Genomic DNA, 72,089 nt, shown 5'->3' with positions numbered 1-72,089 from the left:
TGGTCCCTGTCATCAGGGTTTCCATAGCACGCAACTCATTCTCCAAGCGTTGACTCCAGGATTCTTCAGGATAAATCATCAGTCATCTTCCCTCTGCCTTCACATGGTGCTTGGCACTGTGACGCTTGGCACAATGTTAAGTGCCTTGTAGGAAATAAGAAAAAAGGTTCCTCTTCAAAGCTTTCCTCCTAGTTCATTATGAATAACAGTTTCTTCAAAGGTTGATTTACTTTTAAAGCTTTTGTTAATAATCTTAAAGTAGCTGTTAGTCATAATAAAGAAATAAGTACATCCTGTGTTCTTAGTTCTTCCACTTTAACCCAGATATTCGCCCTGACATGCCTGGACAAGCCCAGGCAAGTCTTAGGTCATAGCTTATTCCCCTTCCTTATTTGGAAATGTTATCCCTTCTCTAAGCATTCCTTAAATTACTTCCTCTTTTCCTTTGTTCTCCTCTGCCTTTACCTCTTAGAAAATTTCCAAGTTTTTCATGCCTGTAATCCCAGCACTTTGGGAGGCTGAGGTGGGCAGATCATGAGGTCAAGAGATCGAGACCATCCTGGCCAACATGGTGAAACCCCGCTCTACTAAAAAACACAAAAATTAGCTGGGTTTGGTGGCACACACCTATAGTCCCAGCTACTCAGGAGGCTGAGGCAGGAGAATTGCTTGAACCCAGGAGGCGGAGGTTGCAGTGAGCCAAGATCGCACTACTGCACTCCAGCCTGGCGCCTGGTGACAGAGTAAGAGTCTGTCATCAAAAAGAAAGAAAGAAAGAAGGAAGGAAAGAAAGAAAGAGAGAGAGAGAGAGAGAGAGAGAGAAAGAAAGAAAGAAAGAAAGAAAGAAAGAAAGAAAGAAAGAAAGAAAGAAAGAAAAGAAAGAAAGAAGAAGGAAGGAAGGAAGGAAGAAAGAAAGAAAGAAAGAAAGAAAGAAAGAAAGAAAGAAAGAAAGAAAGAAATTAAAAAAAAAAAGAAAGAAGGAAAGAAAGAGAAAGAAAAAAGAAAATTTCCAAGTTTTTAGCCAATCGGGTCAAACATAGAATGTGAGGTCCCATTCTGGCCAATGGAAACTGAACACAGCCGTAGGATAATTTTGTCAGGTTATGAGAGTTAGAAATATCCCTGTCTCCCTTGTTGAGGTGTGCTCTCACGGCAAGACTGCTGATGAGTTGCACCCTTCCTGCGTGCAGTAAACTAGCCTTACTGAGTGATCCATTGTGTCGGTGTGGATTTTTCCAGATGTCATAAACCTGTTTCCAACATGCCTTGACACACATTGCTACCTCCTAAATAAGACTTACTTCAAGTGAATATACATTAGATATCTACTGGAAAATGAAGACGAGTGAGATAGCAACCATTCCTTCCCTTTAAGAATACCCTTCAAGAACAAGGATTTTCTCCATATAACAGGAACATGATTGCAAATTAGCTTCACAAAAGAGTAATTTGGCAGAGCTCTAATCTCCACTGGCCTCTCCAAAAAGCCACAAATGAAATAGCCTTTGATATAGATAATCAATTGTAAATATCAGTAGAAGCTTCCTTAGAAACTATCTTGATGATGGACACTGACTTTTTTGTTTATATTTATTTATGTTATTTTCATTGCATTATGTGATGAAATATTTTACATTAACCATTAGTCTGCTTTCTATCACTATATACAATAATTGCCTTTTCTAAAATTTTATAAATGTGGAATTACATAGTATAATCTTTTGTGTCTGGCTCCTTGTATTTAGCATAATTATCTTATCTTTTCTTTTTTGAGACAGAGTTTCGCTCTTGTTGCCCAGGCTGGAGAACAGTGACCCGATCAAGGTACACTGCAACCTCTGCAGATGAACCCCCTGTACTCTCAACCTCCTGCATCTGTTTCTTGCCTGTCCAAACCCTCCAACCCTTTGGCCCCACCTGCCCCCAGCCTTTAGCCCCATACCCAGCCCCTCCTCCTTCTCCACTTGTTACCCATTCAAAAACTACAACCAATCAAAAACTGTGACATGGTAAAAGCCCCATAAAACTGCATACCTCAACCATACCTCAGTTTTCTGTTGAAACTGCTCTCTATAACCCAAATGTGAATAAGTAATTAAGGACTGTCATTTCCACCCTACCCAGACAATGTGTAAACAAATGCTAATCTTGACTTTTGTGAACCACTTAAGTAACAATCAGAATGTCAAAAAGTCCCCTGGCCCTCCGAGAGTCCAGAGCCCCCCACCCTCATCATCGCCCAGGAATCCACTGGAATGTCCGGAGCCCCTCACCCTCATCTCCACCCAGGAGGTGATTTACAGAATCCACTATCCCTCAGAACGTCTGAAGCCCCTCACCCCCACCCCTGCCCCTCACCCTCACCCCCGAGGTGGTTTTATGGATATAAAAGGTCTTGACACTCTCCTTTTGGGGCCACGGGTTGGAGAGATGTGAGTCCTCCGTGGCCACCAGCAATAAAGACCCTGCAATTTGGCATACTTTCGTCTTGGTGTTGACTCTCTATGCTCTGGCCAGTACAACAAAACCACCTCTGCCATTCTCCCTCTCTAGGAAGTGGCTGGGGCTGGCTGAAAGGCATCGCTCTTGTTCATGTCCGTTTCTCCATGACCTGGGATCTTTCTCTGAGAATCCATCCAAAATTATTACAGGGAATTCCCAAACAGAATCCAATCCTTTAATTAACTTGATATGACATTTATATAAGTCTAACCTCCACCTGTTGTATCTGACCAAGCACAGAAAGTCAACACCAAGACAAAAGTATGCCAAATTGCAGGGTTTATTGCCAGTGACCACGGAGGACTCATGTCTCTCCAACCCGTGGCCCCGAAAGAAGAGTGACAAGACCTTTTTATACCCACAAAACCACTTTGGGAGTTGGGGTGAGGAGCGGAGATGGGATGAAAGTCTTCAGACATTTCGGGGGGCTGTAAATCACCTCCTGGGTAGAGAGGAGGGTGATGGGCTCCGGACATTCCGAGGGCTAGGGGATTGCTTGACACTTAAGAGATTTACAGAAGTTAAGATAACCATTTGCTTATACATCGTCTGGGTAGGGGTTACTTGGCGCCAGAATGGAATTATCCGGGGTGCTTACTCTGGCCATTACCAGTGATCAAAGGCCAGCAATTCTGGCAGTTACAGATAAGAGAAAGTATGCAGCTTTACCTTTTGGCATTTTAGCAGTTTTACAGAGGCCTTGGTTAGCATTCATCGTGAGGAGAATGGAAACAGTTTTGTCTCTTTATAAAATGGCATTATACAGGTTCTAACTCTAGGCTAGCTATATCACACACCCTTACCCCTGATGAAAAAGAGCACATCTGGCATTCAGCTGAAACACATGCAGATGAACTCCATAACCAAGCCCCATATAAAATCCAGTGGCCAGTGATGCAGTCACTCATAGAGACCCAGATTGGACTTACCAACAAGGAGACAATGGCATCAGGTGATGAGACCACATGATTACCTGTCTTCTTGTGGGCATGGACAAAAATGTCCATAAGGTAGTTAATTATGAAAAAGAGAAGGCCAGGTGTGGTTGCTCATGCCTATAATCCCAGCACTTTGGGAGGCCAAGGCAGGCAGATCTTGAGGTCAGGAGATCAAGACTATGCTGGCTAGCACAGTGAAACCCCGTCTCTACTAAATATACAAAAACTTAGCCAGGCATGGTGTCATGCACCTGTAGTCCTAGCTATTTGGGAGGCTGAAGCAGGAGAATCACTTGAACCTGGGAGGTAGAGGTTGCAGTGAGCCAATATCAAGCCACTGCATTCCAGCCTGGATGACACAGTGAGACTCTATCTCAAAATAAATAAATAAATAAATAAACAACAACCAAAAAAAACCCAGGCCCTTAGACTGTTAGCCCAACCCATGGAAGATTCCCTCCAACCAGTGGCATATTTTTCAAAACAACTAGACCCCATTTACAAAAACTGGCCTCCTTTGCTTAAAAATTTTGGCCACAGCCTCTTTATCCCTGAGGCACAAAAACTCACAGTCTACAAAGCCCTTCAGGTTTTTTCTTCTCACAGTTTGCAAGATATACTCAGCCATGAAACACTCACTTGCATCTCATCCTCACACATGCAAGCCCTACATTCAACCCTCCATCTCTCTTCATAGATGCTGCTGCCCCCCAATTCTGCTACTCTTTTACCCTCAACACCAGTTCTGGACCCTGACCGGCACTCATGCTTCTTTCACCATGATCTTTCACCTTCCACTCGCATAAAGGGAGACCCAGATTGGTTTATAGCATCAAAAACTCCTCCCCTCCAAACAGGATTTGCCATCATTGAGGGATATTTATGATTATGGATTGCAAATTTTGCCATTTATCATGGTGATACCCACTCCTCCCACTTAGAAGAGTTGTAGAGGCTGCCCCTTTGCTTTTGGGCACATCTCCCAACAAGCAAAATTAGTTGCCCTAATAAGAGCAGTAACCCTAGCAAAAAACACACGAGTTAAATATACACTGACTCTAAATATGTCTATAACATCATCCATTCCAATGCCCAAATTTAGAGTAAGCAGGGCTATCTCATGGCTAAAGGAACTCCTATCATTAATGGAAAACTAATCCATCATCTCGTAAAGGCAGCTTTACTTCCAGAAAAGGATGTATGTAGTTATCCATTGCTAAGGACATCAGTCAGATAAAAGCCAGAGTTTCTTTAAGGAACCGTGAGGCTATTGGGCAAAACACGCCTCAACCAAATATCCAGTTCCTCAATACCTATTTCCCCGCACACAACAGATCCTCTCCTTTTATTCAGAAGACCAAATACAACATCTAGCCATGGCGAGGGCACAATTCAAACCCCCATACTGGTTCATGCAAAACAAATTAGTCCTACTTGACTCTGTAAAAACAACTATTTTACAGGACATCCACAACCTCTTCTATAGCAAGCCATTCCCCTCTACAACATTTCTTAAGTTTCCACAAACTTATAACCCAAGATATAAAGGAGCAGTTGAAAGCCGTTTCCCGTTAATGCTCTACTTGCCAGAAAGCCTCACCCCACTCCAACCCTAGACCCCCTTCTTTTTCCCAACCCATCAAGCCAGGGCACACCTTCCAAGACAGGACTGGCAAATTGATTTTACACATATGCCTCCAGTAAAAAAGGTTCGGTTTCTTTTGGTTCTGGTTGATACCTTTTCGAGAGGGTCAAGGCTTTTCCCACAACCAACAAACAAGCTTCTACTGTCACCTCCAAATTAATGACAGAAGTCATTCCTGGGCTCAGGATGCCTCTTTCTCTTCAATCTGTTAATGGTCCTCAGTTCATTTCCCAAATTACTCAAACACTTGCATAAGACGTACAAATCACTGTTGTGAACTGGACGCGAGCCTGGGAATCTCGTCCAGCGAGAGGGTCCCAAACCTGGAAGAGGGCGTGCGCGGAAAGAAAGGAGACAAGAGAGGAGGGGTCTGGAGGACTGGATGGGCTATGCCCATACAGCAATTTTATTTGTGTAGTAGGTTTCCTTATATACTTTTTTCTTTAACATCATTACCTCAATGCAGATCATTACTCAAATAGTAAAAGGAACAGAAAATTCCTTGGGGGATGATTCTGAGGAACTGTCAAAGGGAAAAAATACTAATTTAAAAGATCAATGGGAAATAGGTGATGCTGATTATCGATATTGTCAGAACAATCAGTAACTTGGATAACAATCTTTAATTAACTAGAAGTCACAAGCTCAGCAGTAAACCCTGCACCTGCGAGAGACAAGGACCGCAGGGGAGGTCGCTAGGCTGAAACAATGCCTGGTAAACAAAGTCTTAGATCAGGAGCCAGAAAGGGGAACACAATACCCAATTAACCCACTTCAGCTTTCACCTAGCCATTATCTCATCGGCCAAGGCTGAGGATAGTGTCCTGCTTAATCATTCTCAATTTCCTCTTTCATTCTCTTCTTAATTTCCTCTCACTCATAGCTTGACAGCCTCCAGCCAGGGAAAATGTGTAAGGAGTCAAGCTCACCTAATGGAGGAGGCCAAGTTGCTAGCCTCTCGCAGGGGCGACCCCCACAAATCACCTGGAAGCTATGCATCCCCTATCAACCTCAATCTTCCGGAAAGGTAGAAAAAATGAATGTCATTCTAAAAATACCCTCACCAGGTACTCACTCCAGACACATAAAGACTGGGTTACACTTTTACCTTTGGCCCTTCTAAAAATTCGGGTGCTTCCACATAAATCTTTAATGCTCAGTCCCTTTGAACTCACATATGGGAGACCACTCGACTCTTTTTGCTCCACCTAAGGGTCAAGCCCCTCCTCTACCAACCCCTCTTGTTTCTCCTCTTCTGCATACCATCCGCCATTTCATTTGGGAATATGCTGACAAATAGCAATGCACTATTATTATTAAACACCTCTCTTACCATCAAACTAACTGAATCAACTGCTACATATCACCTGATGCAAATGGAGCATTTTACAGCCTCTCTCCCTCAAACTGGCTCATTTTACAGCCTCTCTCCCTCAACCAATGCCTCTGGCCTAATTTGTGCTGTCCCTGGTGGCCACCTTTATCCATGGCTCAATATCAGTGGTGAAACATCTGATCTCATTAAATGTATAAAGAATAACTTCCTAGCCAGGCGCAGTGGCTCATACCTGTAATCTCAGAACTTTGGGAGGCCGAGACAGGCAGATGGCAAGGTCCAGAGATTGGGACCCACCTGGCCAACATAGTGAAACCCCATTTCTACTGAAAATACAAAAATTAGCCGGGCATGGTGATGCACACCTGTAGTTCCAACTACTCAGGAGGCTGAGGCAGGAGAATCGCTTGAACTCAGGAGGCAGAGGTTTTGGTGAGCCAAGATCATACCACTGCACTCCAGCCTGGGAGAGCTACACTCCGTCTCAAAAGATTTTAAAAAATGAAAAAAAAAAATGAAAATCTCTTCCAATAAATTTATGCATTCTGTGAAATACAAAGGAATTCTTAACCACATTTATACATACACACATATATGATCGATCGATGGATAGATAGATAGAGTGAAAAGAAATCCAAAATGGAGATGATTATGTCAGAGGTTGCTAAAAAGGAGCCTAAAGGCATAAGGAGTTGGGCCCCAGTCCTGTATACACCTAGAAGGAATTTGACCTCTTTGAACTGGGCCAAACTGAAAATGTCTTGAAGAAGCAGCTGCATTTTATTTGAACTATTTACACCAGATCTAATCACCAACCTCCTGAGAAGACAGCTGTGCTGAATTAAGCTGATCATTGCCTAGAGACATATAAGCTGTCAATCAATCATTGTCAATCATGGATTGTGCTAAACTTTTCCATCTGTGTAATCTTGCCGGAAGCCTTTATAAGCCCCTGCCCAGTCTTGTATGGATGGAACAGATTTGTGTCTTCAAAATTGCAAGTCATGAAAGACCCTGATTAAAATACCTTTTTTTTTTTTTTTTGAGACAGCGTCTCTTGCTCTGTCACCTAGGCTAGAGGGCAGTAACACAATCTCAGCTCATTGCAACCCCCACCTCCCAGGCTCAAGCATTCCTCCCACCTCAGCCTCCCAAGCTGGGACTACAGTCATGCACCACCATGCTCAGTTAATTTCATTTTCTATAGCGACAAGGTCTTACTATGTTGCCCAGGCTGGTCTCAAACTCCTGGGCTCAAGTAATCCTCCCACCTAAGCCTCCCAAAATATTGAAATACCAGGTGTGAGCCATCATGCTGGGCTAAAATATCTTCTGTTTTGTTTGCTGATCCACAGCATTGGTTTTATTTCTTATTAGTTTGTATCACATGGTGTCAGAAGTGGGATACAGAGCAGTTCCCTCTTGATCTCTGGTGCCACCTTGGAACCAAGCAAAGGTACCTGCAGGAACCTCTTGCAATCCATTGACTCTTGACAGCCCTGGAATTCATTAGGTGAGTCCTCTTGTGTTCCAAACCCCGTGAGATGGTTGAGGGTCAGGCCTGTTTTCAGGTGTTTTCTATTGCCAGCTTTCATTACAAGGATTGCTTCATTGTTTTGGAGAGTGTCTAAAATAAGAACCTATGAGGGAAAGAAGAAAATGATATTTTCTCCCTACAATTTGACAACTGAAATGGGACTGATAGAGATACACTCCACTCACTCCAAGACCTATGAATGGAATCCTGGGAGAACTTGCAGAAGCCAATAGAAACAGGTAGGATTCTTACCGAAGTCAGCTTCTCCCAGACTTCTTTTTTTTTCTTTTATTAATTTTTTAAACATCAGATCTTCTAAGATCTCCCACACTTCTATCTGGTTGAGAGAGGAAGGTAAAAAAAATTCTGTTTCTTCTTTTTCAGGTTCAGTTTGGCAGGAAAAAAACATTTACAAATAAAGAAAAATCAATTCGTTTTTGAACTGTGACTTTTGTGGCTCAGCTTCAGGTGCTACTGGTTATTGCTCTTTTTTTTCCCCCCTAGTAAGACAGAGTTTCACCAGGTTGGTCAGGCTGGTCTTGAACTCTCGACCTCAGGTGATCCACCCGCCTTGGCCTCCAAAGTGCTTGGATTACAGGCATGAGCCACATGCCCGGCCGGTTATTGCTCTTTAGTTTCCTAAGGATGGTCTTCGTTTCCCTTGTGCTGACTCTTTGTAAGACTTGCCATAAGGAGGAAAATCATAAGATTCTCCATCCTGCTTTATTTCTTAAGAAGCTTAGCTTTGTCACCAGTGAATTTATTCTCCAGTCTCTATATGTCAGATGGCCAACTGTGAGTCCAGCTTGGGGTCTGAAATGTCTTATTTGTTCAAATGTGCCATCTCTCAGGGAAATTTGTCTTAATTGTCTCAACCTTCATTGCCTTGCTAATAATGAGGGTCTTTACTGTCTTTCTTTGTACTTTTTTTTTTTTTTGAGACAGAGTCTTGCTCTGTCACCAGGCTGGAGTGCAGTGGCATGATTTCGGCTCACTGTAACCTCCAGCTCCCTGATTCAAGCTATTCTCCTGTCTCAGTCTCCCGAGTAGCTGGGATTACAGGCACCTGCCACTGCACCCAGCTAATTTTTTTTGTATTTTTAGTAGAAACAGGGTTTCACCATGTTGGCCAAGATGGTCTCGATCTCCTGACCTCGTGATCTGCTTACCTCGACCTCCCAAAGTGCTGGGATTACAGGCATGAGCCACCGTGCCCGGCTGAGGGTCTTTACTTTCTTAGGCTATCTTTGGAAGAAATGTCAGATCTGGAGGGGAACTGCATATTTGCACCCTCTTCAGGCATAATTTATGCATCTGGTTATATACCATAAAAACGTTTACAGGTTTTGAGTCCCAGTTAGAGTTATACCTTTGGAACTTTGTTTTGTTTTGTTTGAGACAGTGTCTCTGTTGCTCAGGCTGGAGTGCAGTGGCACAATTATAGCTCACTGTAGTCTCGACATCCCAGGCTCAAATGATTCTCCCACCTCAGCCTCCCAAGTAGCTGGGACTTATACTGGCACGTGCCACCATGCCTGGCTAATTTTTTTTTAATTTTTTTGTAGAGATGGGATTCTCACTATATTGCCTGTGCTGGTCTCAGACTCCTCGACACAAGTGATCCTCCAGCCTTGGCCTCCCAAAGTGCTAGGACTATAGGCATGAGCAAATGCACCTGGCCAACCTTTGGAAATTTGGACTGTTCTGACTAAAACTATTTTCTGGAGAGCTCTCCTTTAACACCCTTGGAAATTCTTTAAATGTTCAAATCGCCTGCTCAACTTTGCTGCAGGATTTACAAAAATCACTCCGTATTTTCCAGGACTTTCTCAGTCCTTTGAAGATGTAAACCTTACCATGTTTTTGAAATGTTAGCATTCAGGGAATGAACTAAGCAGCATTTCACCTGAGATTGGATTTGAAACAGAGCTGAAGTTATCTGGATCGACCAAACAATTCCTTTCCTCAGGGGATATGTTTAGCTCAGAAGAGAACATTTGTAAGAATTGGTTTGATTACTTGTTTTGAATTTTTGGTGTGACTCTTGAGGTTTTGGGGTGCCCATTTGTAATTCTTTCCACCTCCGTGGGCAGCTTTTGCTTTCCTCTTTTAGCGACGGTCTCTTCTCATCTTCTGTCTGCAGGGCACACACACCGGAAGCTCTGCCTTTGTGGAAGGTCTGGTAGACAGTCAGCTGAAAAGCTGAGACCATAGAGAATATGGTGAACAAATGTGGGTTGCACCACGGTTGTTGCTAGGGAAACTTTCTCTAAGCTGTCCTTGGGAGAGGTCTGGATATTGTAAGGGCTGTTAACTTTTGCTCCCTCTTTGAGAACTTAGTTAAAATCAACTTTTAGTGAAGGGCTTGGTTTAAAAGGGCTTCTTGGTTTTGGTCTCATATGTGTTTATTTGTGTTGATTTTGTTGTTTGTTCAGGTATCTTTGATTTTAAAATATGGTTTATATTTTAAATAGGATGAAAACTTTTTGTTGCTTTGGTCAGTCTTCTCTCCTAAGCTAAATGGAACCATATACTCACAAAGTTTATTAAAACATTTCAAAGACAACAGCCTTTTTTTTTTTTTTTTTTTTTTGAGGTGGAGTTTTGCTCTTGTTACCCAGGCTGGAGTGCAATGGTGCGATCTTGGCTCACCGCATCCTCCGCCTCCTGGGTTCAGGCAATTCTCCTGCCTCAGCCTCCTGAGTAGCTGGGATTACAGGCACGTGCCACCATGCCCAGCTAATTTGTTTGTATTTTTAGTAGAGACGGGGTTTCACCATGTTGACCAGGATGGTCTGATCTCTTGACCTCGTGATCCACCTGCCTCGGCCTCCCAAAGTGCTGGGATTACAGGCATGAGCTACTGCGCCCAGCTTTTTTTTTTTAAAGACTGGGTTTCACCATGTTGGTCAGGCTGGTCTTGAACTCCCAACCTCAGATGATCCGCCCACCTTGGCCTCCAAAGTGGCTTGAGCCACTATGCCTGGCTGACAACTGCTTTAAATAGTGATTTTCTAGAGCCGGGCATGGTGGCTCTTGTGTATAATCTTAGCACTTTGGGAGGCTGAGGTGGGCTGATCACTTGAGGCTAGGAGTTTGAGACCAGTCTGGTCAACATAGTGAAATCCCATCTCTACTAAAAACACAAAAATTAGCCAGGTATGGTGGCATGTGCCGGTAGTCCCAGCTACTTAGGAGGCTGAGATAGGAGAATCACTTGAGCCTGGGAGGCAGAGGTTGCAGTGAGCCGAGATCATGCCACTGCACTCCAGCAGGGGTGACAGAGTGAGACTCTATCTTAAACAAACAGAGTCAAAAGTATATAAGCCTAAAACTCAAATTTAGTAATTAATGTCTTAGCATTATATCTTAATTGGAAATGACCTAGATATTCAATGAGTATCCATAATTTAATTTAGCTCAGCAAAACTCTAAGGGTAACCATTTTTTATTACTATATGTTAGGTAAATATCATAAAAGTAAGAAACTTAAATACATGCATATTTTGCTGACAACTAAGCAGACATAGTTGTTTTTATTAAATCAACATTATTAAACTAGTCTTGTCTACCAAAAGATTCACTAAAGTCACATAACCTTAAAAAAATATTTCAACTTATTTATGAGCACTCATTTATTTTTTATTTTATTTTATTTTTAAAGATGGGGTTTCACCGTATTGGTTAGACTGGTCTCGAACTCCTGACCTCAGGTGATCCGCCCGCCTCAGCCTCCCAAAGTGCTGGGATTACAGGCGTGAGCCACCACACCCAGCTTGCACTCATTTATTTTTAAGTTAATTTGGTACCATGCAGACAATATACAAACATATGTGTAGACATATAAATACACATAGATATAACATATATCATATACATACCCCCACACCCATATACTCACATGAAATTTGACCTGTTTGAATTGGACCAAATCACAAAGATACTAAAGAAGCAGCTGGATTTGATGTGAATTGTTTACAGTGGGCCTGATTACAAATCTTCTGAGAAGACAGCTGTGCCAAATTAGGCCATTCATCACCTAGAGACATCTAAGCTATCTATCAGCCATTGTCAATCATAGACTGTGCTAAAATTTTCTACTTGTATAAACTTGCTGGGAATATTTATAAGCCTCTTCCCAGCCTTGTCTGGACAGAACATGATTTAGCTGCTTGCTAGATTTGTGTCTCTCAAATTGCAATTTATAAAAGATCTCAATTAAAATACCTTCTCTTGTATGCTGCTCTGTGGTGTGGGTTTTGCTTCTTACTAGTTGCCAATAGATACACATGGGCATGCACAAAAATTGATTCTATATTTATCTAGAATGAATTATTCAATAAATAATATTGTGACAACTGAGTAGCCATCTGGAAAATGAGAGTTAAACTCCTTTAGCTTACATTCCAATTCTAGGTGGATCAAAGATGTGAACATTTTGGAAAATTGTAAATCCATAATGAAAACAAGGAAAAGATGTACATCCTCTTCCCAAGCATGGTAATGTCTTAAGCAGGCATTGCATAAAACAGGAATTGCAAATAGCAAATAAACAGTTAAAGCTGTTTATTATCCCCCAAAGTGACAAGTAAAGCCACGAAGTTATCTGTGGGTTTTTTTGGTTTTGTTTTGTTTTGTTTTTTTTTGAGAGAGTCTCACACTGTTGCCCAGGCCGGAGTGTAGTGGCACCATCTCGGTTCACTGCAACCTCCACCTTTCAGGTTCAAGCAATTCTCCTGCCTTGGCCTCCCAAGTAGCTGGGATTATAGGCAGCTACCACCACACCCGGCTAATTTTTTGTATTTTTAGTAAAGATGGGTTTCACCATGTTGGTCAGGCTAGTCTCGAACTCCTGACCTCAGGTGATCCTCCTGAAGTGCTGGGATTACAGGTGTGAGCTACCACACACGGCCTAATTTTTGTATTTTTAGTCAAGACAGGGTTTCATCAAGATGACCAGGCTGGTCTTGAACCCCTGATCTCAGGTGATCTGCCACCTTGGCCTCCCAAAGTGCCAGGATTATAAGCATGAGGCACTGCACCTGGTCTATAATAAATTCAATAGGGCCACGAGTGGTGGTTCATACCTGTAATACCAGCACTTTGGGAGGCCAAGGCAAACAGATCACAAGGTCAAGAGATCGAGATCATCCTGGCCAACATGACAAAACCCCGTCTCTATTAAAAATACAAAAATTAGCTGGGTGTGGTAGCACACACCTGTAGTCTCAGCTACTGGGGAGGCTGAGGCGGGAGAATCGCTTGAACCCAGGAGGCGGAGGTTGCAGTGAGTCAAGATCGTGCCATTGCACTCCAGCCAGGCGACAGAGTGAGACTCTATCTGAAAAAAATAATAATTATTATTATATATATATAATCAAGAATGTCAATTTTAGTTTTGTAAAAACCAAAAGACAGAAACAACTCAAATATGATCCAACTCAAATAGAATATCCATATAGTGATACCCAATAAACTAGAATATTAGTTGCTTCTGGAGAAGCAAACTGCATAGCTCAGATGCAAAATTGGGAGTGTGATTAATTTTTCCTTTTATTCTTTTGACCATGCCTGGGTTTTACCTGTTAAAATGAATATAATTTATTAATAAGAACATGAAGAGTTGATCGGGTGCAGTAGCTCAAGCTTCTGATTCCAGCTTGGGAGGCCGAGGCGGGCGGATCATGAGGTTAGGAGTTTGAGACCAATATGGTGAAATCCCATTTCTACTAAAAAACACAAAAATTAGCCAGGTGTGGTGACGCATGCCTGTAGTCTCAGCTACTCGGGAGGCTGAGGCAGGAGAATCGCTTGAACTCAGGAGGCGGAGGTTGCAGTGAGCCTAGATCATGCCAGTGCACTCCAGTCTGGGCGGCAGGCAGCATGAGACTCTGAGTCAAAAAACAAAAGAAGAGTTGATTGATATAAACAACATATTTTGAGTACAGGAATAAACATGGGAGATATGCTGTCCCATCTATCAAAATATAAAGCTATCAAAACATTGTTGGCAGGGCGGGGTGGCACATGCCTACAGTCCCAGCACTTCAGGAGGTTTGGGGAGGTTGGCTTGAGCCCAGGAGTCTGAGATCAGCCTGGGCAACATAATGAGACTCTGTCTCAAAAAAAGAAGAAAACGAATAACATTGTCATATTAAAGCAGTGACAAATTGGCCACCGAAAGAGAATAAGTTCCGGAAATAGACTCAAGTGCATATATAGACTACGTAGCAACCTAAAGTTTCATTTCAAATTATGGGGAAAGATGAACTATTTAACAGGTGCTGTTTGATCACCAGTGGTCAATGAAAAAGGAAAAAAATAATAAAAATAAAAACAGGTGCTGTTTTGTTTGTTTTCAATAAAAATAAAAGTCCTTACAACACATCAACTAATAAATACTTTTGGTGGCAGGCAGGGGGATTTAAAAATTTAAAGCTAAACAAAGGTATAAAGCTAATAGAAAAAACATTTCAGAAAATACTTTCATAACTTCCAAATGAGACAGTATGTGTATATAAAGAAAATGTGTACCAGTTCCGTAAAGTGGTAAATGATCATTGCTTGACTTTTGATACCATGCCAGAGCATTTTCTAAGTCCACCTGCCTGAATGTCACACTCTTAAGAAATGATCAGTATCCGTATGGAATTGGTTCTAGAATCCACCCTTGGATGCCAAAATCCACGGATGCTTAAGACTCTTACATAAAATGACATAGTGTTTGTGTATAACCTACTCACATCCTCCCATACACTTTAAATCACCTAAATCACCTCTAGATTACTATACCTAATACAGTGAAAATGCTATGTAAATGGATGTAATACTCTATAGGGAATAGTGACAAGAAAAACAGTCTGTACACGTTCAGTACAGATGCAATCATTCCTTTTTTTTTTTTTTAAATAGATGGGGAATCATTCTGTCACCCAGGCTGGAGTACAGTGGTACAATCATAGCTCACTGCAGCCTCAAACTCCTGGGCTCACGCAGTGCTCCCACCTCAGCTTTCTGAGTAGCTGGGACTACAGGTCCACACCACAGTGTTCAGCCTCTTTTTTGGGTTCTTTTGTGTGTGTGTGTGGTGTTTTTTTTTTTTGAGACAGAGTTTTGTTCCTATTGCCCAGGCTAGGGAGCAATGATGCAATCTTGCCTTCTCAGCTCACTTCAACCTCCACCTCCTGGGTTCAAGCGATTCTCCTGCCTCAGCCTCCTGAGTAGCTGGGATTACAGGCACGCACCACCATGCCCAGCTAATTTTTTGTATTTTTAGTAGAGACGGGGTTTCACCATGTTGACCAGGATGGTCTCGATGTCTTGACCTCGTGATCCACCCGCCTCAGCCTTCCAAAGTGCTGGGATTACAGGCGTGAGCCAAGAGTCTTGCTCCATAGCCCAGGCTGGAGTGCAATGGCGTAACCTCGGCTCACTGCAACCTTCGCCTCCTGGGCTCAGGTGATTCTCTTGCCTTAGCCTCCTGAGTAGCTGGGACTACAGGCACACGCCACCATACTCGGCTAATTTCTGTATTTTTAGTAGAGATGGGGTTTCACCATTTTGGTCAGGCTGGTCTTGAACTCCTGATCTCATGATCCACCCACCTCAGCCTACCAAAGCGCTGGGATTACAGGCATGAACCACCATGGTCGGCCTCAACTGGTTTATCTATTTGGACAACATTCCTTTTCATGCTAAACATCATCAGAGAGGAAAAATTTTCCTCTACCCTCTCATGTTTGGTAATTGGAGGCCTCCAAATTAAACTAACAAAAGACACATTAACAGGAGAAAAGGCACACCATTTTTATTAACATTTGCATGCAGAAGAGTTCTCAGGAAAGAAGCAGTTAGACTTGGAGTTTTATGTACCTTTTTAAAAAGGAAAGAGGGTTTGGGCTTCAAGGAACAAATTATGGGTCACTGACTAGGAGATGTATGGGGGCATTAATGGAAGATAAGGGCTATTTTAGAAAGATCTGTTTAAGCAAACTCATCTTAGTGTTAATTCCCATGTTTGATAAGAATCACTCTTCTCTCCCTAGTACTGGGTGGGTGGAGAGGAACCTTCCTCAATGGTAAATTTATGCCCTGCTTTTAGGATCTGTCCCCCAGGCCAGAGTGCAGTGGCATGATCATAGCTCCCTGCAGCTTTGACCTCCAGGGCTCAAGTTATCCTCCTGCCTTAGCCTCCTGAGTAGCTGGGACCTCAGGTGAGCACCACCACACTCAGCTAATTAAAAAAAAATTTTTTTAGTAGAGGCCAGGCAAGGTGGCTCACGCCTGTAATCCCAGCACTTTGTGAGGCCGAGGCAGGTGAATCACTTGCAGTCAGGAGTTCGAGACCAGCCTGGCCAACATGGTGAAACCCCATCTCTACTAAAAATACAAAAATAAGTGGGGCGTGGTGGTGTGCACCTGTGGTCCCAGCTACTACAGGAGGCTTGCGCGGGAGGATCACTTGAAACTGGGAGACAGATGTTGCAATGAGTCAAGATCACGCCACTGCACTCCAGCCTGGGTGACCGAGTGAGACCGGTCTGTCTAGACAGCGAGGAAGGTGAACCCCTTGGGTGGTTACAAGATGCCACAGAGTTTATAAAGTAGAAATTCTCTTGACTGCACACCTTCCCATAGTCTGGCAATATGCCCTTGGGAAAATGTATTCATCTCTTTGAGCTCAGTATCTTCACTTCTACAATGGAGTTCTGGCGAAGATCAGGTGAAATAAGGCGCACTTAGCAAAATGCCTGACACATGGCAAAAATTTTATATTCTTTTTCAGATGTTTATTCCGTAAGTGTAGGAACACCTACTGAGGGAATGTGTTCTCTTTCTGGGTCCACAAGGGGGCGTAGTTTTAAGGGCAAGAATTTCCAACGCCATGCCCCCCTCCCATCTCTCTCCAACTGGGAGATTTAACGGTTTATGTTTAAATTTCACGGGCTCAGGAAGAATCTAAGAGTCAATCACCCCAGCGGAAGTTCTAAGGAACTCCTTTCATTGGCCTGGGGTCTTAGAGAAGGTGGGGGTTCCTCCCAGGTTAAAAGTCCTCTTCTTCCACACCCCTTCGGACTCCATGTTTGGGTCCCCTTCCACGAACACTCCCTTCGTGGAGCCATCTTTTCTCTCTCATGGATTTCCTCTCTGGGGTCCCCTTCCACAGTCTCTTGTAGAAGCCTGCCTTTCCCTCCTAAAGTCCATCTCTCTCTCTATTCCCTTTCACTCAGGGCGGAAGCTGCTTTCCTCTCCTGGATTACATCTGTCTGGATTCTCTCACTCATTGTGAGAGTCAGCTGTTTCTTTTTCTCTCCTCCTGTTTCTCTCTCTGTAAATCACTTTCTACAAACACTTTTGAATCTGGCATTTACTGTGCACTGTGCCATAGTCCCCTCTCTCATTCTTGAGAGGGCAGGAGACCTAGAACCTCGAGAAACGTACTCTCAGGGGAGCTTGAGGGCACCCTGAACCCCAGTATTACACAGAGTTTGACCAGGGAAACAGCAACACTCACTATGAGAAACAGTAAGGCTTATGATAGAGAGTATAGAGGGTTTATCATAGGGATTAGAGTTTAGGTAGCTGTGGGAGCTGGTGGAGAAGTCCACACAAGGCTGTCATCTTTGGGTTGTTGTAGGCTGGCAGTCAGGAGGGCTGGATGTAAGGCAGAGAAGAGCAAGACCTGGAATCCATAAGGATAGACTAGAAACCACAAGGACAAGCAATGACATTGGGTGACCTGCAGGAGAAACTGGTGCCCTTTGCCACAGAGTCACCCAAGCACCTGGCCCAGGACTAAGAAAAGCTGAAGGAGGAGATATGGCAGGAGCTTGAGGAACCGTGGATACTACCGTGTAGGGAAAACTCTCCCTAACATGTTTCTCTACTCTTATACCACAACAGTCAACGCAGAAGCCACGTTTGTGGGGATTTTTTTCCCCCACATACCAAGCAGTGAAGATCATGTGATGCCCTCTAATTCTGACACTATCTACCCGGAGATAGTGGAGGTGGTGTCAGATGCTACAGGTTGAGGGCTCAGTACCCAAGACTGACTCCCCCACACTCACACACCAGTCATGAGTCTGTGCCTTTGGAACTTCTGACCAACTGGCTTCAAGTTGAGGTTCCCATTACCCCATCTTTGGGTTCAATTAAGTTGCTGGAGTGACTCACAGAACTCAGGGAAACACTTAGTGATGTTTACCTGTATTTTTTTTAATTTTATAAAAACATTTAAATTTTTTAAAATGGCAATAATTGCACCTCGGATAAACCTCATTGGCTACGATACTGCCAATGCACAAAACTATTGTTTTGTTTTGTATTGTTTTGAGACAGTTTCACTCTTGTTGCCCAGGCTGGAGTGCAATGGCCCGATCTCAGCTCACTGCAACCTCCACCTCCCAGGTTTAAGCGATTCTCCTGCCTCAGCCTCCCAAGTAGCTGGGACTACAGGTGTGCACCAATATGCCCAGCTAACTTTTGTATTTTTAGTAGAGACAGGGTTTCACCATGTTGGCCAGGATGATCTCGATCTCTTGACCTCGTGACCTGCGGGCCTTGCCCTCCCAAAGTGCTGGTATTACAGGCTGAGCCACCACCGCACCCGGCCTCTGGGAGTAGCCTCTGATATTCAGCTTTAAATATGGATCATTTAACGGAGTTTCGAAGAGGTCAGAGTGAGGAAGGCAAAATTCCCAAATTAGTCAATGCCAGTGGTGAGGTTTGCCTTTCTCTGAAAGGAAGAACTGTGGCAGGGTCTAGTGTGTTCCCGAAATGGACAAAATATGTTCCGGAGAGAGGAGAATGATTTTTTTAGGAAGTCAATCTGTTACCAGTTGAGGGTAGTTGTCTGGGTTCCTGGCATTTTGAACAAAGAATTGAACAAAACTCACAAACAAAGCAAGACAGCGAAAGCAGAGATTTGTTTATTTATTTAGAGACGGAGTTTAGCTCTTGTTACCTAGGCTGGAGTGCAATGGCGCGATCTCGGCTCACTGCAACCTCCGTCCCCTGGGTTCAAGCAATTCTCCTGCCTCAGCCTCCCAAGGAGCTGGGACTACAGGTGCACACCACCAGGCCCAGCTAATTTTTGTAATTTTAGTAGAGACAGAGTTTCAACATGTTGACCAGGATAGTCTTGATCGCTTGACCTTGTGATCTGCTCACCTCGGCCTCCCAAAGTGCTGGGATTACAGGCGTGAGCCACGGTGCCCGGTCGCAGAGATTTATTTTTAATGAAAGTATACCCCACAATGTGGAAGCCAGCTGGAGCAAGTAGCTCATGAGCATTGGTTACAGCATTTTCTGGGGTTTAAATACCCTCTAGAGGTTTCCCATTAGTTCACTCCATGCAAGTGAACTAATGGGGGCCAGTGACCAGTCTGATTGATTGCGGGAGGGGACCAATCAGAGGTACTCTCATTTTCCAGCTGCCACTCAGCAACTGCCAGCAGAAAAAGGACAGGTTGAAAGGGAGTAGTTGCTGATACCAGTCAGCATCAATTAGCCTTAGGTTCCCAGCTTCCACACCCTGTTCTCCTGCCTCATTTCTCCCGGGAGACATAATCCCCATATATCTTTATGGGATGCAGAGAGACTGGTGGTCTTTCTTCTATAACTGCTACATGCTGACTTAGGGTGCACGCCCTACCTGTTGGGGATCATAGAACTCTTGCCCTGCTCTGTCTAGTGGAGACAGAGTAGTTTTTGTTTTGTTTAGAGATGGAGTCTCCCTCTGTCACCCAGGCTGGAGTGCAGTGGTGCAATTTCCACTCACTGCAACCTCTGCCTCCCAGGTTAAAACAATTCTGCCTCAGCCTCCCAAGTAGCTGGGACTACAAGCACATGCCACCACACCCGGCTAATGTTTGTATTTTTAGTAGAGTCAGGGTTTCACCATGTTGGCCAGGATGGTCTCGATCTCCTGACCTCATAATCCATCTGCCTGAGCCTCCCAAAGAGGTGGAATTACAGGCATGAGCCACTGAACCCCACCAACAGAGTACTTTCTTGATGGCCAAAGGTGCTATCCTCATTTGGAACTTGCTGGAAAGCCTGTCACATGATCATCTGAAGCTTGATGGTCTCTAGGGGAGAGGAAAGGAATTTGGCTAAAAGATTTAATGGAAATTTCAGGGGGTGAATATGTATGCTGTCAGGAATGTTTGTTATAGGAATGGATTAAAACGTTCTGTTTAATCACTACAACGGAAGTGATTCTAACCATTTGAAAGATCGAAATTAATCTGCAAAAATAGATATATAAAAACGTGGCTACTATTCTCCAGCCTACAGTGACTCTGCATCAGAAACACCAAGGAAAGTCGGTAGGCCTTTACTTCTCTTTTGGCTGCCTTCCAAAAGGTACTTCAAAGCTTCCACAGGTCCACAGCCATAGTGGCTAATGGGAACTTCATGTTCCAGGTTTAGGTATCACACTCGATCATTGAAAGATGTATCCAATGATCTAATCCCAGTACTTTGACCACAAGAGGTGTGGCCAGTACCACTGAAAATGGTCCCTTCCATGTGGGTTGCAATTGTTGAGCAGGTGATCCCTCCTTGTATGTTTTTTGTTTGTTTGTTTTTAAGATGGGGTCTCGCTGTGTTGCCCTGATGGGGGGTTAGAACTTCCAGCAGTTGGCCCAGGGCGATTTCAGTGGCTTCCTCCACTAACATAGCAGTGGCTACTGTTGCCTGCAGGTAACTTTGCCGCCCTGAGGCCACTCCGTCCAATTTCTTTGAAAAGTAGGCAATTGGTCTGGGTTCTGATCCTAATTTCTGGACTAGCACTCCCACAGCTATGCCCTCTTCTCTGCTACATATAAGGAGAAGGACTTAGTTAGGTCTGGGATGCCAAGAGTAGGTGGAGCCTGGGTAGGGTCTGCTTGAGCTTGGTGAAGGCTTCTCTCATTTCTGGGGCCCATTCTATTAGCTCATTTTCAGGTGTACCACCACACCCAGCTAATTTTTGAATTTTTAGTAGAGACGAGGTTTCACCATGTTGGCCAGGCTGGTCTCTAACTCCTCACCTCAGGTGATCCACTTGCTTCAGCCTTCCAAAGGGCTGGGATTACAGGTGTGAGCTGCTATGCCTGGCTGGGTATTATTTCGATGGGAAAATAGCTGAGGTCTTCAAGCTGTACTTTGACTGGCACTCCTGTTTTAACCGTCCCCGGTTTCCCAGTGTACCATGCTAGCAGGCTAGCCTGTTTATTGTCCAGGACACTGTATTTTTGACTTAGCAATTTCACTAGGTGATGCTTAAATTGTAGTAGTGTCCCTGTTTTAACCGTAATATCTCTTCTCAACAAGACGACTGGGCAGCTTGGTACTACTAGAAATTCTGGTTGGAAAATTTGATTGTCAAATTGACAAATCAAAGGAGGAGTAAGGAGCCTTGTTTGTAGCTTTCCTTCCATTCCCATAATGCTCGTGGACTAGGAGGAAAGTTTCCCTGCACAAGCAGTAAGGACAGACTAATTTGCCCCTGTATCAAAAAGAAACTGAATCTGGGTGCCCATGATGTCCAGAGTTACCTGGGGTTCCTGAGCAGTAATTACAATGTTCCTGGACAGGAGCAGTGAGGAAGACCCCAGGGCCCTTCAGTTATCTAGTTCCTCCGTTTGTACTGCTAGAGTTTTGACTGACTGAGTCCCTCGGTGGGAGCAGGGGCAGTCAATCCTCCAGTACTAGGGGTCATAACTGGTGCCCTCACATTGTCAGCAAGGGTCTGTTTTTTGAGACTCTGTCTCAAAAAAAAAAAAAAATTAAAATTAAAAAAAAAAAAAAGCTAACTATTGAATACCTGGAAACTTTCAACCATTCATTGTGACTGGGGACTACCTCAGGAAACTTCTAATCATGGCAGAAGAAGAAGGAGAAGCAAGGAAGGAGAGGTGCTTCCTTCACTAGGTGGCAGGAAGGAGAGGTGCTGAGCAAAGGGGGAAGAATCCCTTATAAAACCATCAGATCTCAGGGGAACTCACTATCACCAGAACAGGCTGAGGGAAACCACCCCGGCAATCCAATTACCTCCATCTGGTCTCTCCCTTTGCACATGTGGATTATAGGAATTATAATTCAACATGAGATTTGAGTGGGGACACAGAGCCTAACCACATCAAATACAGAGCCTCCTATTAAACCCCCCCCTTTTTTTTGAGACAGAGTCTTGCTCTGTCACCCAGGCTAGTGTGCAGTGGCACAATCTCAGCTCACCATAACCTCCATCTCCCGGGTTCAAGTGATTCTCCTGCCTCGGCCTCCAGAGTAGCTGGGATTATAGGCATGTATCACCATGCCCGGCTAATTTCTGTATTTTTAGTAGAGACGGGATTTGGCCATGTTGGTCAGGCTGGTCTCAAACTCCTACCTCAGGTGATCCTCCTGCCTCTGCCTCCCAAGTGCTGAGAGTACTGGCACGAGCCACCATGCCCAGTTTTAGAAACCAGTTTAGAGAGTACAGGCCACAGACATTTCTGTGACTCATAGTTTTCCTGGGTGCGCCCTCAGGCTCTGGCCCACAAGACTCAGTTGGTTGATACTCTGGCCTCGGTCTCTCATTTGAGGCTAAGAGACTGGAGGGTACATGCCAAGGGATCACAGGCATATCCTGTTCTCCTTCATGCAAGCCCAGGCTGAGCAGAAGAGGGTTCAGTCCTGAATCAAACTGAGGCACCACACTTTTAGAAAATGGACCAGAACACTGTTAGTATAAACCTTTATCAGAGAATGGTGGATCTGCTAAGGCTTCAGATGAACACTCTAACTTGTGAAAGGATGCAACCTTAGCAGGAAGGGTCTGTTAAAGGTTAGCTTGTTACCAGAGGAGTTGGTCAAAGATGGATCCTTGGAAAAGAGGGAAATTGTTTTTGTGGATTGGTAGCCATTGTTTGACTAAGAGGTCTGGGGGACAGTAGGTAGGGGGTAAGGTCACGTGCAAGAAGGGACGAGGAGGACCAGCTGGGGCTGCTGGCTGAGGGACAAGGAGATGAGAGGACCAGTGTGGAATTTTTTTTTTTTTTTTTTTAGACAGGGTCTTGTTGTGAACTGAACGAGAGCCTGGGAATCTCGTCCAGCGAGAGGGTCCCAAACCTGGAAGAGAGCATGTGCAGGAAAAAAAGGAGAAAGAAAAGAGAGGGGTCTGGAGGACTGATTAGGCTATGCCCAAGCAGCAGTTTTATTTGTGCAGTAGGTTCCATTATATACTTTTCTACTTAATATTGTTTATGTCAGATCAAAGCATTTCTTAAATAACAAAAGAAACAGAAAACAACTCTGGGGAACTAGAAAAACGAACAGATACTGATTTAAAAGGTCAAGGGAGAAGTAGGTGATGCTGATTATCAATATCATCAGAACAACCAGTAACTCGGATAACAATCTTCAATTATCTAGAAGTCACAAGGTAAGTAAGTTACGCCCAGTAAATACTTAACAATTGTAAATACTGAAGTTAAGTCACGAGGTAAGTAAGTTATGCCCAGTAAATACTTAACAATTGTAAATACTGAAGTTAAGTCACAAGGTAAGTAAGTTACGCCCAGTAAATACGTAACAATTGTAAATACTGAAATTAATATTTTACAACTAATGTAGCAAGGATCCAAAAATGAACACAATGAAGCAATAAATCATAAGGAACCAAAAGTGGACACAATGCCTCCCAAGTCCTCATATTCATAAAGTAATGTCTGTTAATTATTTTCAATAGCATAGTCCCTCTCTTGGTTCCTGCTTTCCCTCAGCTCGACTCCCCCAACTGGGGATCTGTGTCCGGGCTCAAGCTCACCGTATGGCGAGGCTCATTTCCTTGGGGCCTCACACAGGAGCGTTCCCCACAGGTTCTCACTCTATTGTCCAGGCTGGAGTGCAGTGGCACACAATCATAGCACACTACAGCCTCAATCTCCCAGGCTCAAGCAATCCTCCTGCCTCATCCACCCAAGTAGCTCCATGAGAATCTAATGCCTGTTGATCTGCAGTGGAACAGTTTCATACCCAAACTATCCTCCACCTCACCCCACCCCCTACCCCCATCCATGGAAAAACTGGTGTCTTCCACAAAACTAATCCCTGGTGCCAAAAAGGTTGAGGACTGTTGTCCTACCTCATTCTGGACTTCACATTAATGTGGAAATTTTGCCCAGGATTTTGTCAGCACGTTGTCAGCAACTGTCCTTATTTTCGAAATTGTCCCTAGTTTTGAAACTGACCCTATTTTTGTTAGTAACTGCCTCTTTCTGCTTCTGTGCCTCAGCTTCTTGCTTACTAACTGGAAAACCATAAGAGAAACTGCCTCGTTGTCTAAAAGCTGCTACATCGTCTAAAGTCCTGAGTTACTTCCCCTGCCCTTTCACCTATAAAAACTATGTACCTTTCTTAGCCGGGGTCCAGACTTTTGGGTGTGAACCCTGCTGGGCCTGCTGGCGTAATAAAGTGTGTTCCTCTGATCCCCTGAGTGCCGCTTGGGTTTCTTTTCAGGTGAGATTTTCCAGAACAATATAAGCTATCTCTTTCACATCCAGAGCTTTGATCAACTTTTAAAATAAACTTACTTCTCTCTCAGTAACAGCCTAGGGAGGGCTGTAGTGGGTGGGTATAGAAGCTTTGTCAGTTTCTCAGACTCCCCTGCTGCTGCATCTTCGGGGTGGTAGAGAGCTCTTCCTTGCCCATCTTTCAGTATCTAGCTTATTTCTATTTTGTTCTTTGAACATTCCCTTGGGCAGGGTTTATTTCTATTTTGTTCTTTGAACATTCCCTTGGGCAGGGGTATAGCCTGGAGTTCATTATATTAGTTTTCTACTGCTGTCCAAACAAATTACCACAAATGTAGCTGCTTAAACAACCCCTTCCTATCTTCTCACAGTTCTGTGGGTCAGAATAAAACTGACCCAATTGTCTTATAGAAATTATTTTGGAAAAACATAGAAATTTACACTTCTGGTCTTAAAACTTGAAACTTGGCTGGGCATGGTGGCTCAAGCCTGTAATCCCAGCACTTTGGGAGGCCAACACGGGTGGATCACAAGGTCAAGAGATCGAGACCATCCTGGTCAACATGGTGAACCCCGTCTCTACCAAAAATACAAAAAATTAGCTGGGCATGGTGGCATGTGCCTGTAATCCCAACTACTCAGGAGGCTGAGGCAGGAGAATTGCCTGAACCCAGGAGGTGAAGGTTTTGGTGAGCCAAGATTGTGCCATTGCACTCCAGCCTGGGTAACACGAGTGAAACTCTGTCTCAAAAATAAATAAATAAATAAAACTTGAAACTTACATTTGTTTTATCTGAGTTCCTTCCTCAGGAAACTGACCCACTAGGTCACTCAAAGAAAGTATTGGGCCAGGTGTGGTGGCTCATGCCTGTAATCCCAACACTTTGGGAGGCCAAGGTGGACAGATCACTGGAGGTCAGGAGTTCAAGACTAGCTTGCACAACATGGTGAAACCCTGGTCTCTACTAAAAATACAAAAATTAGCCAGGCGTGGTGGCATCTGCCTGTAATCCCAGCTACTCCAGAGGCATGGGAATTGCTTGAAACTGCAAGGCGGAGGTTGCAAAAAAAAAAAAAATATGTAGAACCAACTCACCAGATCATGGCATGCAAACAAGGAGATGCCAGACCTCTCATTCATTATGTTTTTCATTCCTGTTTTTCTACACATTGTTACATTTTTTTCCCTGCCATATAAACCTCTAATTTTAGTTGGTCAGGGAGAGAGAGATTTTAGACTGATCTCCCTTCTCCTCTGCTGCAGCACCAATTAGAGCCTTCTTCCTTGGCAACAATCATTGTGTCAGTGATTGGTTTTCTGTGTGGAGAGCAACAGGACCTAGATCTTGTTTTCAGTAACAAGAAGGCTAGGTACAATGGAGCTCAGGCAGGTTCTCTGCTTAAGATCTCACAAGGCTGAAATCAAGATGTTCACTGAGTTGCCTTGCTTTCTGAAGGATCTGGGGGAAGAGTTCACCTCCAAGCTCATTCAGATTGTGGGCAGAATTTATTTTCTTCTCAGGCTTTCTGTGTGGCCCCTTCCATATCCAAGCTAGAAACAGTGGGTGGAACCCATCTCAAGCTTTGAATTACTCAGACATTCCCCTCTGCTGCATCTCTCTGACCTCCTCTCCTGCCTTTCTCTTCTGCTTTAAAGGCTTCTGTGATTACACAGGGCCCACCCAGATAATCCAGGATAATCACCTTAATTTAAAGTCAGATGATTGGCAACCTTAGTTATATCTGCACAGTCCCCTTTGGATGCAGGTAACATAGGCATGGAGTAACACCAGGAAGTAAAGGTCACAGGAGCAAAAATTCTACCTACTACATCCATGATAGAATTTAGGAATACCATAAGCCCGGATGGCAAAACAATTACCTCTTTATATTTTTACAAACATTTACTGAAAGGCACCATTTCTTCCAATTATGAATGCAGGCAACAAATCCACAGTAATAATGGTAGTACCAATAGTAATCTTGTCACCATAAAAATCACAGGCATCAACCAGGTGTGGTGGGTCACGCCTATAATCCTGGCACTTTGGGAGGCCACGGCGGGTGGATCACCTGAGGTTGGGAGTTTGAGACCAGCCTGACCAACATGGAGAAACCTCGTCTCTACTAAAAATACAAAATTAGCCAGGCGTTGTGGTTCATGCCTGTAATCCCAGCTACAAGAGAGGCTGAGGCAGGAGAATCGCTTGAACCCGGGAAGCAGAGGTTGCCGTAAGCTGAGATCATGCCACTGTACTCCAGCCTGGCAACAGAGCATGACTGTCTCAAAAAAAAAAAAAAATCACAGGCAACCTCATTTATATTAGAGTTAATGCAGATAATCCTGAAATATCATTTATGTTCATCACTTTCAAAATCAGAGCTATTGGGCCGGGTGCAGTGGCTCACGCCTGTAATCCCAGCACTTTGGGAGGCTGAGGCGGGCAGATCACAGGTCAGGAAATCGAGACCATCCTGGCCAATATGGTGAAACCCTGTCTCTAAAACAAAACAAAACAAAACAAAATCACAGCTATTATTTGATCAGCTACTAGATCTTAGTAATTGTGTTAATAAAGATGCATATTACCATGTCACACATTTGGTTTTTTTAAATATTTGATAACGTTCATTTTGAATTAATTTCCTTTGTAATCTCATGTATTTTATTTTATGCATTCAAAAGATTATTCTGGCTAGGCACAGTGACTCACACCTGTAATCCCAGCACTTTGGGAGGCTGAGTCAGGGGATCACTTGAGGTCAGGAGTTCGTGACCAGCCTGGCCAACATGGAGAAACCCCATCTCTACTAAAAATAGAAAAATTAGCCAGGCATAGTAGCCCACACCTGTAATCCCAGCTACTCAGGAGACTGAGGCACAAGAATCATTTGACCGGGAGGTGGAGGTCGCAGTGAGCTGAGATCATGCCACTGCACTCCAGCCTGGGTGACAGAGACTCTGTCTCAAAAAAAAAACAAAAAACAAAAAGGGCATTCTAAGGTGTCCATGGGCTCTATCAAACTACCAAAGAGGTTTGTAGCCAAAAAGACAGAGATGAGTTCCTGCCCTCAGGAGTTATCTTTTTCTTTTTTTTTGCATGGTTGAAATTAAGTTACTCCCATTTCTACATTCCAATCCAAGTGAATGTAAGAAGTTTCAGGGTAAGCCATTCCCTTGGGCAGAAATTGCATGTAACATTTCTGCTTATATGTCATTGTGAGAAGTGAAACTTCACAACATCTAGCTGCAAGAGAGACTTGGGGGGATGTAATCTCTACTTACATTCCAACTGACTACCTATAAAGTGACTTTGTACCCAGCTAACGATTATTAACAAGAAGGGGAAACAAACAAACAAAAAAGAAGGGGAGGCCCAGCACAGCAGCTCACGCCTGTAATCCCCTTTGGGAGACTGAGGTGAGCAGATCACCCGAGGTCAGGAATTCGAGACCAGCATGGACAACATGGTGAAACCCCATCTTTACTAAACATACAAAAATTAGCCAGGTGTAGTGGTGCAGTCCTGTAAACCCTGATAATTGGGAGGCTGAGGCAGGAGAATTGCTTGAAGCCAGGAGCAGAGGTTGCAGTGAGCCAAGATCATGCCACTGCATTCCAGCCTGGATGACAGAGTGAGATTTTGTCGTAAAAAAAAAAAAAAGAAGAAGAGGAAGCAGATTATAAGGAGCAATCATGAAAAGAACTAATGACCTCATTTACAACTTAAATGAATAATAGGTATTTTTTTGCAAACCAACATAATTTTTACTATAGATGTTAGTGATATCATTAAAACATCATTTTATAAAACATGACTTATAAGTTAAAAAGTTAACCAGAAGGTTGAGACAAAAGAATTGCTTGAACCTGGAAGGCAGAGGTTGCAGTGAGCCAATTTCCTGGCACTGCACTCTAGCCTGGGCAACAAAGAGCAAAACTCTGTTTCAAAAAAAAAAAGTTAATAAGCCTTAAGGCTAAGAATTAAGCTCATGAAAGATTGAGATAGCATCTAAGAGAGGCTTTGTTTTTGAATGCTGGGAAACATAGGGAGAGGATTTGTAATTTATGAAAGGAAGCATAGTATGGAGCAATCTAATCTACGAGGGGAATCTTTCCCGAGCCTGACCAGTTGACAAGAATTTTTGGCATGGTAGGTTGTAAATCTCTTAAAGAAAAGACAGTGCAAAGCTTGGCTCTTAAGTAAACTTTTAGGTCCATGAGATTGCATTCTCCCTTTGTAAGTTCCTTGCTGATGACCATTCGAGACTACTCTATTAATGAATACCACTTGTACTTTAAGACTGCGCAAAGATCAAACAGTTTTGGAAAAATCAGACAACATTTACTTATCTAACAGAGACAGGATAAAATCAACACAAGTACAGACAAGGATACGTGGCAGAGAGATCAGCCACTTTATCCCAAGTAGAGTGAGTTGTAGCTTCCTGGTCATTAGGTCCCATTGCACACAAAGCCTTCCTCAGGCTGTATATGAGTGGGGTCTCTAGCAGACTTTCTGGCCATCAGATTCCCTCTCTTTGCGTTTCTGTTGTTTCTGCTTGCTGACCTGTGTGGCTAGGTGCTAGAAAACCCCTTATCTGAGCCAAGTGTGCCCTGCTTTGTTCCAGGAACTGCTCCAAGTGAAGTATATGTATTAATTCATGTAACTATCTCAAAAATCCAATGAGGTAAGTATTACAGTTATCCCCATTTTACAGATGAGAAAACGAAGCAAAAAAACGAAGTTGATTTTCCCACAAAGTTGTATCACTAGGGAGCTGCAGAATCAAGATTCAAACCTCGAGGCATACTTAGGGCACTGAACAGGTTTGAACCAAAGGGCCACCAGATGGCCAGAGCTGGGTCCCAAACCAACGCTAGAGGGAGTACACACTAGAGGCACTGGGACCATTGTTAGAGGAGCAAGCCCTTACTAAGGCAGCAGAGCATGGACTAGATGTAGGAATATATACTGTATAGGATTATATATGGCTCTTACATGGGGAGGAGGTGGTATATACCATAAAAGAATATATACAAACTATATATATTCCTATACAGTATATGGTTAGTCTTTCAAATAAAATCATTATGCAACTTAGAAGAAAGATGACTTATGCTGGAAGAGATGATGTAAAGAGCTTCCAGCTTGAGATAAGTGATTTTTTTTTTTTTTTACAAGAAATGGCATGTCTGTATTCTGTACACATATCAGGAGATACTAAAGATCGTTTTTAAAAAGGAGGACTGGCTGGGCACAGTGGCTCACGCCTGTAACCCCAGAACTTTGGGAGACCAAGGTGGACGGATTGCTTGAGTGCAGGAGTTCAAGACCAGCCTGGGCAACATAGTGAACCCCATCTCTACAAAAAATAGAAAAATTAGCTGGGTGTAGTGGTGCATGCTGGGAGCCTGAAGTGTGAGAATGGCCTAGGCCCAGGAGGTCAAGGCCACAGTGAGCCGAGATCACACCACTGTAAATAAAAAAATATGAAAAGGACTGTTTGCAACTTCTATTATTTTTAAGTACAGAACTTCAAGCTTCACAGATATTACAGAACAAGAAACATTAAAATTCTCAATTAGATAAAAATAGTGAAATTTACCAGGAAGTTCAAGTTCTATGTGATAACCTTAGTGTACCCAAGTCAACAACTTCTGACATTCCAGTTATGCTAAACCAACTGGATTCAAAGGTGAGAGACAGGCGGGGTGCAGTGGCTCATGCCTATAATCCCAGCACCTTGTAAGGTGGGTGTAAGGGTTTATTCTCTGTAAGGTTTATTGCCGAGTTTAAAATGAGGAAACTGAGGCCTGCATGAGAACAATTAGATGCCAATTTATTCGGCTCCCAGGCGAGGCTCTGCAGTCCCGAGGAAAGGGGCCAGAGAAGTCACTCCTGACTCCTCTCAGGCATGGGGTTTTATAGGGAGGGAAGGCGTTCCGATTGGCTGTGGAGAAACAGGATGTGGACGTGGCAAGCTGCTTTACATAGGTAAGCGGGATTTCCGGACAGGGCAATGTGCTATTGGGCAGGTTTTGGCAGGGCTTCTTTTAAATTTTGGCGGGGTTTTCCAAGGGTGGGCTAGGTGCCCAGTGCAGAAGGGATTTCCAAGGGCGGGGTTGAGTGCCCTGAAGAGGGGATTTCCAAGGGCGGGGTTGAGTGCCGAGGTGGGCGTGGCAGAGCTAGATGCTGAGTGCAGATTCTGGTGACTTAATTTTCAGGCGTGCTGAGGGATGGGCGTGTCCGAGCTCCGGCAAGGCAACCAGCTTTACAGTGGGGAAAGGAGGATCTCTTTCCAGGAGTTTGAGACCAATTTGGGCAACACAGCAAGATCCCATCTTATTTCAAATTTTAAAAATTTAAAAATTTTGTTTTTAAAGTGGAAGATATTCTCTCAAAAGTCCAGAAAAATTATGTGGGAAAACCACTCTGCCAAAAATTAAATTTCTAGCAGAAAAACTAGAAAGAGTCAATGATGCTCTTTCCTGTGAATATAAGTGCTTCCCACAAATGTTAATGAAACAATTAGAAGGGGCAGTACAGTCCTTTGGACAGTGTGATACAGCAAAAGTAAGAATAGATGACATAGCAAGAATTTACTTGTGTTATGCTTTGTCACCCAAGACAGCAATTACAATAGTGCATCTACTTGCTGCTCATGAAGATCTACCCAAGATCACTAGGACAAACAGTGGAGCCAGCTGGAACAAGACAGCATGTGCCATCAATAAGGGGCTAATGGGAAGATTGCCTGCCTGACAGGGGAGGCTGGCCGAATGAAATTGAACCACCACCTTCTGAAATGCCCCCTTGGCAAAAGAGACAAGAAGGCAGTGGCGAAAGGGGTGGTTACGGTAGTGGTGGAGATGGAGGTGGTAGAAGAGGCTGTGGGGGTGGAGGTAGAAGAGGTGGCTGTGGGTGGAGGAGGATGGGGAAAGAGAGAGATGGGAAAGAGGGTGGAGGAGGTGGGAAAGAGAGAGGAGGTAGTGAGGAGGAGGTGGGGTGGAGTTGGTAGAGGAGGTTTCCAAGGCAGAGGAGATGATGGTGGGAGAGGAGATTATGATGGAAGAGATTATGGAGATCCATATGGAGGAGGTGGTGATGGTGGTGGATACAGGAGATACTGAAGACTACAAAAATTAAAAACCAAAACCAACAAGCTTCAAGGGCAAAGGAGTAGTCTGCCCTCTTGTATCACAAGCACTCACTAACCACTGTTGTATCTGAGCGAGTTAGAAGGAAAATGTCACATCTGTGTTCCAACTGTGAGTCCTTTATTGCTAGCCACCAAGAGTCAGCTCACACTCAAAATCTCTCAGTCCCGATGAAGGGTGAAATTTCCTTTTATATGTTGCTCAGGGTAACGGGGGGCAAAGTGGAATTTTACAGAAGCAGAATGAGCAAGTTAGGGGAGGAGGCTCCCGTGATTGTTGATTAACTAAGGAGGGTATACACAAGCGGTTCCCATGATTGCTGGTTACCAAGTGGGGGCAGTTGGTACTTTCCATATAATCAACCAAGAGGATATTCAAAATAGCAAGTGGGCTTGTCAAGCAATGGTTATATCTTTCATAGTTCTAAGCACAACATGACCCAGCACCGTGTAACTCAGGTATGCACGCAAGGGAGGAATGGCAGGGGGAGAAGCCAAGATGGAGCCAGTCAGGCTCACCTCTAAGATGGAGTTGGTTTGGTTCACCTCAGCACCTCTGCCCTTTCTCATCCATTAATCATTCAGACAAGATTTCCTTGCTTACCTCCTCCTATAAAAACATGAAGTCTCTTTCCTTCTTCTTTGAGGAGATTCCTCTGCATTAATGGATGGTGTCTTTACTGCAATAGCATGAAAAGTCTCCTTATGCAGTTTAGCAATTTTCAATGCTTGACATCAGTGACTCCATCTTGGGCTATTGACTTCTTGCTCAACTGCTGCTAAACTTTGAGACCCACAAAGAAATTGTGAAAATTATTTCCTTCAAAACAACTGTTTTCTCAACAACACACAGCCCAAGAAAACTGGTCCCAGTATTTTTTTCCAAGACAGGGTATTACTCTGTCACCTAGGCTGAAGTTCAGGGGCTCAATCTTGGCTCACTGCAACCTCCGCCTCCCAAGCTCAAGTGATCCTCCCACCTCAGCCTCCCAAGTAGCTGGGACTACAGGTGCATGGCACCACTCCTGGCTAATTTTTTTTGTTTTTTGTATAATATTTTTTTGTGGGTGCTGGCACATCTGCCCGGGGGCTCTTGGCCAGCAAGAGGGTCCCAACTTGGAAAGGGGGGGGTGCGTGGAAGAGAAGAAGAAAGAACAGACGGGGTCTGGAGGGTTGAGAAGTCAGATGCTTCACCAACAACTTTATTGAACTCAGGGTCTGGTTATATACATTACAAGTAGAAGTGTTTACGTCATGGGATCAGTGTTTCATGGGAACAGAAAGTTTGACAATACAATCACAAGTCACCATATTTTGGATAAATATGCTGGGAACAGGGAGATACATAATCAGGTTAAAGCGGGGGGTGCAATTATCAGTCACAAGAGTCCAGGTGCAATATCTAAGTTTAGAAGTTTAAAAGAAATTATTTATCTAGGGCAAGAGTTTCACAAGAAAATCACAGGCTACGTTATAAATCATTAAGTCACAAGCAGTATTGTAAATACCACATCAAGGGTCCAGGTGCAGGAAAGACATAAACAAAGCAATTTTTACTATCAGCTTGCTTTGAAGATTTAAGTCATAACTTTAAGAAGAAACTATAATGAATAGAGAACCAAAAGTGGACACCGTGCCTCCCATCACCTCAGCACAATAGAGTAATAACTCATGCTATTTTTTGTATGTCACATAAGCTTTCTTGCAGTCCTTCTTCCCCATAGCTTGACTACCTCCAACAGGGGGCCCGTGTCCGGGATCAAGCTCAACCATATTGTGTGACCCACTACTTGGGGGTCTCACATGGGAGCGTTCCCACATTTTTTGTAGAGATGGGGTTCACCATCTTGGCCAGTCTGGTCTTGAACTGCTGGCCTCAAGTGATCCGCCCTCCTCAGCCTCCCAAAGTACTGGGATTACAGGCATAAGCCACCATGCCTGACTCCCAATCTTTTTTGTGTGTGAGACAGAGTCTCTCTGTGGCCCATGCTGGAGTACAGTGGCACAATCTCGGCTCACTGCAACCTCCGCCTCCCAGGTTCAAGCTATTATCCTGCCTCAGCCTCCCCAGTAGCTGGAAATTATAGGCACCCAGCACCATGATTGACTAATTATTGTTTTTTTATTTTTTGGCAATTTTTGTTTTTTTAGTAGAGACAGGATTTCACCATGTTGAACAGGCTGGTCTTGAACTCATGACTTAAAGTGATTCTCGGCCTCCCAAAGTGCTGGGATTGCAGGCCTGAGCCACTGCACCTGGCTCCAGAATATTCTTAAAGATTAAGGGTGACCAGGCACAGTGGCTCAGGCCTGTAATCCCAGCACCTTAGGAGGCCAAGGCGGGCTGATCACAAGGTCAGCGGATCAAGACCATCCTGGTCAACATGGTGAAACCCTGTCTCTACTAAAAACACAAAAAAATTAGCAGGATGTGGTGGCGCCCGACTGTAGTCCCAGCTACTCCGGAGGCTGAGGCAGGAGAATTGCTTGAACCCAAAAGGTGGAGATTGCAGTGAGCCGAGACAGTGCCACTGCACTACAGCCTGGGCGACGGTGCGAGACTCCACCTCAAAAAAAAAAAAAAAATTCTGTATATAGTTTGTTTTGTTTCTGACAGATGCAAATGCACCCTTCTAATGATTAAAGACATCTTTGTTTAATCTACCAATGAAATAATCTGACAATTTATGTAACAAATAAATTCCTATAAACATAAGCTCCCCTGCCCCTCTGCGGTGGCACAATCTCTGATTTGTTATCCTGGCTGCAACCTTCATTGCTGAATAAACGCTTATGTAAACCTTAATGATGAGATTCGAGCAGTATGAATAAACATTGGGTTATTTGGGTGCAAAGATTGAGGATGGCGACCTGGTAGGACGCAGACTCCAAAAGATGGAGGTCAGTGCTTCGAAATGGAGAAGTTTGAGGGTCGTTTATATAGGCAAGGTCTGGGAAGCTTAATAGGATGTCAACATTTTCCATAGATTAACGCATAGTTAGAGCAATTTGATTGGTTTTAGGCAGTGTTTCTTTTTGGGAAGGGTCTATTTAACATTCCACATTAAGGATGTAATAGTCAAGGGGTGGTTTATCCTTTTCAAGGCGAATTTTATCTCAAATGCCATCTGGTCTGAGCTGGGAACAAGAAAGTAAGGGAGTTAATCCATAACAAAAGGTCGGCAATTAAGAGGTCGTGCTTCGTGATCCGGTCTCCAAAGTCAGCCTTCCTCAGGGACTCCCAGAATCCCCAAATAGACTATCCACTTTCTTTCACACTTATTTGCCTCTGACCTGTTGATTCCTCCTTTTTTTCTTTTTCTTTTTATTAAGGGTTGACAATCTTTTGAGTGCACGCCGACTTTCTTCCATGCGCTTTACAGAAAAAATTCTCCTGAGGCCAGCAGCCACAGTACGTCTCAGGAACTTGTTAGAAATGCAAATGTTCAGCCCCACCCCAAATCTACTGAGTCAGCAGTTTTGCAGGTGCTTCTCAATCCCTCTTTAACATGCCCTCTGGGTGATTCGGGTGCGCGTGAAAGATAGATCTCTGCGCGAGATTACCGCGCCGAGCAGGTAAAAGCGCTCTGCAAGCTCCGGTGCTATCTGCAGGCCGGGCCGCCGCTCCTCTGGGTGGCACTAGGACCGCGGCAGCCCGGCCCTCGCAGCCACCGCCTCCGGCACGAGGCGGAGCCCAGCTGTTCCTGGATCCCGGGCCTGGCTCCTCGACCCGCCCCTGGAGGCGGACCCCACTTGACTTAAACTCTGGGGCCCGGGAGGCTGTCGGTTTTCTCCCTGCTTGGCGGGGTGGTCCTCTTCCCTGGTTGGTAAGTGTGAGGCGAGCACCCCGAGGTCCCCTCTTCGCCTTCTGGGACCCGGGTGGGGCGGGGGCCGGGAGCCCGAGGCGCTCGCGGCTGGGGCCGGCCCGCGGCGCAGAGCGCTTTTGTTCTGCTGCGAGGACGCAGTCGCGGGCGGCCCCGGAAGCCGGGCCTCTGGCCCCACCGGCTCGCGTGCCCGGCGGTCCGCAGCCCGGAGCTGGGCCGGGCCGCCGCGCTCGCTTCTGCCCGCCGCGCCGGGGCCAGCCTTGGGCCTCCGCGGACGCCGAGCCTTGCACCGGAGGGCGGGCCTCGCTGGCTGTTTTCCCTCATTGCCTGGCTCTGCGCGGTAGAGGTCGCGAGTGGCGAGGGCGAAGACGCGTTTTGTTGAACTGAGAAGCGGTTGGCTAGGCGGGTGGGTGTGAGAGCTGCTTATGTTTTTAAGGCTTTCCTGTCGCTGGAGTGAAAAAGAAAATATTTGTTTTGCTATTTCCGAGCGTTCTCCTCCCCGACCCTCTTAACCCGAGGCCTCCTGGCACGGAATTGCTCTACTCGCATCTCCAAGTGGTCCGCGAACGCTTCTGTGCCGGAGATGCTTTCTGTTCCTCAGCAAGAGTTCCTTCGGGCATTTTTAAATGCACAAATGCATACCATCTTAGGTGTTCTCGAGGGATACGGATTCCCTAAGCGAACATCCTTAGGGTCCTGAGTTTGGCAGCAAACTTTCGGGGAATCATTTCCGTGAAAACAGTTTTATTTGTAGTACATCGAGTGCAGACCGTCTTAAGACAGGGATGTGTATGAGCTTGAGGCGCATTTTCATTTTGCGGGGAGGGGAGTCGGGTGCATTTCAAGGCGGGTTTCAGAGCTTGTTTGGGGATTGTCTTTTTCTGCTAAATGTGTTAGCTTTAATCATGTTTCACTGTCATGTATGTTAAGGTTTTAGTTTTTTTCCCCTCTGTGCAGTCTGATTTTTTCTGTTTAATACCAAATCCAATAAAGACAACTGCAGAGAGAAAGTGTTGTTTTGAAGCGATAATACGATAGCGGACCTAGAGGAGCGCACATAAATTCTATCTTAAGTGAACGGTATTTTCAGGCCAGAACTAATAAGAATTCAGCTCAAAAAAAGATAAATAAATAAATTAATAAAATAAAAATAAGAATTCAGTAAACTTAGCATGCTTTCAGTGCAGCCTTAAAGGAAAGTTTTGCACAGCAATGTCATATCAGTAAACACATTAGCATATACTCTTAATTATAAAACGTTTCTTGATGTCCCTAGGACCAAAGAAGTAAATACAGGGTGGAGGGAGACTGACATGTTTGGCGGGAAATGGGAACGAGCATACACAATAATTAAAGAGCAAAGTTGTGCTTAAGGGTAAGTATGTCACCTCTAAGAAACCCACCCCGATTTAACCAGGCAGTTACTCACACTTAACTGTGGAGTAGTTTTATGGGATAAAATTTTATGGAACAAAATTACTATCGGTGAATCCACATTGGTTAAAAATTAAACTGTGGGACGCAGTGGATTTGACGACAAAGCTTGAAGAAATTATGTTGTTGGCATGGTGCTGAGAAATCAGTTGTTAATCTTAGCAAAATAAGGAAGAGGTCTGTGGTAAGGTTAGCTGTGGTGGAGGTTACCCGGGCAGAGGTCTGCTTCTGTTTGTGCTGTGTTTCTTAATTTGATTGTTCTTATTTATTACTGTTTGTGGCACATAGGGGAATGTGGCTCAGAGCACCACTCTGGAAGGATGCTTCGGTACAGCCAAAGTGGTCATGTTCCGGGCTTTCATCCTGTAACCACAAAATGTGTTAGGAAGTCTCACCTCATGACTTAAGACCATGGTCCCTGTAACACTGCTTTGGTTCAGATCTTGGCTCTAGCACTCAGCGCCCAGTATCTGTACAATCTTGGGAAAATAAACGTTTGTTTTCTCATCTATAAAATGGGGGCAAGCACTCCTGTCATGGGATTATTGTGGTAGAGTTACATGAGTTTCATGCATATCACACTTAAACAGCTTCTGACACATGTTAAGTGCCCAATAAATGTTAGCTATTGTCATGTGAGAGGAAATAGGTTTTGTGGCCTGGGACATGTAACACTGGCTTAGCACACATTCAGTTGGTTCATTTAAGCCCTAAATTCGTGAGCTTTCTGTTATTAAGCCCATCAGTGTAGATCCTCTTAGATTCTCTTTTTTGTAGGTCCTGTTTTTTTAGGAAGTACTGTCACTACTGGTCCACTTCTGGATTTACATGCAGGCTTGTTTGAAATAAAAAATGCCTCCATGGCTGGGCATAGGTGGCTCATGCCTATAATCCCAGCACTTTGGGAGGCCGAGGCGGGTGGATCACGAGGTCAAGGGATCGAGACCATCCTGGTCAACATGGTGAAACCCTGTCTCTACTAAAAACACAAAAATTAGCTGGGCATGGTGGCACACACCTGTAGTCCCAGCTACTCAGGAGGCTGAGGCAGGAGAATTGCTTGAACCCAGGAGGCGGAGGTTGCGGTGAGCCAAGATCGCGCCATTGCACTCCAGTCTGGATAACAGCGAAACTCTGTCTCAAAAAAAAAAAAATGCGTCCACTGAATTCCTAGGCAGGGCAAACTTGGCCCGAAGCTTCATTCTTAAACATTATCTCTGTGATTGTACTGGAATCTCTCTTCATTTCTAGATGATCAGTGTTTTGGACATAGTTGGAGCTCGAATGCTTAGGGAATTGATTTAATGTGTTTAAAACATATTTATAGGCCAGATGTGGTGTCTCACCTATAATGCCAACACTTTAAGAGGCTGAGGCAAGCAGATCGCTTGAGGCCAGGAGTTCCAGACCAGCCCTGGCCTCAAGTTGGCCAACATGGCAAAACCCTGTGTCTACTAAAAACGCAAAAATTAATTCAGGCATGATGTTGCGTGCCTGTAATCCCAGCTACTCCGGTGGCCGAACCTGGGAGGCAGAGGTTGTAATGACCTGAAGTCACACCACTGCACTGCAGCTTGGGTAACAGAGCAAGACTGTCTCAAAAAAAAAAAAGGGTATTTATAAAGGTAAATTTCGTCTAATCAGCCCTCCTTCCCTCCCCCATTGGAGGCACACTGTTATGTAAAGCAGACAGGGAGTGTATTCCTTTTGAGATAAGTCCAGGAGAACAGTTGACTAGCCCTGGCTATAGATTTGCAAGTTAACATTGACTTTGAAAGAAGGTGGTGAAGGAAGAATCTTGGACCTTGAGGAATTCTAAATGCTTTGTTAGGTGACAACTAGGCAGTACTTCTACTACTCCTAATACCTTAAGTGTACTTGTAAATGAAGAGCAGAGTTGGAGGCCGTAGAGGTAAATATCTCAAGTGAGATTGGAGCTATGCATTTCACGCTCCTGGGTTCATGACTGCAAAGATTTCATGACAGTAACTTGATGTATCAAATAAATTAAAAGGTTTCATTTGTAAATAAATCCTTGTGATTAAAATGCACTCATTTTAATGTTCATCAAGTTGTATCGTCCTATTAAGTTTAAGAAATAGAAACCATAGGTAATTATTTTTCAAGCCCCAAAGGATAATTCATTAGATCATTAGTTCATGGAACAGGGCTGGGTACCGCAGCTCATGCCTGTAATCCCAGCACTTTGGGTGGCTTGGGGGGTGGATCACCTGAAGTCAGGAGTTGGAGACGAGTCTAGCCAGCTGGGCCTGGTAGCGAGTGCCTGTAATCCCAGCTACTTGTGAGGACTAAGGTTGCAATGAGCGGAGATTGAGCCACTGTACTCTAGCTCGGATGACAGAATGAGACTGTCTCAGAAAATAAAGTTCATGGAGAGGCACCTTTGGGTTTTGATGGCTCCAGTATCTGAATCTGAATGTTTTAAAAGTTTGGGACACTGTATCTTTGAGCTCTGCTGTTCTCTGCCTTGGTTCTCAGGCAGATCATCCCTCCACTGGGCAGCCCTGACATCTCCAGATACGTATGCAAGCAGCTTCAGTTTGTTCAGAACATGCCTTTTGTAACTACAGTTAGAGATACAATTAATAAACCATTTGTTCACCCATTTACACCCAGTGTACAGTGGTTTTTAGTATATTCAGAGTTGTGCGGCTATCACCACTATCAATTTAAGAACATTTTATTGACCCCCAGAATATCTCCATACTCAATAGTGGTAACTCCCCATTTTCTTCAGTGCACCCTTCCATAGGCAGCCATAAATCTACTTACGTAGGTTTGCATTTTCTAAACATTTCATGTAATTTAAGTCATATGTGGTATTGTGTGGTTTTTCACCCAGCATGTTTTCAAGGCTTATTTATATTAACACATGTGTTACTACATTTCTGTTGTCAAATATTCCATTGTGTGGATGCACCACTTTTGCTTATCTTCTGTCAGTTAACAGATCTTTGATGAGTTTTCACTCTGACTACTATGCCTAGTGCAGCTTATGATCATTCATAGTGTTAATGTAGACATGTGTTTTTAATTCTTTTGGATAACTACTTAGGAGTGGAATTCGTTATGATAACTGTTTAACATTTTGAGAAACTGCCAGACTATTATCCAAAGTAGCTGGGATTACTGTTTTTATTTCTCATTTAACTTTTGTTTTAAGTTTGGGGGTGCATGTGTAGGTTTATTATATATATAGGTAAAGTTGTGTCATGGGGGTTTCTTGCACAAATTATTTCATCACCCAGGTGTGTTTTCTTTTTCTTTTTTTAAGATGGGGTTTCACCATGTTGGTCAGGCTGGTCTTGAACGCCCGACCTCAGGTGATCCGCCTCCCTTGGCCTCCAAAGTGCTTGGAGTACAAGCATGAGCCACCACTCCCGGCCCCAGGTGTGTTTTCGTATCCGTCCTATAGGCCCCAGTGTGTTGTTCCCCTCTGCGTGTCCACATATTCTCCTAATTTAGCTCCCACTTATATGTGAAAGTATGCAATATTCCGTTTCCTGTGTTAGTTTGCTAAGGATAAAGTCCTCCAGCTCTAAGCTCCTACAAAGGACATGGTCTCTTTCTTTTTTCATGGCTGCATTGTATTCCCTGGTGTATGAGTACCATATTTTCTTTATCTAGTTTACCATTGATAGGCATTTAGGTTGATTCCATGTCTTTGCTATTGTGAATAGAGATGCACCATTTTATACAGCAATGTTTGAGACTTCTAATTTGTCTACATCTATCGACACTTAACTTTCATAGTCCCTGAAGTGAGCCTGAAGTGGTAGCTCTTTGTGGCTGCGACTTGCATTTTCCTTCTAATTAATGATGTTAAGCATCTTTTTATGTGCATATTGATTTCTTTGGAGAAGTGTCTATTCAAAACCTTTGACCTTAAATTTGTGTTGTTTTTGGATTGTCAAGTTGTAAGATTTTAATATATCCTGGATTCTTCTCATTCCTTACTAGTGACCATAAATGTGAAGGTTTACTTCTGGGTTCTGGGTTCTAGTCCATGGATCAATGCCTGTCCTGTGTCAGTACTATATGGTCTTGTTTATTGTAGTTTTATCGTTTTGTTTTTTGTTGCTGTTTTTAAGAGAGTCTCACCCTGCTGCCCAGGCTGAAGTGCAGTCGTGTGATCTTGGCTCACTGCAGCTTCCACCTCCTGGGTTCAAGCAATAATTCTGTCTTAGCCTCCAAAGTAGCTGGGATTACAGGCACACGCCTGTTTTGCTCTTGTGGCCCAGACTGGAGTGCAGTGGTGCTATCTCGGCTCAATGCAACCTCCGCCTCCCGAGTAGCTAGGGTTACAGGCATGCACCATCACACCCGGCTAATTTTTGGTATTTTTAGTAGAGGCAGGGTTTCTTCATGTTGGTTAGGCAGGCCTTGAACTCTTGACCCCACGTGATCTGCCTGCCTCGGCCTCCCAAAGTGCAGAGATTACAGGCGTGAGCCACCGGGCCGGTCGTCTACTCCCTTTTTAATCCCTTCTTTTTCTACGTGGCAGTTACTGAGTGGAAAATGAAAGTGCCCTGATTGGTCCACTCCTCCATTCAGCCGGACTGGTGGCTGATCACTACTTCATTTGCATAGAGCGAACCAATGGGAAACCTCTAGAGGGTATTTAAACCCCAGGACATTCTGTAAGTGGCCATTACTGGCTTACGCCTGTAATACCAGCACTTTGGGAAGCTGCAGTGGGTGGATCACGAGGTCAGTTGGAGACCAGTCTGGTCAACAGCGAAAACCCGTCTTTACTAAAAATACAAAAAATTAGTTGGGAGTGATGGTGTGCACCTGTAGTCCCAGCTACTCGGGAGGCTGAGGCAGGAGAATTGTGTGAACCCAGCAGGCGGAGGTCGCAGTGAGCCAAGATTGTGCCACTTGGTTCCAGCCTGGCAGCCCAGGCAACAGTGCGAGACTCTGTCTGAAAAGAAAAAAAAAGAAAATTCTATAACTGATGCTCTTGAGCCGCTTTCTGCACACGCGTCCACTCTGTGGAGTGTACTGTACTTTAAAATAAATTGCTGCTTTGGCTGCCTTGTTTGTGTGTTTTGTCCAGTTCTTTGCTCAGGATGCCAAGAACCTGGACAACTACCTTCAACCACATGTTTTCAAGGAAATCATCTGTTCCACTGAGGGCATTTTGTCCTTCTCCAGTGGCAGAAAATTGGCTTACTCCTATTGTAAGAAGCAATGTTTGTACTTCAAATACAGTTTTTGCCTCAACACAATATTGTCTTTTTTTTTTTTTGAGACAGAGTCTCACTCCATCGCCAGGCGCCAGGCTGGAGTGCAGTGGCATGATCTCGGCTCATTGCAACCTCCACCTCCCGGGTTCAAGCAATTCTCCTGCCTCAGCCTCCCGAGTAGCTGGGATTACAGGCGTGCGCCACCATGCCCAGCTAATTTTTTGTATTTTTAGTAGAGACCGGTCTCGAGGTCATGTTGGCCAGGATGGTCTCGATCTCTTGACCTCGTGATCCACCCGCCTCGGCCTCCCAAAGTGCTGGGATTACAGGCTTGAGCCACCGCGCCCAGCCTCAACACAATATTGTCGTATATGGTCTGTACCTGCCTGCCCCACACTGATGTGTCACGTGTACTTGGGGGTATTTGTCAGAGCTTTTCAGATATTTAAGACCACCATACCTCTAGTACATGGGGCGTCCAATCTTTTGGCTTCCCTAGGTCACTTTAGAAGAATTGTCTTGGGCCACACATAAAATTCACTAACACTAGATGATGAGCTTAAAGAAAATTCCAGAAAAACCTCAAATGTTTTAAGAATGTTTATGAATTTGTGTTGAGCCTCATTCAAAGCTGTCTTGGGCTGCATGCGGCCCGAGGGCTGTGAATTGGACAAGCTTGCTCTAGTAGATAATGTTTCCTTGAGGTGGGTACCCAGAGGGCTCTAAAACGAATTACTTGGCAGAATTTTGGGAAGGATAACTGGTTTCTGTTGTCTTTAATTCTGTTTTAGGGAATAATAAAACTAGAAAACATGGTCTGAAATTTGTCTCTGATGTCTCTGCTCTGAAGGCACAACAGAGTGTCAGCATTCTAGCCTGAATGATGATTGTTGCATTGGTCTGAACTTCTGCTGGCCAGTCAAAATATATGTGATTGCCAGAACTTCATGTTCCACCTGTATTAATGAGTCAGAAAAAGTAGAACAATTTATTTCTCCTTTTTTTTTTCTTTTTTTTTTTTTTTAAAGACAGGGTTTCACCATGTTGGTCAGGGTGGTCTCGAACTCCCGACCTCAGATGATCCGCCCACCTTGGCCTCCAAACTGCTTGGATTACGGGCCTAAGCCACCACACCTGGGTTTTTTTTTTTTTTTTTTTAATGGAGGAAGCCCTGTGGCTCTCACTGATGAAGCTTGGTGTGGTATTTGGGATATATTTAGCTGGCTTGGCTCTGCAATGGGAACCTTGTGGTGTGTCCTCCACAATAGATGTGATCATCCTGCTGGGAGTCACAATTACAGGCCCTTTTAATCCAGTGTTGCCTAAGACAAAATACAATGGATCAGGATATCTGATTGGATGGCCTGTGCTTCTGAATAGAGTTTGTAGTTGGATACATGAAAGATGAGACGGCAGAGTTGTAGGTAAACAGCTTGACCTTGGTGCCCTGATGACTTGCTCTTCTCACAGACCATGCAGGCAAAGCTTAAGCTTAATCACAGGCTGACCCATATTCTGGCAAGACACCCTGCAGGTCCTCCACTAACAAAGTGAGAGAAAAACAGCTCTGTGAGAAACAGTCACAAAGCTGTTTCTCATCTGCCTCCTTAGTTTCAGTTGAGCCTAGGACTTCACCACCTCAGGGCTATGGTTGCAGGCTATAAAATGGCCACAGTGTAGTGTTCTCATCTGGCTTGGTGTCATCCTCTGAGACTGGGGATACTGATCTTGATTTTGCTGTTGAACCTAGTAATATATGAATCCATTTGTCCTTTTACAGACCACATTTATAGAAGCGTAGAGGACTGTTCTGCACCTTCTCACCACTGTGCTACAGAGGGAAGATTGCAAGTCTTTGTTAATTTGTTGTGATATTTAAATGAGAGAAAGTGTGTGAAGCATTCCACAGAGTTCTTTACATATAGTAGATTTTCAAATAACAGTTGTTTATAGTAGTACAAATGTACCTCAACTTATGATGGAGTTACATCTTGGTAACTCATATTAAATAGAAAATATCATAAGTCAAAAATGGTGGGAGTTTTTTTGTTTGATTTTAGAGGTCTTTTTTTATTGAGACAGAGTCTCGGTCTGTCACCCAGGCTGGAGTGCAATGACGTGATCTCAGCTCGCTGCAACTTCTGCTTCCTGGCTTGAAATGGTTCTCCTGCCTCAGCCTGTCCAGTAGCTGAAATTACAGGTGTGTGACACCACGATCAGCTGATTTTTCTATCTTCAGTAGAGACAGGATTTCAACATGTTAGTCAGGCTGATGTTGCACTCCTGACACCCAGCTGGTATGTCCACTGAAGAACTGATTGCTTGTTACTTGGGGTGAAAAACCCACATATCTGGTGTCAGAAGTGTGAGAAATTCTCAGAATTGTTTATATTAAAATATTATTTTTTTAAATAATTACATTTACCTTTAATGTTTTACATTTTGTTTTTGTCTCATGTCTTTATTCCTTCTTAGTGGGATTTATTTTGCATAATGAGTGTTTTCTAATGTAGCATTTCAATTTCTTTGTTTTTAATTTCCTTAATGATATTTTCACTGCGTATTTTTTTGTTATTTAATGGAAGCACTAATTCTTTTTATTTATTTTTATGTAGCACGGATTCTTTTTAAAAATATTTTTTAAGTATCAGTGATGTGGCCTGACAGAGATCTTAGATGGGGCAGGAATTTATTTCACAGAGAAACTGTAATGATGAACCATGGAAACCTTGTGTATGGTAATGTGCATTGCAATATATTCTCAAAAATTCTAAGAATACAAAAAAGAAAACAACAACAAAAAGTCCTAAGAATACATTATATCCAAAAGTAGATTCTGCAGTCCTAGAGACTGCAGCTGAACCTCAAATAACATGAGTTTGAACCACGTGGATCTGCTTACATACGGATTTTTTTTTTTTTTTTTAAGAAAAGAGTTTCGCTCTGTCCAAACCACGTGGATCTGCTTACATACGGATTTTTTTTTTTTTTTTTTTTTTTGAGAAAGAGTTTCGCTCTGTCCCCCAGGCTGGAGTGCAGTGGTACAATCTCTCACTGCAACCTCTGCCTCCTGGGTTCAACCAGTCCTCTGCCTTAGCCTCCCGAGTAGTGGGGATTACAGGTACCTGCCACCACGACCGGCTAATTTTTGTATTTTTAGTAGAGATAGGGTTTCACCATCTTGGCCATGCTGTTCTTGAACTCCTGACCTTGTGAGCCACCCTTCTCAGCCTCCTGAATTAGGATTACAGGCATGAGCCACCGAGCCTGGCCCACGTTTAACTTTTGACTCCTCACAACTTAATCACTAATAGCCTACTGTTTAGTGGAAGCCTTACTAATAATACGAACAATTAATATATACATATTTTGTATGTTACATGTAGTATATACTGTATTTTTAGAATAAGCTACAGAAAAGGAAATTTTGTTAAGAAAATCACAAAAGAATATATTTACTATTCATCAAGTGGAAATGGATATCATAAATGTCTTTATCCTCATCACATTTATCTTGAGTAGGCAGAGGAGGAGGAAGAGGAGGAGTTGGTCTACCTTGTCTCCAGGGTGGCAGAGACAAAAGAAAATATACAGATAAGTGGACCCACACACTTCAAAGCCATGTTCAAGGATCAACTGTAGTGTCTCTTATACAGTGTCTAAGCTTCATGTGTTTTTTTTGTTGTTGTTTTTTTTTAAGATGGAGTCTCCCTCTGTCACCCAGGCTGGCTCACTACAACCTCCACCTCTCAGGTTCAAGCCATTCTCCTGCCTTAGCCTCCTCAGTAGGTGGGATTACAGGCACATACCACCATGCCCAGTTCACTTTTGTATTTTTAGCAGAGACGAGGTGTCACCATGTTGGTCAGGCTGGTCTCAAACTCCTGAACTCATGATCTGCCTGCCTTGGCCTCCCAAAGTGCTGGGATTATAGGGGTGAGCCACCAAGCCCGGCCTTATGCTTATTTTTTATTGAGTCGTCCACATTTTTCTTTTTAAGAAATTCCCTATGTAGGCTGGATATGAGCTCTTTGGTATGTATTGCAAGTGTAATGTTCTATAGAGTGACTGCTTTTATACTTACTTCCTTATTGGCATTTTTTATAAACAGGTGATTAATTTTGATGCAGTTTATTTTATGGACCTTTTCATTGTGCCCTGTTTTACAAACCTTCCCCTATTCCAAGATCATAAAGGTATTCTCTTGTATTGTTTCTGGAAACTTTTTTTTCCCTGAGACGGAGTTTTGCTTCATTGCTGAGGCTCTGGAGTGCAGTGGTGCAGTCTTGGCTCACCGCAACCTCCACCTCCTGGATTCAAGAGATTCTCCTGCCTCAGCCTCACAAGTAGCTGGGATTACAGGTGTGTGCCACCATGTTCAGCTAATTTTTGCATTTTTAGTAGAGACAGGCTTTCACTATGTTGGTCAGGTTAGTTTCAAACTCCTGACCGCAGGTGGTTTGCCCATCTTGGCCTCTCAGAGTGCTGGGATTTACAGAAGTGAGCCACCACACCTGGCCTATTTCTAGAAACTTTAAAATGATAATCTACATGGGATTGATTTGTGTGTATGTCTCTGGATGTGTAATTGGATAAGGCTTATTTTCTTTTTGTTGCATATGGATAACCAATTGACCTAGCTTTATGTATTGAAAAGAACTTTCCTGACTTTGTCATAAAACAGATATCTTTTATATATATAAAAGTATACATCTTTGCTATTCATGCTTGTTTTGCATTGCCATAGTATATATATATATACCTTTATATATAAAAGTATATGTCTTTGCTATTCATGCTTGTTTTGCATTGGAAAGTTTATAATCAAGCTCATAAATTTACACCAAGAAAATCCACTGGGATGTTTACTGGAATTGCATTGACTCTTTATTATTATTATTTTGAGACAGAGTCTTGCTCTGTTGCTCAGGCTGGAGTGCAGTGGCACGATCTCGGCTCATGGCATCCTCCGCCATCCGGGTTCACACAATTCTCCTGCCTCAGCTTCCTGAGCAGCTGGGATTACAGGCATGCTTGCACCACCACGCCCAGCTAATTTTTTTTTATTTTTAGTAGAGAAGGGGTTTCACCATGTTGGCCAGGATGGTCTCAATCTCTTGATCCACCCACCTCGGCCTGCCAAAGTGCTGGGCTTATAGGCATGAGCCACCGTGCCTGGCCTTTTTTTTTTTTTTTTTTTTTTTTTTTGAGACAGAGTCTCACTCTGTCACCCAAGCTAGAGTGCAGGGGTGCCATCTTAGCTCTCTGCAGCCTCTTCTTCTTAGGTTCAAGTGATTCTCATGCCTCAGCCTCCTGAGTAGCTGGGATTATAGGTGCCCGCCACCATGTCCAGCTGATTTTTTTGCATTTTTAGTAAAGACAGGGATTTGCTATGTTGGCCAGGCTGATCTCAAACTCCTGGCTTCAAATGATCCACCTGCCTTGGCCTCCCAAAGTGCTGGGATTACAGATGTGGGCTTCTGCACTGGCCTCATGATGCTTTTGTTATTGTAGTTACTTTGATTTCCAAATAACAAACTTTGTATTCCTAAAATAAGCAGTTTGGTTCACATGTATTATTCCTCTCATCAGTTCATTTAGGTTGCCAACATTTTGTTTATAAAAGCAAAACTTAAGCAAACCAAATTTTTATTGGTAGACGACAGGTTAAATGGTGGTCTGAGAAATGCTTTTCTCTGCTCTCACAATACTTCTGACACCAGATGTGGGGGATTTTTTTCCCCCAACTGACCAGTTCTCTCCAGATACCAACTGGGTGGCTTGTGATATGATTCAATTCTGACACTGTCTACCTGGCATTACCATAACAGATCCCACAAGTTAAAGGGCTCAGTCCTATGAGACTGCCCCTACTTGAAGGCATTCACAAATCCAGTCTTGTACTTCTGACCACCTGGATATAAAGCAAACAAAGTATGCTTTCTCTGAGGTCACTGCCTTCCCAGTACTTCAATGTGTTCACCAACCCCGAAGCTCATTGAACGACATTGTTCATGAGGTGTTTTGTTTGTTTGGTTTGGTTTCGTTTCCTTTGGTTTGAGATGGAGTCTTACTCTGTTGTCCAGGCTAGAGTGCTGCTGTGGCATGATCTTGGCTCACTGCAACCTCTGCCTCCCAGGTTCAAACTATTCTCCTGCCTCAGCCTCCCAAGTAGCTGGGACTACAGGCACCCACCACCACGCCCAGCTAATTTTTGTATTTTTAGTAGAGACGGGGTTTCACCACGTTGACCAGGATGATCTCGATCTCTTGATCTCGTGACCTGCCTGCCTTGGCCACCCAAAGTGCTGGGATTACAGGCATGAGGCACCTTGCCCAGAGAGGATTTTTTGTTTTTTTTTTTTTAAAGTCTTATTTTGTCACCCGGGCTGGAGTTGAGTGGCACCGTCATGTCATGACTCACTGCAGCCTCAACTCGCAGGTTCAGGTGATCCTCCCACCCTGCCTTTTGTTTTCTGCGTAGGTGGCTGGGCCATGAGCATGCACTGCCATGGTGGGCTAATTTTATTTTTATTTTTATAATTTTCAGTAGAGATAGGGTTTCACTATGTTTCCCAGACTGGTCTTAAACTCCTGGCCTTAAGAGATCCTCCCACCTCAGCCTTACAGAATGCTGGGATTACAGGCATGAGCCACTGTATCCAGCAAAGAGTTTTTATAGAGTGTAGTCTCCAACTTCCCCTACCACCTTATGGAGGTCGGTGGTTAGAACTAAAAGTCCCAACCCTTTAACACTTAGTATTCTTGGTGACCACCAGCTTTATCCTGAAGGTATCTAGGAGTTCCCACCGTAAGTTATCGCAATAGCACAGACTCAGGTATACACAAACAGGGCTCTCATTATGAATAACAAAAGATACTCCTGACATTCAAGAACTTCCAAGGGTTTTAGGTGCTTTGTGCCAGGAACCAGGGACAAAGACCATATACAGTTCTTAGTATACCACAGGTAATATAGGATTAAAGTAGAATGCTTTGCAGACATGAGGTAGATGGGAGGTGTATATACAATATACTAGATCAAATAGATGAAAAACAGGCAATTGTAGATGATGTGTTTGGGAAGATTCCATTTGTTTTAAAAGATGTTTTATTTTTGAATTAATGTTTGCTTATGCCAGAAATTTTCTTGAGTGCAATAGTGCAATCTCGGCTCACTACATCCTTCACCTCCCAGCTTCAAATGATTCTCGTGCATTAGCCTCCTTGAGTAGCTTGGATTCCAGGTGTGCATCACCACACCCAGCTAATTTGTTGCATTTTTAGTAAAAATGGGATTTTGCCATGTTAGGCTGGTCTGAAACTCCTGGCCTCAGGTTATCTACCTGCCTCAGCCTCCCAAAGTGCTGGGATTACAGGCATGAGCCACTGCACCCAGCTTTATGCCAGAAATTTACTGAGTTCAGTAAGGTAACCTTGAATAGTGCTGGGTAGTTTAATGCTGTTAACCATATGTTTGAGCTTTTTAAATTATTATTATTATTATTATTATTGTTATCTTAGCTTTTTTTTTCAAAATACAATTAGCATGGATTACTTAGAATAGAGAGTCTTGTTAAAATAAGTAAAAGCAGAAGGTGATTGGAATTGAAATGTAACAAAAAGCTAGCTGTTAATTGTGTAGAGTGAATTTCTGTTAAACACTTCAGAAATTACATTGACACTTGCCTTGTTGTATCCTCTATTGCTCTTTCTCTTCCCATGAAGATGAGGCTGCTCTGGAGATTCAGTAATTAGGATGGATACTCAGCTACAGATTTTTTTAGAGGTTCTATGTAGGCAAAATAGCATTTTAATAAAAGATTTTTGTTTCTTACAGATTCCTGACATTCAAACAACTGACTTGTAATATATTGCTATTGTATCAAACCGACAATGAATTGGAATGCAAAACCAAAGAGTGCTACATTACCACCACTGTATCCGAAAAGCCAGCCACTTTTTTTGCAGCAGTCTTTAATTAACCAAGTTACCACAACATCTCCAAGCTCTTTCAGCTATCCTGGAAGTAACCAAGAAGCATGCATGTATCCCAGTAATTCAAATTCAATTTCACAGCCACTGCTAAATGTCCAGAATTATCCTCAACAAATCTCTGTTTCTGATATGCATAATGGGACAGTTGTGGCCTCGCATACTTCAGTAGAAAGAATAACATACGCAAATGTTAATGGACCCAAACAGCTAACTCAAAATTTGCAAATATCTTCAGGAGCGACACAAAATGTATGGTCGAACTCGACAATAAGGAATCCTGTGCATTCTCCTATTGGGGCAACTGGGTCTCATCTAACTGATTTTAGAACTAATGCACCCAGTGTGCCTGCACTGCAGAGTCAATTGGTAACATCAGATACCTGTTCTATGCATATGCAAATGATCCCTTCTAATTCTACAAGACTTCCTGTGGCTTACCAAGGAAACCAGGGACTTAACCAGTCTTTTTCAGAGCAGCAGGTTGATTGGACACAACACTATATGTCTAAGGGACTGACTTATCCAGATTACAGACCACCTCCAAAGCGATACCGTTACTCACCACAAAGCTTTTTACAAGATCCTGCCATTCAGAAAGGAAACCTTACTACATCGTTACAAGTTAAAAATAGTCAGCTTCCAAATTCTGTGCTAACTTTATTGTCAAAGCAGACTGCAGCTGTACCATCACAGCAGTATGCCATGCAAACTGACAGAAGACCTCCTCCTCCTTACAACTGTAGATATGGAAGCCAGCCTTTGCAAAGTACTCAGTGTATTACTAAACACTTGTCTATGGAAGTTCCTCCTAGTGGAGAAATGCACTCATCTGAAATGAGGGCCAGCTTTCAACAGCAGTGGCAAAACCCTAATGAAAGTATTAGCACAATTGGAAATTTTTCTAACTTGAAAGTAAATACCAGCAGCAAACAACCTTTTAATGATCCCATTAGATCTTCTGTGGATGGTGTTCAGACTCTTGCTCAGAATAATGAAGAGAAAAGGAAGGATTCTTATAATCCAACTTCAAATCAAGTACTGGACACAAGTGTTACAAAAGAAAAGCTAGTAAGGGATATTAAAACATTAGTAGAAATAAAACAGAAGTTTTCAGAACTTGCAAGGAAAATTAAAATCAATAAAGATCTTTTGATGGCAGCAGGTTGTATTAAAATGACTAATACCTCTTATAGTGAACCAGCTCAGAATTCTGAATTGTCTCTGAAACAAACTGCCAAAATCCAGTCTGCACCACGGATATCTCCAGTAACGTCAGAGAGTGCAGATAGACAACCACCTACAGTAGTGAAATCTACGGAAACAAGTAAGACTCAATGTACGTTGAATTCTGACATTCAGAAAATCAATTGCAGAAGGTTTAACCAAGTTAATTCTGTTGTTTTACCAAATCCTGTGTATTCTGAAAAGCAGCCAATGCCAGATCAGACTCATGATGTGAAAGTTCTCACTTCAAAGACATCAGCTGTTGAGATGACCCAGGCAATATTAAGTACTCCACTTTCATCAGAAAATGTTAGCAAAGTTGAGCAAAATTCAGCAGTTTGTGAAACAATTTCTGTTCCCAAGTCCGTGTCCACTGAGGAATATACATCAAACATTCAAAATAAAAATGCACTACTTATCCGTTTCCTTTTAGAGGCAGGTAAGACTCAGAAGACCGTATTTAAAGATGCTAGTCAAACTATTCAGGATTCTAAACCAGACAGTTGTGAAATGAACCCAAGTACCCAAAAGACTGGTAACCAACTAAATTTGAAGACCATGGAAACTCCAAGTATTTCTAATGTAAGTGGTGGGATTTCAGACAATTCTTTTTGCAGTGAACAAGAATCCTCAACAAAAGGAATGCCTGCTAAAAGTGACAGTAGCTGTTCCATGGAAGTGCTAGCAACCTGTCTTTCTCTTTGGAAAAAGCAACCTTCAGAAAGTACAAAAGAAAAGCAGTGTGATAAACTCAGAACAAACACAACAGCAGTTGGAATTTCAAAGCCTGCTAACATCCACGTTAAGAGTCGTTGTTCAGTTGTGGGAAATTCAAATTCTCAGAATAAAATAAGTAATTCCTCACCGCAAACAGGTTTGTCAATGGTAGTGCACAATTACGAGTCTTTATGCATTAACACAACAAAGGGAACAGAACTTCAGATTGCTGTAGTCTCACCGTTAATTCTGTCAGATGTCAAAACATTGTCTGTCAAAGGAGTAACACCTGCAGCATTACCTGAAACAGTGTATCCAGTTATTAAAGAAGGCAGTGTTTGTAGTTTACAAAATCAGTTGCCAGAAAATGCAAAGACAGATGCTGCTTTGAAAGTTGATGTTAGTGGACCAGTAGCAAGTACTGCAGTGTCAACCAAGATTTTCCCACTAACTGAGAAGGAAAAGCAGAATGACTCAACTAATGGTAATTCAGAAGGCACACTTAATGTCAGTCAAGGAAAGCATAACAAATTAGAGTCAGCTATCCATTCTCCTATGAGTGATCAGCAAACCTCACAGGAATCAAGGGATAGTACTGTTGTGAGTAGTGATATATTACAGATTGACAATATATGTTCTCTGGTTGAAGGTGATACCTCTTACAATTCCCAAATTGCAAAGATATTCAGCTCTCTTTCTTTGAAAGTGGTTGAGCCACAGAAACCATCTCTACCCGATCAGCAAGGGATTGGTAGCAGAGAACCAGAAAAACAATCAGATGATACCACTGAAAATAAAGACTTTGGTTTTCAAAAAGATAAACCTGTACAGTGCACAGATGTTTCACATAAAATATGTGATCAGCCAAAGTCAGAGCCACCCTTAGAGTCATCTTTTAGTAATCTTGAACTAAACAGAGGAATTCTGGAGGAAAGTAGTTTGGAGCATGCCACTGAAGAAAGCACAGCTAACGATACATGTTCATCAGCTGCTATTCAGGAGGATATTTATCCCCAGGAAACTGATGTATCCAGCAATTACACTGCCCAAGGTCCTGCAGGAAATGAAACTCACAGTGATAAGGTGCCTGTCTTATACCTACATGACCAGCTGTCAGAACTTTTAAAAGAGTTTCCTTATGGCATTGAGGCTGTTAATACACATGATGGTTCTGTGGGCCAGCAAACAACATACCCGACCTCAGAAGATCAGACTGCTGATAAAACCAGTTCTGACTCCAAAGACCCAGGAGATCAAATACAAATTACAATGTTAAGCTCAGAGCAAATGAAAGAAATATTTACTGAACAGGATGATCAACCTTGTGTGGTAGACAAGTTGGAAGAACCTGAGAAAGAAAAGCCCATCACAGAAGTAGGTAGCCATTGTGACCTGCAGGCACCTGCAGGAGGAGAAAGTCGTGATTCTCTGGTACTGAACTCAGAGAAAGATGACATCCACTGCTGTGCGTTGGGTTGGCTCTCCATGATTTATGAAGGAGTACCCCAGTGTCAGTGTGATTCCATCAAGAACTCAACTTCAGAGGAAGAGAAAGGAGATCAGTGTTCTCCTTTGGAGACCAACAGTTGTAAACAAGGAGAGAGAACCTCTGATAGAGCTGTCCCTGTTGTTGAATCTAAGATCCTTCTAAATAATCCAAAGACGACTCCTCCTCCAGATGGGGAAAGTCATTTTCCTGAAATACAATATGATGATGATAGTATCAAAGATGCATCCACAACAAAACATAAAAGCATACCAAGAGTGGAACAAGAATTAACAGCTGGTCAGTTTTCATCCAAATGTGATAAACTAGATGATCCCTTGCAAAATCACAAAAAAAAAAAACTGAGGTTTCATGAGGTAACCTTTCACTCCAGTAATAAAACGACAGCATCTTATGAACAAGCTTCTCAAGAAACTCAACAGAAGAAACATATAACACAGAACTCACGCCCACTAAAAGCAAAAACAGCTTTTTTTTCAAATAAAGATCTATATAAGAAGCATAGTTCCTTGGGACAGCCATTGCCAGAAAAGATGAAATTCAAACCAGATGGCTTCAAACAAAAACATTTGGAAAAAAGGAAGTTAGACCAAGGGAACGTATTAGATATGGAAGTAAAGAGGAAGAAACGTGATAAACAAGAACAGAATGAAAGTGTGGGAGCTAAGTTCAAATTAGGTGACTCTTCGTCAAACCCAAAGGAGAGAGCCATTGTTAAGGAAAAGATAGTATCAAATACTAAGTCTTTAGACATGAAAGCTAGTTCATCTAAATTTGGAATTCCTAAGGAGTATTTACAAAGGCAGAAGCATAAAGAAGCTGTGAGTAATAAAGCATCGAAAATCTGTGTGAAAAATGTACCATGTGATTCTGAACACATGAGACCCAGTAAATTTGTGCAGGTCGGAAGTTGTGGGAAATCGAATGAGAGACACAGCAGCAGTGTACAGACCTCTAAAGAATCATTAAATGGCTTGACAAGCCATGTTAAAAACCTCAAAATCCACCATTCTGAGGAGTCTAAAACATACAATATTTTAAAGAATGTTAAAGAAAAAGTTGATAGAAGGCAGTCTGACAAAATATGGATTGACCAGACTAAATTAGACAAGAAATTAACCAGTATAAGCAGTGAAGCTCAATTCAGCCAAATGCCTCCCCAAGTAAAGGATCAAAAGAAATTATATCTGAATAGAGTTGCATTTAAATGCACTGAACGTGAAAGCATTTGTCTCACCAGATTAGACAATTCACCCAGGAAGCTTCATAAAGATAAAGAGAAGAGACAGGAAAATAAACGTAAGACCTTTTTACCAGTGAAAGATAACACAGATAAATCAAACATGCTGGAGTTTAAATTATGTCCAGATAGCTTACTAAAGAATGCAAACTCTGTGGAAGAACGGAAGGATGTAAATCCTCATCCCAGGAAGGAGCAAGCCCACGTGCAAGGTCCAGTATGATTTTCTTGGTGGTGTCTACAACATTGTAAAGAGCCATAGGTCAACATTTGGGCTAGCACCTCTCATGCTGTCTGGGCTGCTGGGAAAGACTTAAATGTGTTATGCCACTATCTAGTATTTGTTTTGCCTGGTAAACCTATGTTTTATCGGGGAATATTTGTTTTGTGTTTATTGCCACCTTATTGTAAGTTGTAGGAAATGGGTAGTCATGACAAGCTGTATAAAACTTGCCAAATAGAAATATTTCAGTTAGTACCAAAAAGGCTGTACTGTGAAAAACATTTCCACGTTCCTTGTGGGAATGTCAGAAAAGTGTCAAGGAGCCAGTGTTGTAAAGTCTTGGTTTTGTTAATTCTCCTTTGGACTTGTAATTTGAAAGACCTGTGAACTTGAAATTTCGTTCTAAATATTAGAGGATATGTAATTGTTAATAATGAGGTATTTTTGTTCATATGGAAATGGGTTGACTAATTGTCATTTTTGAAACAGCTGATGACTGTGTTATCACTATAGTTAAAATGGTAACATCTAGCCTACTTAGAAGCTGGAAGGACCATGAAGGTAGTATTGTCCAGTGTTACAATTTAAAATCTGTAGAGCCAAGCTGGCAGCTTATGAATATTAGGTAACCTAATGGTAGACTTCTCAATGTGGTGCAGGAAGGAAGGAGAAAATTGATAGCTAGTTATTTGTGGTACTAAGGGAGCACTGTGCTAAGAAACTCAAGACTGGAGAACTTAAGGATTTGAATGGAAATTGGAGTCTGCTTTTCTGACTATGTTTGTTGGGGTTCATAAACAATAGCACAAATAGGATACATTTTCCTGGAAAAGAGTATAGGGATATACTCATTTTGTAAAAAATTAGTGCTTTCAATAGGTTCCTTCATTTGGATCCTTAGAATTTGAGGTGTGGATGTAATCAGAACATGGGAAGTGGGTGGGGGCAATGTAACTTTCTATGTCATGTGCCCTTAAATATCTTGAGATGTGTTAACCTGTTCAGCTCAGGTGAGGGGAACATAATTACATAGTAAGGATAAACTCATTTTTTAATGATGAGATAAGCATTTCGAATAGGGGAAATTATTTTTCCAGTCCTTTTTATTGAGTTGTGTTGCATATGGTTATATCGAGTGCCTTCCAAAATCTGTTTTCAGCTTACATGATTTTCCTTTGTTGTAGTACTAAAGGAGATGATTAGCAATATCTAGAGTTCTGAAAATGAATATTTAAATAGTTTCAGGAATAAAAAGTACAAAAGAAGACTGGTTAAAATGTATTGCTATGAAGAAAAAAACACAGAAAAACAGCCAAGAAAAAGGTAAAGTATTTTTAAGTCTTGTTTCTACTTATTTGCCTATCTGGTATATGGAAGTTAGATTATGATTACGATATGATTGTAAACTATGATTTTATCCTTTTTTTTTTTATGAGATGGAGTTTGCTGCAGTGGCGTGATCTTGGCTCACTGCAACCTCTGCCTCCTGGGTTCAACCAGTTCTTCTGCCTCAGTTTCCCCCGACTAGCTGGTACTACAGGTGCACACCACCACGCCCAGCTAATGTTTGTATTTTTTTTTTCTTTTTTCTTTTTCTTTTTTTTTTTTTTTTTAGATGGGGTTTCACCATGATGGCCAGGCTGGTCTTGAACTCCTGACCTCAGGTGATCCACCCACCTTGGCCTCCCAAAGTGCTGGGATTACAGGCACGAGCCACCGCGCCCGGCCAGTTTTTGTATTTTTAATAGAGACAAGGTTTCACCAAACTAGTCACAGTGGTCTCAATATCTCCACCTTATGATCTGCCTGCCTTTGCCTCCCAAAGTGCCGGGATTGCAAGTGTGAGCCGCCGTGCCCAGCCCCATGTTCTATTTTTCAGTCATTCAGTGTTTGTGTTTGAGTGGTAGGAGGACATTTTCCTGTTGTCATGCTGTGGGACTTAACTTTCTTTTAACAGGAAAATAATTCTCATCACAATAAGTTAGATAAGACTTTTGTACATTTTACCTATATAGTTCCAGACAACAAATATTTCAGGTTTTCTGGGTCATAAAGTGTATGTCCTGACTACTCAGCTCTGAGTAGTCTACTCTGACTACTCAGTGGCTGCAGATAATATGTAGATGAGTATCAACTGTGTTCTGATTACTTTTTTTTTTTTTTTTTTTTTTAAGACAGAGTCTCACTCTGTCATCCAGGCTGGAGTGCAGTGGCATGATCATGCTTCACTGCAACCTTCGCCTCCCGAATTCAAGTGATTCTTCTCTGTGGGCCTCTCCTAGCTGGGACTACAAGTGCACACCACCACACCCAGCTAAATTTTTTGTATTTTTAGTAGAGACAGGGTTTCACCATGTTGGCCAGGCTGAACTGGCATCAGGTGGTCCACATGTCTCAGCCTTCCAAAGTGCTGGGATTACAGGCATGAGCCACCATGCCTGGCCTCTATTTAAACTTTATCTACCAAAATAGGCAGCAGGCTGGACTGTTTGCCAACCCCTGAATTTGATTATTCACATGTAAATTTCATTAAACCGCAATACAATTTAGGCAAGGATATTCCCATTTTATAGATAAGAGGTGTGACATAATTTGACTTACGTTTCATTGCTAGTTACTAAATAGGGACTGGAACCTGGTCCCCCCTCTTCAAAGTCCATTAAGTATGGTTGAGGTATAGTCAGCCCTCCATATCTGCGTGTTCTGTATCTCTAGATTCAAATAACCGTGGATTTAAAATATTTGGGGAAAAAAATAAAAATAGAAACTTAAAAGACAATACAGTATAAAAACTATTTACATAGGATTTACATTGTATTTGGTATTAAAAGTAATCTAGAAATGATTTAAGGTATGTAGGGGTATGCTTTAGATTAGGTAAAAATACTATGCCATTCTGTAAGGTACTTAAGCACCCCCGGATTTTGGTATCTATTTGGGTGGGTGCTGCAGAGGTGTCCTGGAATCAGTCCCTCTTCAATACCAAGGGATGACTGTATTTTAATAATGAGAGACTGATCCTAGCTCTGTTATTTGCTAGTAGGAAGGTATTTGGGCTGAGGACTAACTAAAGAAGCTAGAGTTTTTAGTTGGTTTAGTTTAGTTTTGAGATGCTCTGTTGCCCAGGCTGGAGTACAGTGGCACGGTCTCAGCTCACTGCAGCCTCTGCCTCCTGGGTTCAAGTGATTCTCCTGCCTCAGCCTCCTGAGTAGCTAGAACTACAAGTGAACTACCACGCCTGGCTCATTCTTGTATTTTTAGTACAGACAGGTTTCTTTCACTCTGTTGACCAGGCTAGTCCCAAACTCTGGAACTCGTGTGATCTCCTCACCTCTGCCTCCCAAAGTGCTAGATTACAGGTGTGAGCCACCACATCCAGCCAAGTATTTGATAGTTAAACAGTGAAAGTACCTTGTTTTTAGGTGTTGGCTTTGAGAATTAAAAGCTAGAGCTCAAAAGTTTTGTCTTAGTTTGGTTTATTAAATAGGCAAAGGGGTTCAGAGCCTCAAAAATGGAGAGCAGCAGAATTTCACTAAGAGAAAGAAGCACATCTTTTTTTTTTTTTTTTTTTTTTTTAAAGATGGGGTTTCACCCTGATGGCCAGGCTGGTCTTGAACTCCTGGCCTCAGGTGATCCACCCACCTTGCCCTCCCAAAGTGCTAGAATTATAGACGTGAGCCACCGTGCCTGGCCTAGAAGTACATCTTATAAAAGGAATTGACAAAGGTTGTGAAGAGAACTTCAAACAAATACGTAGAAGCAGGCATGTAAAAATTGAGCAGAGGCCGGGCAAAATGGCTGGCTCACGCCTATAATCCTAGGACTTTGGGAGGCCAAGGTGGGTGGATTGCTTGAGGCCAGGAGTTCGAGACCACCCTGGCCAACATGGTGAAACTCTGTCTCTTCTAAAAATATATATATTAGCTGGGTGTGGTGGCACACCTGTAATCCCAGCTACTCAGGAGGCTGAGACAGGAGAATCACTTGAACCCAGGAGGCAGAGGTTCCAATGAACTGAGATTGAACCACTATACTCCAGCCTGGGTGACAGAGCAAGACTCCATCTGAAAAAAAAAAAAAAAAAAAAATTGAGTCAGATAGCATTGAAACATGCATATGTGAAAAAACTTGAATCGATGCAGAAGTGCACTCAGAACAGGACAAATAACCTAAAGAGGAGTGAATGAAGAGCAGTGAGAGGCCTGAGCGTGGAAAAAAGTGCCCCTCAGGTTGGAAGAGAGAAAGACAAAAATGAGAAAGATAACAAATGGGCATGGAGATTGGGGTAAGAAAAAAGCTCCTTGGAAACAGGAGAGACATGATCATTATCTCAAAGAGGAAGCAAGAGGCATGTTTGAAATCTGAAGCTGAAAACACTCAAAAGACAGATACACAGGATTGACCAGAGAGGCTCAGAGATAAGCATGAGCTAATGACATGTGCAGATAGCACAGCAGGATGAGCAGTGCATGGCGAATGTGAAGTCGAAATACTCAATCATGGTGAAAGAAAAACACAAGCCAGGTACCAGTACAGTAAGGTGAAGCTGGGTGAGACAAGCCAGGAGATGAGGCATACATCTCTGTCATAGCATGACAAGACACAAATAGGTGAGACCTAAGGGAGAAGAAAGAAAACCTCAGGTGGTGCTACAGGCAATTTTATTTACTTACCTTTATTTTTTATTTTTTAGATCTTCTTGCTCTGTTGCCCAGGCTGGAGTGCAGCGGAGTGATTTCAGCTCACTGCAGCATCCACTTCCTGGGTTCAAGCGATTCTCCTGCCTCGGCGTCAACCTCCTAACCAGCACAAACCACCACACCTGGCTGATTTTTGTGTTTTTATTAGAAACAGGGTTTCACCATATTGCCCAGGCTGGTCTCAAACTCCTGACCTCAGGCAATCTGCCCACCTTGACCCGCCAAAGTGCTGGGACTACAGGCTTGAGCCACTGTGCCCGGCTACATGGGCATTTTTAGAAGGCCTGTGAGGGGTAAATGAAGCTGGCTCTGGAGAAGGGATCTCTGGGGGATAGTGAATTACACATCTCAGACAAAGAGGCTAGAGAACTGTGAAGTGAGAGAAAAATGCTGCAGTCTCCCAGACAGCTATAAAAGAAACATACCTGGCCTTGTGTGGGGCCCGTGTGCATCATCCCAGCACTTGGGAGGCCAAGGCCAGAGGATGGCTTGAGCCCAGGAGTTTGAGACAAGCTTCAGGAGACCCCTTCTCTACAAAGAACTTTTTTCTGTTTTCGGTATTTTTTAGTGGACACAGGGTTTCACCATGTTGACCAGGGTGGTCTCCATCTCGACCTCATGATCCTCCCGCCTCAGCCTCCCAAAGTGCTGGGATTACAGGCTTGAGCCACTGGGCCCGGCCATAAAGAACTTTTAAAAAAATTAGCCTGGCATAGGGGAGTGCACCTGTAGTCCCAGCTACTTGGCAGACGGAGGAAGGAAGATCACCTGAGCCCACAAGTTGAGGCTGCATTAAGCCCTGATGGCAGCACTGCACTCCAGCCTGGGCAGCAGAGCCAAGACCCTGTCTGAAAACAAAAAAAAAACACAGGAGAAACAAACACCTAAATTCGATAGCAAATTTTGCAGCATATTTGAAGTCCTAAGCTAGGGTAAATAGATGAAGAGGAAATGACAAGAATTTGTTGGAAAGCAACTTACAGATCATCTTAGGCTTCAGCGTTACTAATTCTTAAAGAAAGCAAACAAGGAAGTAGAATTTGCAGCAGATATAAAGAACTGACAGGACAGAATACTCCACACACTCAGGTAGAAAAAGACAAAACCAGGACCCCATTATTCAGAAGGAAATAGCCACAGCAGGAATGAAATGTACAGATAGTTGCTGACTTCAGTGGTTTGACTAAGGATTTCTTGATTATGATGGTATGAAAGTGATACACATTAAGTAGAAAGTGTATTTCAAGTACCCATACAGCAATTCTGTTTTTCATTTTCACCATAGTATTAATTAAATCTGGCCAGACATGGTGGATCATGCCTGTAATCCCAGCACTTTGGAAGGTTGAGGTGGGTGGATCAAGAGATCAAGGCAATCCTGGCCAACATGGTGAAAACCCCATCTCTACTAAAAATATAAAAATTAAGTGAGCATGGTGGCACATGCCTGTAGTCCCAGCTACTCAGGAGGCTGAGACAGGAGAATTGCTTGAACCTGGGAGGCGGAGGTTGCAGTGAGCTGAGATCACGCTACTATACTACAGCCTGGCAACAGAGCAAGACTCCATCTCAAAACATAGTAATCACATGAGACAACGCTTTTTTGTTTTGTTTTGTTTTTCAAAACGAGCTTTGTATTAGATTTTGCCCAATTGTAGGCTAATGTAAGTGTTCTGAGTGTGTTTAAGGTAGGCTAGGCTAGGCTGTGATACTTAGTAGGTATGTGTTTTAAATATATTTTTGGCCCAACATGGTGGCTTATGCCTATAATCCCAGTACTTTGAGAGGCCGAGGCAGGTGGATCATCTGAGGTCAGGAGTTTGAGGCCAGCCTGACCAAAATAGTGAAACGCACAGTCTCTACCAAAAAGTCAAAAATTAGGCAGGCATGGTGGCAGGCGCCTATAATCTCAGCTACTCAGGAGGCCGAGGCAGGAGAATTGCTTGGAACCCGGGAGGTGGAGGTTGCAGTGAGCCAAGATCGTACCATTGCACTCCAGCCTGGGCCAACAACAGCAATATATATATGTAATTTTCTTTTTCTTGAGATAGTCTCACTCTGTTGCCCAGGAGTGCAGTGGCACAATATCAGCTCCCTACAACCTCCGCCCAGCTAAGTTTTGTACTTTTAGTAGAAGCAGGGTTTCACCATGTTGGCCAGGCTGGTCTCTAACTGGCTTCATGTGATCCACCTGCCTTGGCCTCCAGAGTGCTGGGATTACAGGCGTGAACCATTACACCCAGCCTTAACATATTTTCAATAGGTGATGGGTCATTTTAAAAAGGATACTGAAGTTAATATAATACTGAAGTGGTCTAAAGAAACAGGAAAGTATGGACATGGTACCAAAATATGAAAACTATCCTTTTCATGTACTGTTGGGGACTGACTCATACTTGTATTCTTTGCTTTTTTTGCTTTTCTTTGAGATGGAGTATCGCTTTTGTTGCCCAGGCTGGAGTGCAGTGGTGCGATCTCGGCTCAGCGCAACCTCCACCTCCCAGGCAAATGATTCTCCTTCCTCAGCCTTCCAAGTAGCTGAGATTACAGGCATGCACCACCATACAAAAATTTTGTATTTTTACTGGAGATGGAGTTTCTCCATGTTGGCCAGGCTGGTCTTGAACTCCCGACCTCAGGTGATCCGCCCACCTTGGCCTCCCACAGTGCTGGGATTACAGGCGTGAGCCACCGCTCCAGGCCTACTTGTATTCTTTATATTGCTAGTTTAGATAGCTGTTTAAAAGGTCACATTAATGTTTTTTGCAATGATATATTTTATTTAGCCAAGAGTAAGGTAGAGCAGAACAGCCCAAGGGAATTGAGGATGGTAAGTAACTGAGATTAGAAAACAGCTCCCAAAAGAAAGGCAGGTTGTCAGGTGCATATAACTTACAACTCAATGGGTGAAGAGCTGCAGTTCTCAAACTTTTGCTTAATACCTTGCCTTAATTTTTTATCCCACAAATAGATATTTTCCCTTTCAGTTTTGATTATGTATCGATCACAGCTAACATTAAGGTAAGTAAACTTTGTTTCTTTTAGATAATGTTAATTCAGGACACAGGAGAAGCTTCAGTGCAGATGGATTTGAGATGCTACAGAACCCTGTAAAAGATTCAAAAGCAGTGTTTGAAACCTACAAACAGATGCACCTGGAGAAGAGAAGCAGAAGCCTTGGTAGCAGTCCTGTAAAATAATTGTAAGATGTGGTTTTGTAGTTGCCACTGGGAAATTTCTTTCCTTTTCAGTTCAGAATATTTTGCTGTAACTAATCAGAAATGCCATGGTAAAGTTTGGTTCCCACTTTCATTGTTTTGCATTGAAAGTGCTTAATGAAAACAGCTTGAGAACTTTGGGTAGGCATATGTAAAAAATGGATGTTATTCATTGGGGAAACCGTAAGATATTTGAATGTCTATTGAACCAGGTTTACCATTATTTAAAAAGGTGTGCTTATACAAATAGATTGGAAATCCTATCCGTCCTGAGGGAGGATTGTTCCTCAGTTAAGGACTTGTTTATTTAAATGGGACTGTAAATATGTTTTGGTTTCTAAGCTGTATTAGCAAAACTTATTTTTCAGAAATGCCCACTGTGATGTGAATGTAAAAGTATATTCTTAAGTATTTTATAACGAATCGTCACCTTTTTTTTTTCCAGAAGTCTTATTTTATACTTGTGAAACTAACATGATTTTTGGACAATGTTTAAACATTTACTTTTCATACTTGAAATAAACATTTATTTTTTAAAAAACTAATTTGCAATCTTCACGGCTCAGTTTCTTGTTGTTTTCCTTCCTTTAAGGACCCATTTTGGAAAGTGCTTTCAAAAGCTGAAATGTCACAGCTCATTAGCTGTGACAGTAGGTGTTTTAGATTGCGTTCAGATGAGAACACAAAAATTTACGAGGTTCAGGAAATTGCAAGAAAGTGTGGAAGTCAAGATACAACAATTTCTAGTTTTACTTTATGACTGCTAGAAAAGGGTCAGTTTTTGTTCTCAGACAGGGTCTCACTCTTTTCTAGGCTGGAGTAGTACTGTGTTATGATCATGGATCACTAATCACTGCTCCTAGCTGTGGGTTTAAACAGTCCTCCTAGCTCTGCCTCCTAAGTAGCTGGGACTACAGTGTGCTACTATACCTGGCTAATTAAAAATGTGTGATTGAATTGGCTAATCTTTATATTGTTCCAATTTTAGTATGTGTGCTGCCAACGTGAGCACATAATTAAAATATATATATATATTGGAGACATGAGATTTCACCACGTTGTCCAGAATGGTCTTGAACTCCTGGGCTCAAGCAATACTTTAGCCTCGACCTCCCAAAGTACTGGGATTACAGATGTGAGCTACCACGCCCGTTATTTTATAAAATCTTAATGCTGGCCAGATGCAGTGGCTACCACTTTGAGAGGCCAAGGCGGGTGGATCATGAGGTCGGAAGATCAAAACCATCCTGGCCAACATAGTGAAACCCCATCTCTACTAAAAATACAAAAATTATCTAGGCATGGTAGCACATGCCTGTAATCCCAGCTACTTGGGAGGCTGAGGCAGGAGAGTTGCTTGAACTAGGGAGTCAGGTTGCAATGAGCCTAGAACGCGCTGCTGCACTCCAGCCTTGCAATAGAGCAAGATTCCGTCTCAAAAAAATCTTGCTATGTCTATAATTTTCATTTATAAACTACGAGGTAGACCAATGGATTTTAATATAACTGCAATTTCTTGTGCTTTTAGCTTTCATATTACAACCAACCTTTAGGAAACAACTACAGTCATGCATTATTTAATGACAGCGATAGGTTCTGAGAAATGCATCTCTAGGTGATCTTGGTTCATTTGTTGAGTTGGAGTCTCACTCTTTTGCCCAGGCTGTAGTGCAGTAGCACGATCTCCATCCACTGCAGGCTCTACCTCTTGGGCTCAAGCAATTCTGCTTCAGCCTCCCAGGGAGCTGGGATTACAGGCACGTAGCATCACGCCTTGCTAATTTTTGTATTTTTAGTAGGTTTACCATGTTAGGCTGGGCTCGAACTCCTGGCCTCAGGTAATCCGCCCTTCTCCGCCTGCCAAAGTGCTAGGATTGCAAGGTGTGAGCCACCGCACCTGGCCTACTTCATTTTTTAGATAGTAAAAAATTACAAGTATTATGCCTAAATAAGATCGGTTCACCTCAGGTGATCTCTGCCTGCCTCAGCTTCCTAAAGTACTGGGATTACAGGTGTGAGCCACTGTGCCTGGCCAGTTTTGTTCTTGTGTGACTATCCTAGAATGTACTAGGTTTGTGTAAACCTAGTTGAATATCCTAAATCTAAAATCCAGGGCTGGGCATGGTGGCTAACACCCATAAGCCCAGCACTTTGGGAGACCAAGGCAGCCAGATCACCTGAGGTCAGGAGTTCAAGACAGCCTGACCAATATGGTGAAACCCCTTCTAAAAATACAAAATTAGCTGGGTGTGGTGGCAGGTACCTGTAATCCCAGCTCTTGGGAGGCTGATGCAGTAGAATTGCTTGAACCCAGGAGGCAGAGGTTGCAGTGAGCCGAGATCATGCCTTTGCACTTCAGCCTGGGCAACGAGCAAAACTCTGTCTCAAAAAAAACCCCAAAGTGTTCCAAAGTCTGAAACTTTCTGAATGCCAATGTGACACTCAAAGAAAGTGCTTGTTTGGGCATTTTGGATTTTGCATCTTGGTATTAGGCATGCCAGTATAATGCAAAGATTCCAAGATCCAAAAATATATGAAATGTTTTCAATCCCAAGCATCTATTTTTTTTTTGAGACGGAGTTAGTTTTGCTGTTGTTAACCCAGACTGGAGTGCAATGACACGATCTCGGCTCACCGCAACCTCCGCCTTCTGGGTTCAAGCAATTCTGCCTCAGCCTCCCGAGTAGCTGGGACTACAGGCGCACACCACCACGCGCAGCTAATTTTTGTATTTTTAGTAGAGACAGGGTTTCACCTTGTTGACCAGGATGGTCTCGATCTCTTGACCTCATGATCCATGTGCCTCGGCCTCCTAAAGTGCTCGGATTATAGGCATGAGCCACCGCTAATAAGGTGTAGATAACTTAGATGTCCTACTGCATGCCTAATCTGTATGGTATACATTATTACAGGCCACAAATGTGGACATCATGTTGCTGTACTGAATGCTATAAATGCAGTATAAAAAATAGATAGTGCCAGGCACAGTGGCTCACGCCTGTAATGCCAGCACTTTGGGAAGCCAAGTTTGGGTGGATCACCTGAAATCAGGAGTTTGAGACCAGCCTGGCCAACATGGTGAAACCTGGGCTCTACTAAAAATAGAAAAATTAGCTGGGTCTGGTGGTGCATACTTGTAATCCTAGCTACTTGGGAGGCAGAGGTTGCAGTGAGTCATTGCACCTCTGCACTCTAGTCTGGGCAACAAGAACAAAACTATGAATGAATGAATGAATGATGTACCTGCTTTGGGCACTTGAACGTGAACCACAAATGCAACTTGCAGGATGAAGTTTTTGCAAGTCAGTGAATTGCTCTGAGTAAGTGAATGTGAAGGCCCAGGTCATTACTGTATATTACTGTCGACTTCATGAACACTGTACACTTAGGTTGCACTAAATTTATTTTTATTCTGAAATGAAGTCTCACTCTGTCACCCAGGTTAGAATACAGTGCTACAAAAAAAAAAAGAAAAAAGGCTGGGCGCTGTGGCTCACGCCTGTAATCCTAGCACTTTGGGAGGCCGAGGTGGGTGGATCACCTGAGGTCACGAGTTCAAGACCAGCCTGGCCATTATGATGAAACCCCATCCTTAAAATAAATGAAAAAAAAGAATACAGTGCTGCAATCTCAGCTCACTGAAACCTCCACCTCCCATTTTCAAGCTATCCTCCTATACCTCAGCCTCCCAAGTAGCTGGGACCACAGGCACAAGGCAGTGTGCCTGTAACTCAACTTATTCTTTAAAACTTTAATACATCTTAGCTTATGGTAACTATATGAACTTTTTAAATATTTAACTTAATTTTTAATTTTATTATTCATTTCGAGACAGGGTTATGCGACTTTTTAACTCGTAATAACATAGCTTAAAACACAAGCATGTCGTAGAACTGTACAAAGTTTTTTTTGTTTTGTTTTGAGACCGAGTCTTGCTCTGTCACCCAGGCTGGAGTGCACTGGTGTTATCTTGGCTCACTGCAACCTCTGCCTCCTGGGTTCAAAGAATTCTCCTGTCTCAGCCTCCTGAGTACCTGGGATTACAGGCACCTGCCACCATGCCCACTTATTTTTGTATTCTTAGTAGAGGCAAGGTTTCACCATGTTGGCCAGCCTGGCCTCAGACTCTCAACCTCAGGTGGTCCACCCACCTCAGCCTCCAAAGTGCTGGGATTACAGGTGTGAGCCACCGTTCTCAGCCTGTACAAAATTTTCCTAAAGGCCCACGAAAGCAGACAGGTCATTTCCCACGCATGTTCTGCTAGGCATTTAATGTTAGCTTTTCCCTGTCTGCACTATGCCTGTTTGTAGAGATATACATGTGAATGAACCTCAGCCTCCAGAGTAGCTGAGACAACAGGCACCCACCACCAGGCCCAGCACCTGGTTATCCTGTATTCCGATCATAAATCTTTCAACCTCTAGGACATGGACCAATAATATTTAGTATACTTGGCTATAGCTACTTTAAGCTTAGATATTTGCCTTTGAATATTTTACTTTTTTTTTTTTTAATAAAATATAAATGTCAGCCTGGCGTGGTGGCTCATGCCTATAATCCCAGCACTTTGGGAGGCCGAAGCAGGTGGATCATGAGGTCAAGAGATTGAGACCATCCTGGTTAACATGGTGAAACCCCGTCTCTACTAAAAATAGAAAAACTAGCTGGGTGTGGTCGCATGCACCTGTAGTCCCAGCTACTCAGGAGGCTGAGGCAGGAGAATTGCTTGAACCCAGGAGGTGGAGCTTGCAGTGAGCCGAGATCGCGCCGCTGTACTCCAGCCTGGTGCCTGGCGACAGAGTGAGACTCTGTCTCAAAAGAAAAGAAAATTATATATATATGTCTGGTGATTCTTTTGTAGTTGTTGGTTTTATGTTTTGGTGACAGGTTCTTGCTCTGCCACCCAGACTCAAGTGCAACTGTATGGTCACAGCTCACTGCAGCCTTGACCTGGGCTCAAGTGATCCTCCCACTTCAGCCCCTCGAGTAGCTGGGACCGCAAGCGTGCACCACCACCTTTGGATAATTTTTTATTTTTTGGAGCAATGAGGTCTTCCTGTGTTGCCCAGTCTGGTCTCTAACTCTTGGGCTCAAGCAGTCCTCCCACGTCAGTGTCCCAAAGTGCTAGATTACAGGCCTGAGCCACCGTGCCTCTCCATATCTGGCTTTCTGTTATAATAGAGTGTATTTTGTCATTTTGATACCCCATACAACATTGGTCCATTTCTTCAATGATGATATGCCAATTGGACCTGATAAGCAGAAAATAATAAACATTCTACAAGACTTAATAAAACACATGCATGACAGAGGATGGGAAGGAAATCTTGAATAATTCATGACCACGTCCATGAAGTTTTTATGGTCTGATTGTAGTCTTGTGTATCTTGTACGATCTACCACAAAGTAAGAGGTATGTTTGATGGAGCTTTGTGAAGTTTGAAGGTAATATGCACCATCTATGGACATGCCACCCTAAGCAGTTGATCAGGTAATTCACACAACTCTAATTTTATGTGAGGCCTCAAGCAAGCAAAGGCTTCGCAGCACGACCAGGCTGTGGTGCAAGCTGCCCTGCCCTTCAGGCCTAAAGGCCCAGCAGGCCCAATGGTACAGTAAATTTCTAGTCTGTATGAAACCTTTATTTTAGAAGAATCCTAGTAAGCCCCCTATGACCATGTCCTCTTTTCTGAACATGTACGTTCTATAACACACATTGTATAACCTGAGATGTTAATGAATTTGAAGTTGTCTGATTTCCAAAATTAGAAAATTTGACTCGTGCAGCAGCATTTCATTGTTAAATGAAAATAGTATATATAAAACTAAACTATGCCAGGCGCAGTGGCTCACACCTGTAATCTCAACACTTTGGGAGGCCAAGGCGGGGGATCACTACGTCAGGAGTTCGAGACCAGCCTGACCTACATGGTGAAATCCCATCTCTACTAAAAATACAAAAATTAACCAGGTGTGGTGGCACACTCCTGTAATCCCAACTACTCAGGAGGCTGAGGCAAGAGAATCGCTTGAACCCAGGAGGCAGAGGTTGCAGTTAGCCAAGATAGCACCACCGCACTCCAGCCTGGGTGACAGAGCAAGTCTCAAAAAATAAAAATAGGCTGGGCATGGTGGCTCACACCTGTAATCGAGCACTTTGGGAGGCCGAGGTGGGTGGATCACCTGAGTTAACACAAGATAGAAACGGGAGGTCCTGGTATATGAATTGATCTGCACAGTAAGCTGACTCCAACCAGAAGTATTACATAGCCTCACTTAGAGATGCCCCTAAAAGACAGTTATAAAGCCAGCCTCATTATATCTTGCTACCAGAAGCAGATGAGAATAATTCCTTTAAGTAGCTTTAAAATCCCAGCTACTCAGGAGGCTGAAGTGGGAGGATCACTTGGGCATACGAGCTTGAGACCAGCCTGGACAACATAGCAAGACACTGCCTCAATAAAAAAGTAAATAGCTTTTGATTTATCTATACTGTGATATAATACACCACAGCCTTTACAAGAGCAAATTCTGGGGCATGATTAAATGAAAAGCAAAGATAGTGCGTTAAAGCATCTGCAAACTGGCATAGTGCAGACAGGCAAAAAGCAACAGTAAATAACTACTGGATCGTGTATGTAGACAATGCCCTGTCTGGCATCTGCTGCACAGTAGGCTCTCAACAGATGTGTAAGAGATCTAGCCATATGGATGTCTGCCTTTTTCCCAGCCACCCTGATTCTTATTAGGCCCGTTTATCAAGTACCATGGCAACAGGAAAGGAGGTCTGCATGGACTTCCCCTCACTAAGGCATATCTGCCCATGCACCAAGAGTCAAGGCTGTGCTGGGCCCCTGATTGAGCACACCATTCTCCAGGGAACCAATGAGCCATGTGGTGGTAGATTGATACATTGGACACTTTCTACACAGAAACAGAAGCAATTTGTGCCTTTGGGAATAAAGACATATTCCAAATACGAATTTGCCTGCCAGAATGGTCTTGCTGGCACTACGCAGAGACCTTTTTCATTGCCATGATTCTGCACACAAATCACTAAGCAGCTTGTCTAGAGTTGAAGGACACAGTGAGGTAGAATTACACTGATGGAATTCACCAGTATTACCACAAGCCCCAACAACCCAGAAGCATCTGACGACAAAATGGCACAATGCCTGCCAACAGCTTAGTTACTACATTAGCTGGAGAAAAGTACCCTGCAGGATTAGAAGGCTGTCTTACAGGATGAATATTTGACTTAAGCCAGTAGCTGGTATTTGGCAACACCTCATAGCCAAATACTGCATGAATCAAAGAACCAAAGGGTGGAGGTTTGGAATGGCCCCTTTCCCTTTTTCCCTTTTTATTTTTATTTATTTGAGACAGAGTTGCTGTGGCGCCCAGGCTGGTGTGCAGTGGTATGAGTACAGCTTACTGTAACCTCTACCTCCCAGGCTCAAGTGATCCTCCCACCTCAGCCTCCGGAGTGGCTGGAACTACAAACACGGGCCACCACACCCAGCTTATTTTTGTAGTTTTAGTAGAGAAGGGATCTCACTATGTTGCCCAGGCTGGTCTCCTACTTCTAGGCTCAAATAATCCACCTGCCTTGGCCTCCCAAAGTGCTGGGATTACAGGTGTGAGCCACTGCAACTGGCCAACATTTTCCCCTAAAAAACAAACAAAAAAAATTGAAATGTAATTCAGACATACATAGAAAGCATACAATTCAGTGATTTTTTTTTAGTATATTTATAAACGTGTACAACCATCAACGCTATTTAATTTCAGCACATTGTCACCACCTCCAAAAGAAACTCCATATCCATTAGCAGTTCACTCTCCGTTCCCAGCACCTGACAACCACTAAGCTGCTTCCTGTCTCTATCAATTTACATATTCTGGACATTTTTTAAATAAAATCATGTAACATGTGACCTTTTACATCTGGCTCTTTTCATTTAGCATAGTGTTTTCTTTCTTTCTTTTTTTTTGAGATGGAGTTTTGCTTTTCTTGCCCAGGCTGGAGTGCAATGGCATGATCTCGGCTCACTGCAACCGCCCCCCTCCCCCCGCCCCGGGTTCAAGCGATTGTCCTGCCTCAGCCTCCCGAGTAGCCGAGATTACAGGCTCCAGCCACCATGCCAGGCTAATTTTTTGTACTTTTAGTAGAGACGAGGTAAGCATAATGTTTTCAAGGCTTATCTGTGTTGTAGCATGTATCAATATTTCATTCCTTTTGGCTGGGCATGGTGACTCACGCCTATAATCCCAGCACTTTGGGAGGCCGAGATGTTTGGATCACCTAAGGTCAGGAGTTCAAGACCAGCCTGGCCAACATGATGAAACCCTGTCCCTACTAAAAATACAAAAATTAGATGGGTGTGGTTGCAGGTGCCTGTAATCTTAGCTACTCAGGAGGCTGAAGCAGAAGAATCGCTTGAACCCAGGAGGCGGAGGTTGTAGTGAGCCAAGATAGTGCCACTGAACTCCAGCCTGGGCTACAGAGTGGGGCTCTGTCTCAAAATAAATAAATAAAAATGAGGCCGGGCATGGTGGCTCACTCCTGTAATCCAAGCACTTTGGAGGCCAAGGTGGGCGGATCACCTGACATTGGGAGTTCAAGACCAGCTTGACCAACATGGTGAAATCCTGTCTTGTTGTTGTTTTGTTTTGATTTTATAGTTTAATTTTGTTGATTTTTTTGTCTGCATCTGGCTAAGTTATGGGTAGCATTTTTCAATTTTTTTTAATTATTCTTTTTTCTTTTTTTAATTGCATTTTAGGTTTTGGGGTACATGTGAAGAACATGCAAGATTGTTGCATAGGTACACACATGGCAGCATGATTTGCTGTCTTCCTTCCCTTCACCTATATCTGGCATTTCTCCCCATGCTATCTCTCCCCAACTCCCCACCCCCCACTGTCCCTCCCCTATTTCCCCCCAACAGACCCCAGTGTGTGATGCTCCCCTCCCTGTGTCCATGTGTTCTCAATGTTCAACACCTGCCTATGAGTGAGAACATGTGGTGTTTGATTTTCTGTTCTTGTGTCAGTTTGCTGAGAATGATGGTTTCCAGGTTCATCCATGTCCCTACAAAGGACACAAACTCATCGTTTTTGATGGCTGCATAATATTCCATGGTGTATATGTGCCACATTTTCCCTG

The 72,089-nt window shown here is 43.1% G+C and overlaps 1 protein-coding gene and 2 pseudogenes across 5 annotated transcripts; 2 read left to right on the top strand and 1 right to left on the bottom strand.

Moving 5' to 3' along the window:
• Positions 1–18,149: 18,149 nt before the first annotated feature.
• On the bottom strand, positions 18,150–18,269 carry LOC118144542 (U4 spliceosomal RNA; annotated as a pseudogene).
• Positions 18,270–29,150: 10,881 nt separating this feature from the next.
• On the top strand, positions 29,151–33,406 carry LOC100409601 (protein FAM98B-like; annotated as a pseudogene).
• Positions 33,407–35,375: 1,969 nt separating this feature from the next.
• On the top strand, positions 35,376–63,464 carry RESF1 (retroelement silencing factor 1). 5 transcript variants are annotated; one of them, XM_035255856.3, is made up of 6 exons: positions 35,376–35,451; positions 36,725–36,823; positions 44,195–44,292; positions 49,933–54,990; positions 56,241–56,324; positions 62,747–63,464. In XM_035255856.3, exons 4-6 carry the CDS (start codon positions 49,989–49,991, stop codon positions 62,899–62,901), a joined length of 5,241 nt encoding a protein of 1,746 aa, XP_035111747.1. In that variant the 5' UTR covers positions 35,376–35,451; positions 36,725–36,823; positions 44,195–44,292; positions 49,933–49,988; the 3' UTR covers positions 62,902–63,464. The 5 variants fall into 5 exon arrangements, with proteins under 5 accessions (XP_035111747.1, XP_054094163.1, XP_002752427.1 ...); XM_054238188.2 differs by lacking the exon at positions 36,725–36,823; XM_002752381.6 differs by lacking the exon at positions 44,195–44,292.
• Positions 63,465–72,089: the final 8,625 nt, after the last annotated feature.

This window comes from Callithrix jacchus, chromosome 9, assembly GCF_049354715.1.
Source record: "Callithrix jacchus isolate 240 chromosome 9, calJac240_pri, whole genome shotgun sequence".
In the NCBI taxonomy this organism is placed as follows: Eukaryota; Metazoa; Chordata; class Mammalia; order Primates; family Cebidae; genus Callithrix; species Callithrix jacchus.
This window is presented reverse-complemented; position numbering and strand designations above follow the sequence as displayed.

Excerpts from the sequence above, each read along its gene's own strand:
- RESF1 (XM_017976007.4), top strand. The coding sequence starts at position 49,989 with ATGAATTGGAATGCAAAACCAAAGAGTGCTACATTACCACCACTGTAT. Across the intron at positions 54,991-56,240 it reads GGAGCAAGCCCACGTGCAAG|TTTCAGGAATAAAAAGTACA; the intron begins GTCCAGTATGAT and ends ATATTTAAATAG. Across the intron at positions 56,325-62,746 it reads GAAAAACAGCCAAGAAAAAG|ATAATGTTAATTCAGGACAC; the intron begins GTAAAGTATTTT and ends TGTTTCTTTTAG.